The 72,089-nt window shown below is 36.0% G+C and overlaps 4 protein-coding genes across 6 annotated transcripts; 2 read left to right on the top strand and 2 right to left on the bottom strand.

The window, feature by feature from the left end:
• Nucleotides 1-2,904: 2,904 nt before the first annotated feature.
• Nucleotides 2,905-5,698, bottom strand: LOC110691601 (cation/H(+) antiporter 15-like). The gene is made up of 2 exons (XM_021868561.1): nt 5,207-5,698; nt 2,905-4,212 (listed from the first exon to the last, which is right to left on the bottom strand). The coding sequence occupies exons 1-2, from the start codon at nt 5,696-5,698 to the stop codon at nt 2,905-2,907; spliced, it is 1,800 nt and encodes a 599-aa protein (XP_021724253.1).
• Nucleotides 5,699-14,008: 8,310 nt separating this feature from the next.
• LOC110690490 (uncharacterized protein ycf23-like) lies at nt 14,009-16,458 on the top strand. The gene is given in 10 exon segments (XM_021867341.1): nt 14,009-14,305; nt 14,558-14,623; nt 14,715-14,789; nt 14,877-14,939; nt 15,065-15,124; nt 15,247-15,336; nt 15,424-15,481; nt 15,484-15,530; nt 15,633-15,755; nt 15,868-16,458. Coding segments are annotated over 10 exon segments (921 nt in total). The 5' UTR covers nt 14,009-14,101; the 3' UTR covers nt 16,003-16,458.
• A 2,245-nt stretch (nt 16,459-18,703) lies between these two features.
• Nucleotides 18,704-25,898, bottom strand: LOC110690500 (high mobility group B protein 14-like). The gene is made up of 6 exons (XM_021867352.1): nt 25,577-25,898; nt 25,282-25,455; nt 21,175-21,232; nt 21,031-21,075; nt 19,236-19,316; nt 18,704-19,121 (listed from the first exon to the last, which is right to left on the bottom strand). Exons 1-6 carry the CDS (start codon nt 25,717-25,719, stop codon nt 19,065-19,067), a joined length of 558 nt encoding a protein of 185 aa, XP_021723044.1. The 5' UTR covers nt 25,720-25,898; the 3' UTR covers nt 18,704-19,064.
• A 17,070-nt stretch (nt 25,899-42,968) lies between these two features.
• On the top strand, nt 42,969-48,960 carry LOC110690511 (3-oxoacyl-[acyl-carrier-protein] synthase I, chloroplastic-like). 3 transcript variants are annotated; one of them, XM_021867379.1, is made up of 8 exons: nt 42,969-43,627; nt 44,933-45,364; nt 46,683-46,856; nt 47,073-47,186; nt 47,324-47,425; nt 47,781-47,847; nt 48,443-48,548; nt 48,681-48,960. In XM_021867379.1, exons 1-7 carry the CDS (start codon nt 43,151-43,153, stop codon nt 48,508-48,510), a joined length of 1,434 nt encoding a protein of 477 aa, XP_021723071.1. In that variant the 5' UTR covers nt 42,969-43,150; the 3' UTR covers nt 48,511-48,548; nt 48,681-48,960. The 3 variants fall into 3 exon arrangements, with proteins under 3 accessions (XP_021723071.1, XP_021723063.1, XP_021723055.1); XM_021867371.1 differs by having other exon boundaries at nt 48,685-48,960; XM_021867363.1 differs by having other exon boundaries at nt 48,443-48,960.
• Nucleotides 48,961-72,089: the final 23,129 nt, after the last annotated feature.

Consider the following 72,089-nt stretch of genomic DNA (forward strand, 5'->3'; position numbering starts at 1 on the left):
TAAAACAAAGATAGTGGGGTTAATACTTTATTGAAAAGTAATGAATGTGAGAGGAGAAATATAATAAAAAAAAGTAGTAGTGGGTTTGGGTAAGGACCATGAGAAGAGATATAATATTTTAATGTAGCTTTTTGCCAAAAAAGGAAGTATAACACTTACTTCCTCCGTTCTAATAATATTGCAACAATGGACTTTTTGCACTATTCATCACTTTTGTTTGACCATATAATACGAGTTATACGTTAAACAAAATATAGTCAAGTGAGATCTTGTTGGATTCGTCTCATATAATACTTTCACAATATCAACTTTTTGTAATTTTTACTCTTACACAATTATATATATTTAGCATATAAAATGTGTTTTGGGATGCGTAATTTCCTCCTTGTTGCAATATTAACAGAACGGAGGAAGTATTAAAACACGGTCGGATTTGATAAGTGTAACAAATTTCTTCTTCTGAGGGGGTGCGAAAGGATAGAGAAATATAGTTTTTGAATTATCAGCACGTTTTCATACGGCTAACCACATTGTATGGTCGCTTGTTAAATACTCCCTCCGTTTTTAAATACTTGCTCCATTTCTATTTTTTGCACTATTCATTTGTCCTACTTTGAATAATGTTTGTGATTTATACATAAGAAAAAATATAGTCTTGGGGGTACTTGTTGGAATCATCTCAATGAATAGATTATTAATTTTCAATTATTAGAATTTATACTTATTGGTAATTAAAGATATTATTGATCAAAGATTAACATCGGCATGCGTGTCCAAGAGAAATTGAGCAAGTATTTAAAAACGAAGGGAGTATGAAGTAATAGAGTAACCTTTAGAGCATCTTTAATGGCAAGCTATAACGCTTTTTAGCTTGCTTTTCCACATCAAATTTTAAGGTGTAACGCTTTTTAGCAACAAAGTGTTCCAATGATAAGTTCCAACATATTTTAGTTTGTAAAAAAATAAAATTTACAAAAATAAATAAATTAATGTACACATGTTACAATATGAGTGTAATTTATTTGTCTCTTTGTTAATCAAGCATGTAGCTTGTTTGGGCTACAGTAGTTTGCATGTTGTTCAATTTGTTATTCTTCAATGGTAAGCATGTAGCGTGAAATTTTTCTTATATTGCAAAAGTTTTTACAATTACTGACAAAGTAACCCCTTTCACAATGTGTAACCACTAATAACACTAGCAGTAACCCTTATAACACCAATTAAATAATCCCATTGTGGTTGTGTGGCTGTATGCTGACATATAAAAGTTAGTGTTGAATTATAAAAGACAGGAGTAAGTATTGGTAAATATATCTTAGTATCACAAAATATGATCATATCAAATGTGATTAATATTTTTTTGATAACAAAAATCCAAATATAGGAAACAAGAAAAAAAAAAGTACGTGTTTTTAATTTTCTATTGTTAGTTTTTAAAATTATCCTGATTTAATAAGTTTGGCTAATTTTTTATTCATTATATAACTTACAAAATATATCATATTAGAAAATCGACAACGATGTCAAACATTAGTTTTCATCTTTGTTTATAATCCTAAATATATATTTCACTTTGATCCCTCCACATACTTATAATATATGACCAAATTTGATCCCTACATGGCTGCATTTATATCACCAATTTTTTAGTGATTGCTATTTGCCACAATGAAATTACTCAAACTATAGTATTAAAAGACTTTTATGCCCCTTATTATTTTGAAAATAACATAACAATCCAACCATTACTAACTACTAACTTTGTCCTACCTTGACCATACTCAAGCCTTAGCTCCACATTGACTATTAGCTCCACCACCAATACCACCACCCACCTTGACTGTCCACCACCACGACTATTCCTTAACAACAAACTTGACCGATTTCACAACGGTTGACCACTAACATTGTACTTTTCGTCCAATAAAATGAGTCGACGACTGTCTGCGTTTATATCAGAGCTGAGGCACTTGGTGGGTACGAGTGTATGACAAACCTTCGACGCCGTCGAGTCAAGTATATGTCGGACTTTTTTTTTTAATTTCCGTTGTACCCGGTCGCATGTTACATGCGACTATACCGCGGCGTAGTCCCATATAACATGCGACTAAACCGTGGCGTAGTCGCATATAGCACGCCGTGGTAAGGTCGCATGTGATACGCGACTACGCCGTGGTATAGTCGCATGCTATACGCGACTACACCGCGGTATAGTCGCATACTACTCGCATGTAACATGCAACCGGGTAACATTTAATTATTTTTTTAAGCAATCCGTTTAATTTATAGTAATTAATTTTTAATAATTATTAAAAAAAATACACTTAATTTAATTAGTAAAATTTATGGGTTAAAAAAAATTAGTAAATTTATAGGCTTAAATAAATAACAAATTTGCCAAAAAAAAACAAGGACAAATGGGTCATTCAATACCGCAACATAAGTAATTCTATTGTGGCATTTAGTAACCCCCATTTTTTAGAGCGTCTAAAATTTTAGACACGTGATGAGTTTTACTCTTTCAGCCATAAGCAATTAATTATTATTATTTTCTTAAAATACAAATAAAGTCAAGTAGTACTTCGTATTAACTTTCTAAAAAAAATAGGGAAATTCCCTGTTTCTCATGGTGAGAAACAAATTTGTTTCTCATAAAGACATTTTTGTGAATAAATCAACAACTTTTTCATTATTGTGGACTCCACAATTGAATAAAGTTGTTGATTTATTTACGAAAATGCCATGTGAGAAACAACATGAGAAACTGGGGCATCCAAATAAAATACTTCGTATCAAACTTAAGAGTACAAGGAAAATCCACATCTCACACAACTTGATTATAAATCTAACAAATACAGTTATACATTTTCAAATATGATCTAACAAACCAAATCATTGTTATTTCTAAGAACTAATAATAGTCACTTTTTCTTCTTCACTAGACTTAACTACAAAACTTCTTTTACTTAATTTATTCGAATATTGCTGCATGACAAGCACTGATGCAGTAGAGGTGAATTCAGATGTTATCAAAATGTCTCCGATTGGTCCCAACTCTCTAAACTCACTCCACTTAACTAAACCTATTGTCGGAAAAGATAACCTTGATTGACCTTTTCCGACCATATACAAATCAAAATCATGACCCATTTCCCTCAATGAAGAAATAATTTCCCCTGGACAATTAATAAATTTTTCAAGGTAGCATATCGATCTGTCATAACTAGTTTGCTCTTGAAAATCCATTAGAAATTCATTATCAACTTGGATTTCCCTTAACTTTTGTGCTGATATAGTAAGGTTTTCAACCTCAACATCACTATCACCAAAATCTAAATAGTCTATAGGTTGATCAATATCACTTAATTGTTCACCTTCTAGAAATCGAATCACTGTGAGGTTAACAGAGGAATGGCCTGCCATCCTCCAAGCATATGTCAATGCTTCGCGATCATCACAACCACCTATGTAAATCATTGCAATTTGAACTTGTTCACAACCTTGTCCATCATCACTATATAGTTCAGAAGAGGAAGACATAGAATCCACTCTTAGTCCACGATCCACGAGCGAAGCAACAGAACACGGTGCCACATCTAGCACATTTTGGTTCACACCTCCGAATTCTATGTTAGTGTCCTCTAACTTTCCATCCACCCCTTGTTGTTTATGAAATGGAAGGATTATAAGGGATGCATGCTTATCCTCGGCAAGACTGCATATATCCTCATGCATTGTATTAATAGGAGACACAACTGTAAATACTTTTAAAGAAGATGTAGAGTTACCATGTTGATCTGTATATTCAATGAACTCCTTGATTATCTGGTCCGACTCAGCCCTTCCTCGATCACAGAAAAGCTTGGAACCAAGGTTCCAAAAGAAAGACCCTTGAGATTCATGTTCAATAAGCATCGCGGGGGCATGGCCTAAAAGTTCAATAAGATGGGTTACATGAACTGATGCAGGGTGTTGGACCGTAATGTTTGAAATCTCTAAGAGGTTTATGATGCTGCGGACATTCCTTGTGCTATGTATACAAGTGATTAACTTAAGCTTTTCTGAAAAATTTGCTCCTTGTAAACTTCTTTGATCATACAACTGAGGAATTTTCCCTATACGCTTGCAAATGATTTTCATTATAGGTTCCACCAAAATTGTTGACAAAAATATTGTGATGAAGAGCAACGTATAAGAGTCACCTGATAAAATCTGTAAAACAAAAGAAATGCAAAATTTACCGTATTAGTAGGGCTGGTCATCGGTCCAAGACCGGACCAACCTGAATTGGACCGAAGAGCGAAAATTAGAATTTTAAGAACCGAAGACCGGACCGATTAAGTTAGGACCAAACCCGGACCGGACCGAAAGAATCGGTCCAAAACCCAGACCGGACCGCTTTGGACCGATTTACGAATTTTTTTAAAAAAGAATACTAATTTTTTTATAAAGTTTAGGAAAACACAAAAAAAGTATTGGAAAACTATGTTGTAACGTCATTTTTACGTCTTTTTTTGTATGTTTAGTGCGGAAAATCTTATAAATTTAAAGTTTTCTAAGCTTATTAAGGATAATTTTAACCATTATTTAAGGTTTTACACATATTTTTAATTAAAAAACCGGTCCGGTCCAAAACCGGTTTTTATAGGGTTTTGGACCCGACCGGAAAAATGAATTTCAAGACCCAAAGACTGGACCAAATAATTCGGTTCGGTCCGGGGATGTCCGGTCCTTTTTTCCGGTCCGGATCGGTTTATGAACAGCCTTTGAGTTAACTCTACAAAATTACATCTTATAAATTACTAGTTTAAATCTCGTGGCATACCCGCTAATTTTAAAAAATTAATATAAACTTTTCAAGTATAATTGGTTATTTTACAAAAAAATTGAAAAAAAATTAATGAATATACACACTATTTTGATGTGAATTTTAATTAATAAATAAATAAATATTTTTATTAGGGAAAAAACATGAATACTTTCTTGAACTAAATAAGTTGAAATAGGTTGCAAATTATGTTAATATTTTCTATTTTAGTCATAAATGTTTGTGTGAAAAGGTATATAATTTATTTTTAAAAAGTAATTATCTTTGTTACTATCCTTAGCTATATACTAAAAAAATTATAATAATTAAGACATGTGTTATTAGTGATATGTCTTTTAGTATATATAGTTATTGATTATTGATGATTGATTGATTTACCTTTCGTTGACGTCCAATATTAAGGAGGACTAATGGAAAAAATCCCTTAGAACTTAGGAGAATCCCTAACGGAAAGCCGTCAACAAGTGGTACATTGCAGAAGAATCCAATTAGAAGAGTGCATAAAACTTTAGTTGCAACAGCCAATATTACAACCAAAACGTATTTGGAATTTACCAAGATTACGGAGATATCCACCCCTATTCCTAACACCACAAAATAGAGAGGCATCAAAACACCGTCAACACAATCTTCCATCTTCTCTATCAATGTTTTAGCTAGATTTCCCGGAGGAATAATTCTTCCCAATACATATGCACCAAAGATGAAATGACAACCAAGGTAGTCTGTTAGAAGCCCACAAGCCAATACCAAAAACAATATCATATGCACCACAAAATTGCTATACTTCTCACCCTCTGGTACATTAGCCGTAATCTTCAATATGGCGGGTTTGATTGCTGTACAACAAAACACTAAGTAAAGTACCATAAGGAATAATATGTAACATGTGGAAACTATGTTAATACTGTTGCGATCATTGGGAGACGCTGAGAGAGCTGTAGTAATATTAATGAGAACCCAAGTGCAGAAGTTATTCAATAAGCCTACAAATAGTGCTTCTTGTCCCAAGCGTGTGCACAATAGCTTAAAATTAGTTAATATCGGAGCCAAACTTGTAAATCCTGTCGCGGTTATAGTAGTCCCCCAATATATGCTTACGATCCCAACAATGTAAGATGTTTTGCCTTCCTTGATTAGCAATATATACAAGGCACATCCAATCACAAAAGGAAAGAAGACTACTAAGAAAGAGAGGTATAACATCTTGGTTCTACAATGAGAAATCGGAGTTGGATATACTTGTAGAGCTTTGATAAATGTTGCATAAATAAGCCCCAAATTTGCTAGCGCCTTGAGGATGGTGAATGATTTTGATGGCAGTATTAATTCTTTGAGTTGATAATGGATTTGATTCAATAGAGATGGACTAAGTATTAAGGATGTCTGTGAGAAGAAGATTATAATCACATTATGCATTAGACATGCATAAAAAATGCTATTAGTTTTAAAGCAAATGAAATATGAAGTATAGTAAAAATTCATCTAATCAATGGCTCAATGCAACACCATTATTTGAAATTTCAAAATAAAAGACAATTTTTTTAAAAAACATTAATACAATATTTAAATCTTCATCATTTCCTTAAGGTAATTTTACCTTCTAAAAAAATTTCCCAGGATTTTTAAGGACTTAAATAATGTAAAAAGAAAACTCAAACAATATAGCATTTTCAAATTACTTGCTTTTTCAGAAGGAAAACAATAATCAATTCGTAGAAAAGTAGCATAATAAACACAAAAAATTGATGAAAATATCTCATACCATAATATAAGATACAATCCGAGGTTGACCAAAACGTTGACAAAGGAGAAGGAGGCCATGATTGATGCCAATGGCTACAGCCATCTGTAGTACGAGATGTGGAACCGGTTCTTTTAGAGGATAAATTTTCAATCCCCAAAGTTGGTTATGATTGATTATATCGGCGTAACATATTTCATCAGGTTTATGGGTTTGATGGGTGTTATTAGGATTCATTTTTCCAAATCTAAGGACACATAATAGGAGCAAGATTGAATATATATGAGATTCATATGGAAGCTAAAACAAAAATAATCATATGAGATTGAAAAAATCAACTTACAATTGTTCAAAAAAAACCATTAATGGACATAGGGATGTGATTTGTTGTCATGGAAAAACCTGATTATTTATTTATTTATTTATTTATTATTGAGAAAGTTGAAAATTATGAATGTGCCATAATTAGTATCATTAACGCGGTGTATGTTACTCTAATAATAAGAACTTGTTAATATTTGACCCGCTTTGACTTTTACACTATTCACCACCTAACCTTTTACCGTATTTTGTGAATAATATATAAGGAAAAATATATTTATGTTAGACCATTTTGAATTCGTCTCAATAAGTACTATTATAATATATAACTTTTATATTTTTTAATTATGGAGAATTAAAGTTATTAACTGTTAAAGTTTTGCATTGACAAACGTGATAAAAGAAACATGTTAAGTAAAAAGAACAGAGGAAGTATATATTAAGTACTAAGCGGGTGTTTGGTATGGATTTTTCATAGGGAAGGAAACGGAAACAGATTATCGTTTCCGTTTGAATCCGTTTTGTTAATCACTAAAGTAACTAGTAAGAGCATCTTCAATGGCAAGCTACAATGCTCTGTAGCTTGCTTTTCCACATCAATTTCTAAGTTACAATAATACTTTTTAAGTAACAAATTGTTCCAATGGTAAGCCACAACATATTGTAGTTTGCAAAAAATAAAAAATAAAACATAATAGATAATTATACACATGTTACAATATGAGTGGAGTTTGTCTCTTTTTCAATCAAGCATGTAGCTTGGTTGGGCTACAGTTGCTTGCATGTGCTCAATTTTTTGTTCTCCAATGATAAGCATGTAGCTAGAAACTTTATTTAAATTGCAAGCAAGTCTTTATAATTGAACCATTGGTGATGCTCTAAGGGTAACACTATGTATTACCTTTTCCCCTAAGTTGTTTCCAATCCGTTACCTATAATTTGATACAAAACTCCCCGTAAAACTTAATGCATGCATAACAATGTTCACCTTTATACACTATATTTAGGAAAATCATATACATAATAGGTTATGAATGAGCTATAGTTTGATGTTTACTGATAAATGCGTGTTACCTATTTCTTATAAATGAGATTATCAATTCACAATATATCAATTTACACCAATTTTGTATTGTTTAACATTAATTATGCCATTCTTTTTTGTTGTCTTATTTTTAAAAATCTTTATATATATTCCACAACAAATTAAAATACATTAATCCAATGTACATAAGAAAATATATTATTACTAGTATAGTTCCCGTGTGATGCATGGTTTCAAAATCAAAATTTTAATTTCATAAAAACGAAACAAAAATAATTCATTTAGTAAAAGTAGACATATTTACATTAACAAATTAATTATTAAAATTCTATTCACCAATCACCACAATAATGGTCAATATATTTTTACGGAATGTGATATGAAAATTATTTTATTGTTGTTATTTTATTCCTTTTCATTTTTTATATTGTTATTTTATTGATTAAAAACGAATAAAGTAAGCACTACACAAGCTAAGGAAAGTCGTTTCCTGTTACCCGTAGTCTATAGAGGGATTCAAAACTAAAATTTTATCGTCATATTAATCGGTTCAATAGTTATGCAATATAATATCTATTTTACCTATTATAATCACCAAATCTATAGACATAATTTTATCATTATGCACTATACAAGCTAAATACCCTTATATCTTATCTACATATACATATTTTGTCTAAGCATTGTGCTAAAAAAATCACATAACAGTCGCACAACCAAAAACTGAGTGAATATACAACACAAATATGTATGTATAAATCGATATTGATAAATAATATATGAATTAGCTAGTAATAACACATTTTTTTATATGCGGCCTGTAGTACCATGCGGCAAGGGTTACTTGACTTTCTCGGTCAGGGGTTACTTAAGTTTTCGGGGTTACTTGAGTTTCTTGGTCAGGGCCGGGGTTACTCGAGTTTTTCTGTCAGGGGTTACTCGAGTCACAATTTTTTGAATGCGGCCTGACCGAGAAACTCGAGTAAGCCCTGATTGAGAAACTCGTGTAACCCCTGACTGAGTAACCTTTAACTGAGAAAACCCCTCGAGTAACCCTTGTCCAAACCCCTCAAGTAACCCCTAATCGAGTAACTCAAGTAACCTCTGACCGAGTAACTCGAGTAACCCCTGACTGAATAACTTAAGTAAGTCCTGACCGAGTAACTCGAGTAACCCCTGACTGAAAAACTTAAGTAAGTCTTGACCGAGTAACTCGAGTAATCCTTGACTTAAAAACTCGAGTAAGCCCTGACTGAAAAACTTAAGTAACCCCTAACTGAAAAACTCAGGTAACCCCTAAAAAAAACTCAAGTAACCCCTGCCGCATGATGTGACTTGTTGCACCAAAAATTGCTATAGTAATAATTGACTTATTTACATTAACAAATTAATTATTAAAGTATTCACTGACAATAATGGCTAATACAAATATTAAGGAATGTGATATGAATAGTACTTTGTCATTTGTATTTCTTATAATTTATTTCTTTTTTATTTTTTATATTGTTATTTAATTAATTGAAAAACGAATAACTTTTAAAAAAAAAACCGAATAAATTATTATGTTCTATTAAAGAAAAGTTATTTTCTATCTCCTGTGGAGGGAATTAAAAATAAAATTTTCTTGTCATATTAACCGGTTTAGGGTGTGAGGGTGTATTTTATTCACCTAATTTGAACTTTTCTCTTTTAATTATTAGACCTTAACATCTTATTAAAACTTATTCTAGTTGTAATTTGTACTTGGGAAACCTTTATTAAAACTTATTAAAACTAAATTGAATTTATCTGAACTTAATTGAACTTATTACACTTGAAATAAATGAAAATAAAGTGAAAAAATAGACCCTGATAGTCGTACAACCTAATATCTATTTTACCCGTCACATTTACTAAATCTTTTTTTTTTTGAAGAATACTAATTAAATCTTTATTGACACAATAAGAATCTTATATCTTACCTACATATATACTTTCCTAAGCATTGTGCCAAAAACTTTTACATAGTAATCATACGATAACCAATTGATTGAATATACAACATAAATATATAGATGTAGATCAATATTGAAAACTAACATTTGAATAAAAGATACGGAGTATTTATTACTTGTAAGATTTATATGAATGAAAGACATAATTCATCATCAACTAATCAATCATGTTGGTAATGTATTTTTTTATGACCTGTATTCTTATAAATATGAATGAATAAAAAAAATTATAGCATATAGGTATTTATAAATTATATAAAATTAAAATATGATGAAAATTCAACGATTATAAAAATGAGAATAATCTTCATATATTAGATAATATTTAATTATTAATTATAGAATTGTATGGAATATTTAATAGTTATCATGTATGCATAAATATTTGGAATTCATTTTCAATATTTAGAATCAATCACATTCAATCAAATTTATTTTTAAATCTATAAAATTTATATATTAAAAACTAACCAAAAAAATTATGTAATATATTATGAAAATTTTACATATCATATTACAGATATAAGATAAGCGAGTCATAAAATGACACTTGTTAGCTCTCATTGATCCACTTGTCATAAATTTTGGCATAAATTTTTCTTATTTAATAACGCAACTACTTAGTAAAGAATAATCAAGAAGAATATCATACATTAATAATACTCCAAAATATGAATAGATGATTTGCATTAAGTCATATAAAAAATACAAATATATAAATAGAGTAATATTTTTATTTTCAGTAATTGTTTACCATAATTGAATTTAGTTACTTTATCTTTTGTGCTTTATATATATATATATATATATATATATATATATATATATATATATATATATATATATATATATATATATATATATATATATATATATATATATATATATATTTATTGTTTTACTATATTAAGAGAAGCGAATCAGAGACATACATTTGTCAGCTCCACATTGATCCGCTTCTCTTTTAGTATAGTATATAGATAGATAGATAGAATAGATAGATAGATAGATAGATGTGTGACATCGTTTAATCTGTCTCATAGTGCAGTTTCACAATATGACCTTAAATAAACGAGTTATAATAACATGTATTTAAACTATTTTTTCATTTATATGCGCATTGAAAACTATGAATAATGTTAATAGAAATAAACATAGGAAGTGAAGACAATGTGCCCTTCGGCATAATAGATTAATAGTTGGTTAAAATGTTTATGGAGCTAATTGTTCAATGAGATCAATTTATCCAAATGCCTAGTTGGCGACCACTTTTGATGCATGAGAATATTATTTAGTTAGTCTCATCACAACTTATGTAATCTTAATTCAACCTATTGAATCACATCTAAAGCACAAATTGATCAATTAAACGGATTAGGCAAATACTTTGTTCAACAATATCATGAGCAAAGCATTAGACGTTGGGCTTAGATGTTCCAAGTAAAAGGCCAATGTCAAAATACGAGTCAAGAGATCGTATGGCTTGATGACACACACAGCCACGAACGATGGCTTATAGCCTCACATCATAGGCTAGATGCCAAGGTAAGACCTTTGAGAGCAACTCCAATGATTGTAGCTAGGAACTTGCTTGCAATATTAAATAATCTCTAGCTACTAGTTTTATTATTGGACTTTGAAAATGCAATTAGCTTGGTCAAGCTAATAGCTTTGAAAAAAAAATTTCTAAAATAAAACAAATTAGAATAATAAAATGAAATTTATCAACGTAAATGAAGGAGGTGTGGTCCATTTAAACATGCAGTAAGTATTAGCTAGCTGCCTAGTCATTGGAATTAAAATGACAATTAGCTTAAAAGCTTATGTGACATGCCAAAGCTAATTTGACAATTAGCTTGCCATTGGAGTTGCTCTCATAGTCCCAATCGAGGCAACATCACACCATAGCAATGCCACAGACCTTGTGTCATAGTGTGCGCCAACATTCCACAATAGCAGCCGCACAATCACGATGCGAGTCGACATTTGGCAAGGCCCAGGCCGCCCAGCAGTGTTGTTGCGCACACATGAGTGGAATGCATGACTAAGACTAGCTAAGACTATTGACACTATTGCCTAAAATGGTCTCGTGTATGGTTTAAAAAATGGTCTCGTGTATTTGTTGATTTTATTAAACGACAAATTTCAGACGTTGAACTTGCATGTGTCCATTGGTGCTCGTACCAAAAATATTGTTTACTCCAATTTTTAATAAAGGAAAAAAAAAGGTGGAAGAAGTAAATAGATGAGAAGTTGCTTAAATCCTACCAAGGGTCCTTCCTTTGCCTACAAAATAGGATACCAACACCCCCTTACTATTCTTCAATTACTCGTAGTTATTAGTATTAATAAGAGTCTTATTATTTTGCCTACTTGAACAATAAATAAATAATACCCTTATTTTATTATCACCCACCTTACTAATTCTCCTATAAGTTTTGTTATGCATTGTTGGTAGGTTTAATATTTTATTTATCCAACTAAGAATTGATGGGAGGATCATAGAGCGTAAGATGAAGAGAGCATGTGAATTTGGGAAGAAGGTATAGTGAAGCAAGAAAAAAGTTATCCAAAGATAAAAATTGAACTTATACTTTAATTGAAAAATTGTTTTATTGGAAATTAATGGAGAATTACAAGAAGAAAGGGTGGAAATCGAATTTATAAAGGTCACGTGACTAGAACGGGTGGGTCAATGCTAAGCTAGAATATATGGTAAGATTGTTTTCGCAAAATTATTTTTGTTTAAAGTATGTAGTTGCTAGGATCTTTGAGAAGGTAATTTCCTGCAAAAGTGTTATATATATTATCTGGTGCTCGCAAATTTTAAATCAAAACCGTTTAACTGTCTGAAACAAATCAATTCAAATGAGAACCGAACTGATTAAAAACCATTTTTTTGAAATCGAAAACCGGCCCGACTCGTATGTGAATGAACCCGAAATCGAACCGATCCGAATAACGTTACACCGTATAAGAACCGAACCCGTTAATGAACCGAACCAGTTCTAAACCGAACAAAAATCAAACCGAACCGAAAAAGAACCAAACTGTTTCTAACCCGAAACCGCTGTCAACCCGAAACCGTTTGAACCGAGATAAAAACCGTTTACATCGAACCGTTAACAACCTGCGACCTATTTGCACCGAACTGTATATATACTGAATTGTTTATAAACCGAGCCGCTTGCAAACCGGACCGCTTATAAACGAATCGACTACAAACTGCTTACTATAAAGAGAATATTAAAATCAAGTTAAAAGGTGTTTTAAATGAATTTAATTATCATAGTACAAAAATTCTTCCTGCCAAATTTATATTTATTGAAAATTTATTATCATAGTATAAAATATCTTCCTGCCAAATTATTATCATGGTATAAAATATCTTCCTGCCACTAAGAATCCTCCTGCCATAAACAAAACCGCAAAAGAACCGAACCAGTTATAAATTGAATCGAAAAGGAACCAAACCAATAAACTGAACCGAAATTGAACCGAACTAGTTATAAACTGAACCGAAAAAGAATCGAACTGTTTTCAACCCGAAACTGTTTGAACCAGGATAAAACCATTTACACCGATCCAGTAACAAACTGCGACCCGTCTGCACCAAACCGTTTACTACCCGGACTGTTTACAACCCGAACCGAATTAAAACCGCTCAAGAATAAACCAAAACCGAATCGAACCGATAACTATTTAAACTGAACTGGAAGCGACCCGCGAGACACTTAAGCCGATTTCAAACCGACCCGATTTAATACCGAACTGATTTCAAACCGAACCGAACCCAAACTGTCAAACCGTTTTGACAGTGCTAATATTATCCGATTATGCTACTTGCAATTAGAGGTGTCAAAATCACCCTCGGTCGCACCCGATCTGAAACCGATTCAAAAAACATCCGATTTAGATTTTGACTCGCATAGATATAATAATTTAGTATGACTCAACTGTAAAAATTAATCCGACCAGACCCGATCCAATCATCCAAATTGACACCTCTAGGCGCAATGTTCCGCGCAAAATATCAACCCAAGCTAAGATATTACTATGACTAGTGGAAAAGTTTCCAAGGTATAGAAAACAGCCAAAACATATTTCTTATCTCTTAGACCTCTTCTATCTTCACCACTTCTCTTTCCACTAAACTGAAACCAAAGAAGATGGCAATGTCTCTTCAAATGGGTCTTTCTTCTCCTTCTCAACACCACCTCCTTTTGAAACCTACACATAGTAATCCTCTTTACACTGCTCGTAAGTCTAAACCTCAAATTTCTTTTACTCGTACTCGTACTACTACTACAGCACTTCTCTCATCTACCAAAGAAGCTGTTTTGAAGGATTTTCACCACAATAGAGCTCTTAAGGTATATTCTCTCTGTCTCGAATTAATTGTCATGTATGCAGAGTGCTATAATGAAATACTGCTAAAATTCTCATACTATGAAATTTAGTCCTCTTTTTTTACAATAGTAATGGTTTTTGATTGAATGTTGTTATATAGCTATTCTTAATTATGGGAGGTTTGAATAATGTGACAACTAATTTCGGACAAAAAAAGCATTTGTTCAAAAATATCGAATTAATACACTTTTTTTTTCCTTTTTTTTTTTTTGTAGATTATCTCTGGTTTGCAGAATTTGGACAGGAACAATGTAGCTTCTGTTGTGACTGCTGCAGATAAGGTAATAGAATTTTCACACTAATCATAATCGCCTACATTAGCCAAGTTAAGTGAGCATATTGCTAAGGTTTGATACTAATATACACACGCAGGGAGGAGCAACTCATGTTGATATTGCCTGCGATCCTGAGTTGGTGAAACTTGCAGTCAGCTTAACATCCCTTCCGGTAATCAATCGCCTACTAACGGAATAATTGTCAAACACCTCAGTTCTTGAAGCTCTTATTAACAAACTAGTAGCTACATCTTTGCAGGTTTGTGTTTCTTCTGTAGATCCCTCAGCTTTCCTAGCTGCTGTTGAAGCTGGCGCAACAATGGTCTGTTATCAAAATCTCCAAGCCATTTCTTTCCATTACACAAACAAAAGCAAAAAATTACAAATATAATTGTTTAACCTCCCAAGGGGAAGCACTGAACAAACATTGCTTTATGGTTATTGCAGGTGGAAATCGGAAATTACGACTCATTTTATGAGATGGGCAGGATTTTCTCTCCTGAAGAGGTACTGTCAATAATGTTCTGAATCGGAAACCATCAACAGAATTTTGACATTTCTGTCTAACTTCCTTCTTCCTTTTAGTTTTGAAACTTTTGTTGCGACTGTAATCACATTTTATCATGCAGATTTTGAAGTTGACAAAGGAAACTAAACAAATCCTTCCAAATGTGACCTTATCGGTCACTGTGCCGCACACCCTAAGCCTCCCTGAGCAGGTAAATAAATGAAACTATTTTGTGAGTTAATGAGAAATATACTTCAAATATGTCTGATGCTTCTGCTGTTGATGATCGATCATACAGGCCAGGCTAGCAGAGCTCCTGCAGCTCGAAGGTGCTGATGTTATCCAAACAGAAGGGGGAAATGTTCAACACCTTCAAAACCTGGGGTTCTGGGTTTGATTGAGAAGGTAAAATCTCATCATTATAAACTTTAGTGCAACAAAATGAACACCAAAAGGCATGTATCTTGAAAACTAAATTGCTGGTGGCTTAAACTGTCATAATTTCAGGCAACACCCACGTTAGCAGCTGCGTATTCAATATCTCGAGCAGTGACAATCCCAGTCATGTGTTCTTCTGGTTTAAGCGCTGTTACAGTTCCAATGGCCATAACAGCAGGGGCTGCTGGTGTTGTAAGTCAACCTTACTCCATTTTGTCAGAAATCTTCACTCTTTTGACAGTGTTCTTGAGATTAGGGAGAAATTTTCTGACATTATTAATTATTTGTTTCTCTTAAAAAACAGGGTGTTGGCTCTGCTGTTAACAAGCTTAATGATGTGGTGGCAATGATCGCTGAAGTTCGAAGTCTTGCTAATGCACTGGCCTCATCACAGAAGCAAGCGAATCTGGATCAAGAGAAAACTTTAAAGTGGCTGTGATTAGCATTGCCTAGTATATCATTATTAAGAGACACAAAGTTTCAGGTTTTGGATTAGCCTAGCAAAATTAGTCATTACCACAATTGAAGCTCTAACGTGCCAGGTTTTGAATATAATATTTACTACTAGGAGCAACTGCGTAAGGAATGAGACAGCAATTTCATACACATATTGAGGTTACAAGGTTATAAAATAGAGTATGGATATGGATCTTTAGTGATAATATTGTTTTCTGTGTCTAGGATGTACGGAAAAAGTTGTCACTTTTCTTTCAATCAATAGTGTTGGTTTAATGTCAAATCTCCGCAACTCTTGTTATTGAGCTGAATGATAGGGGAATATGGAAATGACTTAGTTTATCATGAAAGGTTCTCCTATGGTAGAATCATATGTGTACATATATGACCAGCACAAAGTACCAAATAATATGACAACTAATTTGGGTCTCCAGGCAAACAGAGCATCGCATTATAATTAAGATAGTATTTGCATGACCCAGGTTCTCTATCCTATGGAGTACAAGAGATTCGTTATAGGTGTCTGGTAAATAAAAAGTAGCTTTTGGCAAGCTTTTTCATTAGCTGACGGCTTTTTAACATCATTAAACAAACCAAAATAAGTACCTCTTATTTTTAATACTTGTAACACACACGATTTTTGAGAAAGTGATTAGGTAAGATAAACCAACGAATTAAGTTATAAAACTTAAACTATAAGGTAAGATAAACCAACGAATTAAGTTATAAAACTTAAACCATAGTAGCTTATCACTTCTTTCTTATTGGTGGTAAAATTTTGTCAATTAATTTATACATGGAAAAATTGATTCTAATAATCTCACCTTTGATCGATTCGCTGTTAATAATCCTACCTTTTTATTATTATTTAATAATCCCACCTTTATACGAGATTCTCTTCTAATGGTCTCTTGTGACCGGTTACCTGTACAATGGGTAATTTTTTTTAATTCTAATTTAAGTGACATGTGTTATTATGTTATTGGTCAAAAAAAAAAAAAAAAAAAACTCAGCCATCCCCAAAGCCACGGAAGGCAACCCGAAATTCCGACATTCGTCCCTTCCCACCCGGCCACCCCCTTTATCCTCTGGCAGCCCCCTTCCCCACCCCCACCACCACCGGGATTTTCCCCTCTCACGACAACGCCCCACCTCCCCCTCCATCTGAATTTCTCCATTTTAAGGATAAAAACAATCCTTTCTTCATCATGAAACCACTCATAAAGCCTCGGAACATTCCGGTGGCGTAAACCTATTTGAATCTCCATGTCTCTCCTTAATTGATGATGCAGTATATACTTCTCATTTTCTCCTTAAATATCACTTTCAACACCACTATGTACTTTGCTCCATCAAAATCGAAAATTGAAAACATATTCAAAACAATTGAATAAATAAACAATTACTACTGCAAAATTGGGGAAAACCCCCTTTGTTTCACAAGCAAGGTAGATTTTCGATTTCGAAATCAGTTATTGACCAATTTCGCTTGATGCTAGTGTTTTGCGGTTAATATTGCTTCGTAGTATTTTGAATTGGTTGAGGTTTATTGGGGCTTTGAAGAGTTTTGCGGAGGTTTAGGGATTTTGGGAGCCATTGATAATGCTTCAGTATGGAGAGAGATTAAGGAGCAGTGAGAAGTTGGAGAAAGGGGAATAAAAGAGGAAAAGTGATGTGGAGGGGGGGCGTTGTCATACAGTGGGTCGTGAAGAGGGGAATATTCCGGTGGTGGTGGGGGTGGGAAAGGGGGTGGCCGGAAGTTGGGATAGAGAGTGGCGTGGGGTTGAGATACAGAGATATGGCTGAGATTATTTTTTTTTTATTTAATTTTTTGGTTTTTCTTTTATTTTTTAATTTTTACAATTTTCAACTAATCACAAAGTAACACATAGCATATTCACCTAATAAAACTGGTTACCAACCTGTTAGGGACCAATAGAAGGAAATCGCCTATAAAAGTAGGATTATTAAATAATAATCAAAAGGTGGGATTATTAATGGCGAACCGGCCAAAGGTGAGATTATTAGAATCAATTTTTCCTTTATTCATTTACCTACTATAATATCTTCCTTAAAGTGCGTATCAAAGTGGTGTATTGCAAATAAATGCAAATGGAGGAAATGTTTGGCAATGGGCTATTTGTTTGGCTAAAAAGTGGACTTTTTCGTGATATGAAAAGTTAGTCTAGATAGCCTTTTGGGGTATGCTTCTTGTTTTACATCTAAAATTACTCTTTTATTCTTGCTTTTCATTAATCAACAACTAACATACCATTAATTTTTTTAAAAATAATTAATAATATTCCTTTTTGTTTCTCATTAGCCTTTTGTACAGTAAAGGCCCTATCACTAAATAATACTGCTGTCAGAAATCCTAATACATAATAGTAACAAAACAAAACAAGCCTAAAAAAGATGAGCTACATTCGACAGTAGAATCCAAAACTCTCCTTTCCCATCATTAAATACCAAAACATCATAATATAAATTGCAGGAATTGATAAGAATCAGAATCCCTCTATCACTTCCCCTAAAAAAATTGCAGGAATTGATAAGAATCTACCACAAAGTCATATATGGCACATAATTCTCGAATGAAGTAGCATCTTTGAAGACATTCGAGACATATATGTTAGACCCAGAATGGCCAGAACCCCAAATTTGGCACACTGATCTTCAAGACATAAAAGAAACAAATCCTTGATAAGAATTCAGACTCTATGCCTTCAGAACAAGATCAAATATTCGAATCTTGATCATCAAACCATAAAACATGGTCCAAGACATGAATTAGCAAGGAAATATGGGTCACCCAATGAATTTTTCACTCATCAATGACATGTCCTTACTACATAACCACATCACACCATTTGTTCTGATTAATACAAAATAATAATCTGCACAAAAATCATATACATATCTAACAGGCAGAGCTTCACTAACCGCTTACAAGTCAATGTACATTTTTTCTTCCTAGCTTACATTCTGACATATTTGGCACCAATTTACTGCTCCTGCGCATATCATCTTCACTTCTACAATTTGTTATTCAAGATTGAAATCTGATTCCGAATTCTCAGATTCTGCACCCTCACCACTCTCCTGTAAGAAAATACAATGCTATATTAAGGCACAACGAAATCCAAATTTACATAAACTTAAAACTTAAAAGCAAGCAGGACAGACACAGGAATGGCTGTATAAGAGGAAGTATACCTTTCTTCTGATGTATTCTGCCATTGCCTTGTCAAACTTAGCTCGTTTTTCAGTTGCTATATCATAGTACTTCACTTTTTCCTGATTAAACCAAATAAACAACACATTGTCATGCATTTATGGCAAAGAAGCAAGGATAGATCACAGTAAGGAGTACCTGAAAAGCACTAATTCAATCACCAATTTCATCCTATTATGAGCAACTCATTTAAGTGAGATATTATCTACGTCCCTAAATAAAGACCCCGTATCTCTAAAAAGTAAACTCATCTCATATAAAGACCAATTTCTCATTTTGGGTTACCTATTTAATTTTATTTTTTTCTTAACAATCAGAATCCCTCTATCACTTCCCCTAAGAACGATACAACTATTCCCACTACATTATTTCATATACAGCGTTGTAGTACTCGTCGAAAACCTGTGCTTTGGAGAGATAGGGTCTTTAAAAAGGAACAAAGGGGGTATAGTAATAAAATTTTGATCAATAACTGCCAATACATACCAAACATATATGACATTTGATTCATTTCACCCTCTCCTCAAACCCTTGTGGACTGAGTTGGGGGGTCGAGACAGTAGAAGTTTCTACATTGGTGAAGTGTAAGAGCCAGAAAAGAACAGAAGTCAATCCAAAATTTATGTTTTCTGACTCACTCTCTACATACAACTCGATATCCCGAACTTCTAGTAACAGTGAAAAAACAAATTCTCTTGGCATCGCCTTGAGATGGCCAAAGAAGGCATAAATTGAAACTTTGTTTTCCAATTCACTACTTAGCTCTGTTTAGGCATCAGTTCTGTAAGATCTTATCCTATTTCCGATTTGACATAGGCTGAAAGCATCGCACATGGAAGAAACTGACAAAATAAAGATGCCAGCCAGAAATACATAATGCAAGAATCTGTGACAACGTCAAACTTGAGGAAGTGACCCTCCGCAACATTTGTTTAACGATATAGATCCTGCATTGGGTGACTTATGAAAACATTAATGTGTTACTTTATTAACCCTAAGGTCCCTAACCAACTGTAGCAGGAAACTTATGGTTGAAAAGTGATAGTAAAAGTATATACTACGTAATATCGACAAAAAAGCAATGATCATAGCATTGCAAATGCAGGGAAAAAGATATGCATACACATTACACACCAACAGTAGGAAATTGCAGGACATGGAAATAGCCTTTTCATGTCATTTTCCAGAACTGATTGAAATTTCCTCCCTTTTCACTTTTTTAGCACCTTACAAACAGAAATTTCACAGAACAAAATATTCCAAGAGATCATATTAGAAATGAAGACATTGGAATATGACAATTTCACATATATATGAAAATATTTTAAAATCAAATGGAAAGATGGACATCAGTCAATGTGGTAAGTTGTCACCCTTGAATAAACCTCACCAGACCCTAACTTAAGCGATAACTCACCAACAATAATCTTCAAGCTCATTCAGTAAACTGCATTGAACCTGAGTCATCTTTCACTTTTAACTTATTCTCTCCATCTCATTTTAATTGCTACAGTTAAACGGTGGTGCTGTCAATGGCTTCTTTGTATGTCAGAAATGAGCTACATGCACTAGACACTCTAAATTATGCCTTAGGTGAACCATCACCCCAAACAATCACTGAGTAGCACTTTTTCTATAAAAAAAATACGTCATATACATTTCACATTACACCAATAAGCTGTAAAAACAAACTTTTTTATAGGAATACAACATACAAATCGTAGTAATTTAAAATGCAGTACAAAAATTTTTGCTGAAGATTCAAACTTGCATTACCTCATAAGTCATAATCTTCCATTTCTCTCCACAAGCTTTTCCAATCTGTTGTCAGAAGCATTTCAATGTGACTCAAATTCACAAGTAAAAGCATTTAAAACTGAAAACACAAAACAGAAAATATGAAATATATCAGTTACATACATCACGCATAGATTTAACCTCTGGATTCTCATCCTGATATCCTCTTCTGAAGTCTTCCCTTGAGAGATAGAGTACCAAAGTAAGTAAAGACTAAAGAGTTTCAAATAAATTTAGCACTTTTCCAAAACAAATAACTAATCAAATTAAAAAGGCATCAGATATGATAGTCAGGTAAATAATCTCTGCATAAGTGAATGATAGTGTCAGACATCCACATGACCAAGCCATCATATTCGCTCTATAAACCTATAATTCCCCTAACCCGATAACATTGTTCTTAATAATAATACCGCAAACACTATAATTTAATCATCAATTTTCACAGCTAACAACTTGTTATAGCTTAAAATAACACAACCAACATCTACTACCTCAGATCCACAACTAACGGGTATCCCTACAGGCTATAGCTACATGTTGCCGAATAGGGCCTAACTTTGACATTCTGAGCAATGATTCTTCTGACTTATCTGGTGTAAGCCATAACATAAGGGCAAACCATTTTCACGCATTTTCATATGCTCAAAAATATAAGAGATGTTGATTAAAGTAAAATTAGAGCTTGTTAGTATCTGTTGTTCGAAGGTGCTGACAAATGTAGCAGTAGTATAGGCAGACACTAGTAGGTTTTTTTCTATTTGCTAACTAATACATGAAACTTTCTGCTTTAACTAATGCGAGTTTTACGATCCACAGTATAGTCATTTGCAATAAGAATTCCAAGCTTCTTTTGAATTCGTTTTTTCTTTCACTCGCCTAATTCTGTGTTTCTACGCTTAATTTTGTCACTTATTGTTAATTTTATATCTTAGTTAATACAGGTTTTGTATTAGTTATTGCTCTTTTTTCGTTACCTAGTGGGTGCACACAATGTATTATTTGCTTTACTTATATGACATGTTGAAAGACCAAGGGCAGGTATCATATCAGTATAGGCTCTCCCTATATACCAATAAGAACATCACCCCAATTCCTGTAAGCTGCTTGTTATGGACCCGCCTTTCACGAAGTCAGCTCCGTCTCTGTTCAGGCCACCACTAGCGGCGGTCTCACCATCACTCTCAACTTTTCCGGTTAACGCTCCTGAACCACCGCCAGATCCACTACTATTGGCGCCACCCTTCTCAAAAAATCCTCCTATTCCATTGCCTACAAACACCTCAACTTCAGCCCTTTGCACGGTACTAAAATCTACCCAAACTGCATGAGCTTCGCCGCCAAATTCGCTGTTGACTCCACCCGTACCTCCACCGGAAAACCCATCACCGAAATCACCAATCCTTCCACCAGATATTTTTTTTCCCGCAAAGCTCTCAAATCCGCAACCCAATTCGCCGTCAAAGTTTCCTGAACAACCATGTCTCCCATCCCAGCCTGCCTCGCATACAACTCCAGTTGGGTTGAGTGTGAAACCCTCTGGTAAAGTGCTCACCCCACTGCCAGATCCACACGCCACCGGTTCTTGCACTTCTTGACTCTTCAGGTGTACTACCTCGCAGCTGGACCAGGGACCACAACAGTAATCAGATTGTGTCGTCGTTGAACGGAACTGGCGGACCAACTGAACCTTCAATATCTGCCACCCATTGAATGGTAGCCACCTGTGTTCACATTCGAACCACTGTAACGCTTCGCCGCAAAGCCCGATGATGGCAACCTTGAGCTTCTCCTTTTCATTCAACTGGAAAAAATGAAAGTAATCCTCCATTTGGGAGATCCAGTCATCTGAGTTTCTTCCATTAAATTCGTGAATTTGAAGCTCCTGCCGGATTCTCTTCTTCTCCTCGGGATCTGAAATTCCTTGCTCCCTTTTAAGGGAAATGTATTTAAATTCCTCATGAATCCATTTCTTCATGAGTCGTTCGCCATCTGTTCCCGCAAACTGCATTTTTTTTTTATTTTTTTATTTTTTTTTTTTTTTTTAAATGCGGTGGTACAGACTGGTGGTTCCAGTCAGCGGCAGCCCACAAGACCGCCTGCTCTGATACCAATTTGTTATGGACTGACTTAGGATTTTCTAATTTAAGGACTAATTAAGATATAAAAGCTTGATAATTTAGATTAATAATGGCAGAATTTGGATACAAAAGGATAGATTAATAGCTTAAGGCTATCACTCTCTTGATAACTTTAGGTTATCACTCTCCTAGTAACTTGAGGTTACTACTCTCAACATTTTCCTCACAATTCACATGATAGCTAATGCATACACTATCCCTTATTTATACTAAGGCTTAGTTAGGAATAAGGGATACTAACCTAAAAGTACTAAAATTCCCAAACTACCCTTGTTAATGTTAGTCTATTACACTGCTCCTACCTTGTGGATGAGGGTCAATTCTATAAGTACCCTTAATCCAATAAGCAATGACCATTTGCTTCTCTTTATGAAGAAAGAAATGTCAGAGATTTGATGAAATTTGATTGTCTATTATACATCAAAAGGCCAAAAAAGAATAACTTGTTGACTCCTTTAAAAATGAACACAAATACATGCTCTGCCTATCAATGGTATTACTATAACCAGTTGAACCGCAAGAAATTACTATTTAAGTTTTTATGTAATATATATTTTACAAACAACCAACTTCATATATAGCCCACAAAAAACCTTTGAAGAATTATCCTATTATTGATTTGTTTAAACCATTTGGCATAATTATGAGTTTCAAACATTAAGCATAGCCCATAAAACCAAATGCCTTCCCCTTCACTCGTACTTCCACACTATTGGGCTAGGTTTTGTGTGTCATATGTAACATTTGAAACTCACAAAAATCATCACATGGTGATGTTACTTGAAAATATTGTTCATACACACTTGGAATCAAAATCGTATAGCACATAATAAAATTCTCATTTTCAAGGTCCAGACTCCAGAGTATCCTACAAAAGCTGTAATTTAAAACTCAATTACACCCAAGCAAAATCTCATTTACAAGTTCTACAAAATCCTACAAAATCTATAGTCTAGTGCTTCACCACACTAGTTTATCTACACTATTAGAGAGTTTAGTTTACGCCTGAATACCATTAACTCATACTACCTCTGTTTTTTATTAGTTGACACGATTCTTTGACCGTGTTTTGTGATTTATATATAATGAAAAATATAATCATGTGGGGTGTTGTTAGATTCGTCACGGTATATATTTTCAAAATACCAACTTTTTATAATTATTGCTTATTGATAATTAGAGATATTAACGGCTGACTTTGTGCATTGGCAAATATGACTAAAGAAACGTGTCAACTAAAAAGAAACGGAGGAAGTATAAAAGACGGGTAAATATACTGTCCATTATCACATAATCCACATCTAAGTTGGTTACTGAGAAAGCTCAATGACACACCATTCCGTCGATGTAAGCATTTAACCATACCAAAATTGAAAGCATCAACCAAGAGCTTGAAGCTTACTTAATTCAATCAACTCCTTGTAAGAGGCAACATCATTACTTTAAACAAAGTACATTGAGATCTTGCCATTAACTAAGAGTACAGTATAAAAACCTAAGAATAAAGTAAGAAATTCGTAGGTCTTGTATACAATATATTACTCAACCATAGCGATGGCAGAACTATTAAATTTTCAATTTTCTATTCACACTCTATGTTACTCGCACTCTTCATTTGATCATTTCACCTCACGTACCTGTGTCAGATCCTCGGACATATGGGTATGACACTAGGACACTTCACTTTTAGTTCAATATCATAGAATTTTTTTTCACAAAATAGCTGAGTTGGATGCTTGGACACGTACCCGTGTCAGACATGGGAACCGAGTCCAAGTAACTTAGCTTACACTACAAAATTTATCATTAACACGTTACGTTACTTACCATCTAAAATACAATAATTAGCACATTAGAGTTTATAAACAAACAACACAGGCACAATAAAATTCCTTAGTTAATTACCAAATTCCATATATATGTCAAATTTTCCATGGTTTGGCCTAATTTCACTCACAAACCTTCATACCAAAAAACTCATACACAACTTAAAATAACCCCAAAATAATTTATACAGAGTTAAAAACACATATAATAAACACAAGTAGAAATGAAAAAAATTAACAGAGAAAAAAGGATAGGAATTTACAAGAAGAAAAATGCAGTAGGTGGCTTCTTGGGTTTATTGGGATCAACTTTTTTCTTCTTTAAAGACGATTTTGACCTCTTTGATGAACTGGATCTTGCTTCTTTCTCACCTTCCTCTTCATCCCTCGATTTTCTCAAGGAATTTTGTGATAATGGTATCCTGAATGTAATTTTTCTAAAATAACAAAAAAAAAATAGAAAACCAATTAACATGAAGTATAATAAATTAATAATTGCTTAATGGAGTATTGTTAAGCAGCTGAGAATGAGGGGACCAATAAGTGAAGGAGAAATACCTTTTAGGCGTTGTATTAGTTGTTTCACCATTGATTGAATTTGAAGTAGTAGATTTTGAAGCTCTTTTTGCCATTTTTTTCCCCTTCGCTTCAATTTTACGAGGGTACTGCTTATGCAAAGTATGAGAACTGTGCAAATTCATACCTTTTTTTTTTTTTTTTTTTTAACATGGGTATCATCGTATTGTTTAGTGGGATTTTTTACGAAACTGGGCCTAATTGAAAAACAATTTACGAAAATAGACGCGTGGCAAAACTATTTACGAAACTAAGTTTCAGAGGTAAAACGCTGACTCGGTCAGCGTTTTATTCCTTTTATTTTTTTTTTTTTAAATTTCGTATTTTAAAATGCCAAATTAAAAAAACATGAAATACAATGAAACGCTGACTGAGGCAGCGTTTTTAGGTAGGTCCTAAAACGCTGCCTGAGGCAGCGTTTCATTAACAAGGGAAAGACGCTGCCTCAGTCAGCGGTTTTCGCTGGTATATTGCCACAGAAAACCGCGACATCACATTATTCACTTTACTTCAAACTCTCTCAAACTTGCTCAAACTCTCTAAAACGGATATTCCGTCGTTGTACTAGGCCTCCCCGCCACCGAAAAGTGTGCTGCTGCCGCCGCCGTCGCCGCCTTGTCGGTACTCTCTCTCAAACTCTCCTCTTCATTTAATGACATTGTTGGTACTTCTCTTTGTTTTTAAAATTATAAAACCTAGGTTAGTTTGATAATTATATAGTACATTGTTTTAATTTGATAATGTTGTTGATTATTCTAAGTTAGTTTGATGTAAATTGATAATTATGTTGATAATTCTAAGTTAGTTTGTAGTAATTTGATAATACTTTAGTATAAAAGCCCTAAATTGATGTTAGTTTAGTAAGAAAGTTTATGATGAAATTGTGGAAATGTTTGGTAAAAATGTTGAAAATGTTGATGAAATTGTTGATATTGTTGATGAAATTGTTGTTTTAATTTGATAAAATAGCCTACATTGTCGTTTAATTACGAAAATTATGTTATGTAGAATACGTTGGTTGTTAGTGTGAATATGTTCGTTGTGTACTTTGTTTTGGTTGTTATGTGAATTGGAACAATGATGTTTAATTATGTTTGTAGTGTGAATTTCTTGGTTGTTATTGTGCGAATTGGTGGAGATTGCATTCAATTAAGATGTGTTTTTGGTTGTTGTATAGAATATGGCTGCACAAAACGCAGCTTTGTTATGCCGATGGGGGGTGAATTTGTGTCTGATGGACCGAATGTCCAGTATAGTGGTGGAAATATGGAACCATTGCCACTTGGACCAGACATGACTTTCAACGATCTGATGAACGAGGTTCATAGCATTATTGGCTTAAACCGAATGAATGGACAACTTAACATTCAAATGAGGTTTGAGACTAATAATGCAGTTCAAGTGTTACCTTGTTCTAACGATAGACATTTGAAAGCTTTGAGGAGCGCTGTTTTAATGAGGGGTTATCCACATGAGATATATGTAGAAATAGTGTCTACGTGTACGCAACAAAGTACTCGACCAGATCAACAAACTACTTATTTTTCCGGTTACACAGAGTCCTTCCTAATGCCCTCACAAGACATTCCATCAACTGAATATGGGATGGGGTCCTTCAGCAGACTGCTTCATGACGATCGGTTCCAGATGTCGTTGAGTTCACATATAGCTTCACCCGTATATGGTGGAACATCTACGACAATGTTTGGCCAATCTGGGCCTTCGACATCGAACACAGTTATATCTTCTCCCATGCAACTCCAAAGTTATTCACCTACGCAGCATGATGATCATACATCACCGTCTCAACCATTGGTGAATCATCTTGAAAATCTACAACATATGGTGAATAACGAGTTGTCTCTGTATGATGCGCTCCGGGAAACAAATGATGAGGCTGAGAGCGAAGAGGAGGAACCAATTCTGGATAACATGGATGTTGATTCTACAGACATGGAAGGTGGGGAGGCCATGGTTAGAACTCCTATTCCTTGGTTAAGTCAAGTAAATGAGAATTATGAGGTTGATCAATATTGGGCCGAATCAGGTAGTCATACAACATTTGTGATCGGGGGGGAGTTTGAGAAGGGTATGTTCTTTGAATCTAAGAAACTGCTTCAGGAAATGGTGAAGAAGTATTCTATACAAAGGAACCAATTCTACACCATAGTGACCTCGAATGAGAAGGTCCTTCATCTGCGGTGCAAGAAGAATTGTGGTTGGTCGCTACGAGGCACCAAAAAAAGTGAGCACTCAGACGGCTTTACCATAGTCACATACAAAGGCCTGCACCGGGACACCTGTGTCACTGAAGTGTTATCTACAGATCATGCACACTTGGATTCATCCATAATTTCCGATTTTGTGAAGTCTTTTGTGCAGAAAGATCCATGCTTGAAAGTTGAATTTATATAGGAACTCATATCCAAGCATTTTCAGTTCGACGTTACTTATCGAAGAGCATGGTATGCTAGGGAGAAAGCCATAGCTGAAGTATTTGGAGATTGGGAGAGTTCTTATGGCCGACTTCCGCACATCATGGAAGCACTAAAACAGTCAAACCCGGGAACCGTTGTTGTATGGAAACACAAAGCTCTGGTAGACGGTGTTTATTACAGCAACATGGAAGTGTTTGAACGAGTATGTGGTCTTTGTTTCACGATGCTGGTCGCAGATATGGGATATGTACGTACTACGAACTTCTCAGAAACATTTAACAATGTGTTGAAGGGTGCTCGATTTCTACCTATCATGTCCCTTGTTGAATTAACATTCCACAGAGTCAATAAGTATTTCACTGATAGAAGGGAATTATCTCAGGCTAGATTTGAACAGGGACTTGCATACTCCCCCAAAGTCACTTCCATTATGGAGAAAAATATTGCAAAGGCTAGATATCACAAAGTGGAAGCGTATAACCGTCGACTGCATATATATCAAGTTGAAACAAAGAGGGGAGATAGAATTGGTAGAAAAGGAGGCCATAGACATACTGTTAACTTTCAGTTAAGAACGTGCACATGCAATAAACCACGGATCTTCCACCTCCCATGTTCTCATGTTCTAGCAGTTTGTGTGAAGTATTCGATATCATAGCGGCCATGGGTGGACCGGGTACTGCAATCAGAGGCCTACACAAACACATACGCTCCCCAATTCTGGCCTATCCCTTGTGAGACGACATGGAGAGAGAATGGAGGGCCTAAACTCATTCCCGACAATAGCATGGTACGAGGACAAGGTCGCCCTAAGTCAAGGCGCATACGCAATGAAATGGATGAGACCAACCGTCCCGCGAGCAAATGCAGCCTCTGTCACCAGCAGGGTCACAACAAGAGATCGTGTCCCTCTAGATCGACCGGGCACTAATTTTTTATTTTTTCTGTTATCTAGAGTGATGTAGTAGAATAGTACGGTGATTGTATTTCTACATTTCAAATGATTGTAACAGTTGGATTTTTAGATTGAAGTATGAGATTTGAAATTCTGTATTTTGTTATCGCTTATATGTAATTTTTACTTTTTAATTGTTGGATTATAACTGTTTATGAACAGATACCATGGACACCCGGGATAGGACACCCGGACCCACCGACCCTTCTGTCCTTACACTACAGGACACACATCGTAGCGTTGACATTTGGAGTCAGTCGGTTGATCCGGCGGGCATACTGACATGCAGGCACTACACTGTCGCGTTCCTTGGCGATTGGGTTATCGATCCCCGCATTCTGCCTTTCGTGGAGTACGTTGGCTTCATGGGTATACATCGGATGGCGTTCAGAGAGGTCGACCCAGCGCTTGTTACTGCGCTTGTGGAGAGATGGAGGCAGGAGACACACTCCTTCCATCTACCTGTTGGGGAGGCGACCGTGACGTTGCGAGACGTGGCGATACTCACACGGCTTCCCATTTATGGGAGTCCAGTGTCTGGATCTGCGTTGGCCGATCCCCCCGGTTATGTAGCTCAGGTTCTCGGGGTTCAGCCAGGACCGGACGATATCAGGGGCGGCGGATTGAGGACCGGCTGGATACGCGACACTTTTCGTGTGTTTCCTGATGGTGCTGATGAGGCCACTATTGCGAGACATGCTCGAGCGTACCTTTTTCTGCTCATCTCGGGTGTGTTGTTCGGTGGCAAGAGTGGCAGCCATTTACAGATCATTTACCTACAGCTGGTAGACCACGACTAGGAGCATATTCGTGGCTACAGTTGGGGCAGTGCTTGTGTGGCGATGTTGTATCGCCATCTGTGTAGAGCATCCCGCCGGGGTTCTCGTGAGATCAGCGGACCGTTATTTTTGCTTCAGGTAACCTACCTATCTGTTAACAATTTAATTCGAAAAGTTCTTACTTAGTTTACAATTAACCTAGTTTTGTGTGTTTGATGTCCAGTATTGGTCTTGGGAGCACATCCATGTAGGCAGGCTAGGTAGGCCTGCTATACATCGTCAGGGGCAGCAGGATCAGGACCAGCAGTATGAGCGGTACATTCCTCCACCACGGCCTTCCGCTGACGAGGCGTACGCTTGCACATGGGCGGTCCCCAAGCTGACATATGCGCATGCGGCGAGGGTCCTGCCGTACTACCGAGACGCCCTTGATCGACTGACCGAGGATCAGGTGAAATCTTTAATTTGTTTATGAAATTGTTATTTATTATGTATACTCTTAACATATTTAATATGCACTAACCTGTTTATTATGTTACTTTTTATGTGTTATCGCAGATGACATGGGACCCGTATGAAGCTGATTTAGTTGCTGTCATGCCTCCACATCTGCTAGATCATCAGGCGCAGTGGCGTTCTAGGGTCCCCCTGATCTGTTTTGAGGTCGTCGAGGGTCACCTACCAGATCGAGTCATGCGATAGTTTGGACTACGACAGACTGTCCCCCAGCAGTGTGACACTAGTGCCCGGCTTCACCGCATTGACCGTCGGGGAAAGAGCGACAGGAACTGGCGGACGGAGCATGCCCAGTACATTGACTTGTGGCATCGACGGTTGGAGTTCGTCGTCACTGGTGACCCCATCCACGGCGTTATGGACCCATACGATCCATACATGGAGTGGTACATGCGGATTACACGGCGTTTCATCAACCCCAGCTACACACCGCCATCCGCACATTACCATCCATCCTTTGACGTGATCAGGGAATATGTAATTGTATTTGATTAACTTATTTTTATCAATTTTAAATTTGTATACCATTCAACTAACTCATCCTTAATTACTGCAGGCGTTGGATATGACGGCGATGGTTGACGCACTGTCGGACGTCCTTCTAGGCATACCTGAGCCGCCCAGAGCACAGGTCGAGCGGGTGCGAGATATGGGCATGACTACCTTGCAGAGATATGGTCACGCCTATCTCGTCCACCCCCGGGACGATCATGGCGGCCACTCTAGTCACTCACAGTTCGAGGCTGGCCAGAGTAGCTGTGGGGGTGATCCTTCGTCATTCACGGGCGCAGAGGAGTACGACATTCGCAGTTCCGCGCCCCTACGTCATCCTGATGACCCATCTTCCAGCTAGATGACTCCACCAGTACGCCCGAACCCATTTACCACGGTCCGTCACTACAGCCGTCGTCAAAGGCCGAGAGTGGACATACAGGATAGAGAGCCGTTACACCAAATTGATGAGTCAGAATAGGATAGAATTATCTGATTTATTTGCTGTAATGACCTTCTCTAGTTTGTTGTACATAACACTTACAGTACATTATTATTTTAATAATTATTTGAATGAATTTATGTCTTGTTTGAATTTTAAATTCCTTATTTGTCCACGTTTGACTCATTTCGTTCAAAATAAATTGTGGATGTGGAGGTGGTGGATGTGGAGGAGGATGGGTGGTGGAGGTGGTGGATGTGGAGGAGGAGGGTGGTGGAGGTGTTGGAGGATGTGGAGGAGGAGGGTGGTGGTGGTGGTGGATGTGGAGGAGGAGGGTGGTGGTGGTGGTGGTGGATGTGGAGGAGGAGGGTGATGGTGGTGGTGGATGTGGAGGAGGAGGGTGGTGGTGGTGAAGGTGGTGGATGTGGAGGAGAAGGGTGGTGGTGGTGGTGGATGTGGAGGAGGAGGGTGGTGGATGTGGTGGATTTGGAGGAGGAGGGTGGTGGATGTGGAGGAGGAGGGTGGTGGATGTGGAGGAGGAGGGTGGTGGTGGTGGTGCATGTGGAGAAGGAGGGTGGTGGTGGTGGTGGAGGATGTGGAGGAGGAGGGTGGTGGAGGATGTGGAGGAGGAGGGTGGTGGTGTTGGTGGATGTGGAGAGGGTGGTGGATGTGGAAGGGGGCTGCACTGGCTGCTGTTGGGGGCCTGCTGTTGCTGCCTTCAGCCAACAGATAAAACGCTGCCAGATTAAACGCTGACTGAGGCAGCGTTTTATGCTTAGGTGTAAAACGCTGACTCAGTCAGCGTTTTTCTCTGTTATGGATACAAGAAAAACGCTGACTGAGTCAGCGTTTTACTGTATTTCCAATTTTTTTTTTTTTTAAATTTGTATTTCACATAATACGAAATTTTATAAAAAAAAATAATAACCAAAGGTAAAACGCTGACCAAGGCAGCGTTTTATGTCAGAAGCTCAGTTTCGTAAATAGTTTGGCCACACGTCTAGATTGGTAAATTGTTTGCCAATTAAGCTTACTTTCGTAAAAAATCTTGTTTAGTGCATCCAAGTGCACATTAGAGGTGGGCAACGTTCCGTGGTGTGGGTCGTATATTGCCGGATTTCGTCCTTAAGGTCCCCGAAAAGCAAAATAAACTTGTAAGCTCCTTTTATACTACTTTAATTAAACATATAAAGTAATTTCAAACAAAATATTGAACATAATTGTCCCTTATAGACAAATTTTCTTTATTCTTATTTTTTATTATAGTTCTTTGTTATTAATCATGTTATTTTATGGTTGTGGCGGCCATGCCTGGCGTGTCGTGCTGGCAGGCCAAACTACCGTGTCGTCTGCGAGTTCGTGCCAGATTCTTGAACCATGTTCACGGCATGGCCCACGACCCACTCCTCGATTTTTATAAAATAACCAAGGAAAGAGGGATAGAAATCAACTAACAACAATTTCAAATCAACAAAACAAGATAAACCTATCTCAACAATCACCAACATATATGAAATAGGGGTTCTTAATCAAATCTAACACAAAGCAAATCTAGGATTAAGGTGCAACCACAAAGATTACAAGTAGCAATCACACATAAAGCGATTAATCACAAAGATTATGGGTAGAGAGAAAATCTCGCTGATTTCAAAATTAAGCAAAAGTTCATCCATAAAGAAATCTTAGCCCTATTTAAAGGCTTTACAAACAAACTCTAAAGTTCTTAAATCATAACCCTTGGATTACAAATGAAAGCCTAAGAGATTAAAAGCGAGCAAATAGAAACATAAAAGAAAAGAAGTTGTTCGTTGGAAATAGGACCTTGGGAGCGGCCGCTCTAAAGGGTAGGAGCAGGCACTCCTTACTACTAAACTTCAAGTGATGCCCATAGGAGCGGCCGATCCATTGTAAGGAGCTATTAGGGGAGCGGGCGCTCCTTGCAACTACCTAGATAGCTCAACTTCAAACATTTATAACTTCTTCGTTTCTTGCTCAAATTGGGCATGTGCCTTATCGTTGGAAAGCTCTTGGACCCTACTTTCACCTCTAACTTGAATCAGCTGAAAGTTCTTTGTAACGAAGGAGATTTTGCTGAATTAAATAGTTGTATCATACATTGGTAAGTTTTTTTTCTTGGCTAACACATGGAATCCTTGGAGTTATATTCTAAGAAACAACAAAACTTATTCAAATTTGATGATAGCCAACCCCGAAGACTTCATTTGCTTGTTACAAATAGAGCAGTATTTCTATCGGTCAAATTTTCATCTGTTACAAATAGTAGTTATTTATAACGGGCAAAATTTCACCCGTTACAAATAGTAGTTATTTGTATCAGCCTTAAATATTGCATGTTACAAATAACCTTTTTGTACCAAATTTAATTATGCCCGTTACAAATGAATATTTTTCCACTAGTGCCAAGAGGTGACCACCAAGGAGTTTAGCACGGATACGTGTCATAACACCTGGCATGTCTTTAACTTCCTCCACCATGTTCAATGCACCCGCGTCAAATCTCTCCTCTTCAAAAGGAATTGCCTTCAATTCCTAGAGGTGACATAAAACTCAAACCAAACCTTTCAATAATGCAAGCAATAAATCCTGTTTGACTTTTCAAAACACATTCAACCAATGTATCTACCTGGATCAAATACAAAGATGACGAACTCGAGCAACATGAGAAGTAGAATAAGTTGAATCATAATGTCAAGCAAGAAGAGAAAATTATCACCATTCACATTATTGATTATTTTGCCTAAGAAACCACAACAAGCTAAGATTGAGCAATAAGACAACCATGGAGGTTGACCAACACTTGATGACCCAAAGAATAGTGTAGAATCACATTGAAAAACATCATTGAAAGAAAATCCAACACCAAATGTGGAACCAATGCAAGATGTACCGAACAACACACCATAGAACAAAGAAATCCTTTCAAATTGTTATCTAGCAACACTTTTACCAACATGAAAATATGGTAAACAAGAATCAAACACATGACATTCATAAGAATCGGAAGTTATTGAACAACCACCATGCTCATTCAATGAAGTTTTCACAATATCCAACTTAAACTCTTCGTTCAATTCATGCTCAATGCATGGAGTAATCATCACAACTCTCAATAACGTGAGTGTCAAAAACTAACTTCACTAGAAGGAGATAAGAGAGGAGTAGGATTATATACTCACTTAAGAGATTCTCATGATTCAAAGACAAAGAATCATCAACATAAAATGTGGACTCCATGTTTACTTCATTTAAGATCATGGGTAATGCCTCTTTGCAATTTGTTGACTCGACATAACACTACTTCTTCATCATAGATTGGTGCACCATAGTCTCTTTGGTGATCAATAAGAGAATGTGGTGTAAATAATTCTCCATCAAATATAAGAGCTTCAAATTTGCACATAGCCTCTTCCATCATAGTTGCAAAGGTTTGTGTGGTTCACGCTTCACCTATTGAAGCAAAAGCTTTTTGGAAGGTAGACTTAGAATAACTACTAGCACTACTCATCTTGTCATACTGCTCAAACTTCAAAGCCTTTTGCACCACATGATCAAAACTTCCATTGTCATAAACATTAACCTTTTGCCTTAGCTTCCTCTCAAGGTAAGACAACCAATGTTCCTAGCAATCTTATGTTTTGGGACCTCTTCAATCCCACTCAAAATAGAGAAATAACATTCACAACAACAAGTCATAGACTTATAAGTGTGAATGGATAACTCGAAATGGCAAGACGACAATGGTTGTGTAGGAGCCGGTCCCCATTGTTATCAGATCTCAACAATCTTTGTTGATATCATGGAAATCTCGTAAATAATAGCCTAGCTTTTAGTAAAGTATTCATAAAATAATCTTTTTGCTGAGTTGTACTCCGTTTTGCCCTTTTGTTTTCCTAAATGTGTTCTGGAAGTTAAATTCATAAAAAGACTACCGTTGTTTACTTTTTTACTTTATAGAGATCTGAGTAGGAGGAGAGAGAAAATCATGACTTAAAAACTTAAGGAGAGAGAAAACGAAGGTGATCTGCTAGCTATAGGTTAATGAGGTTGATCACCCAAAAAAACAAAAATTGGAACTTCGATCTTGGCTACAGAACTACTTAACTCCACTTCCTCTTTAAACACCTCCGCCCATCCATATTTTATAGCTACATTACCATGTTATTATATCAAACAACATCTTAACAACTGGGGTGACAATTAACAATTTCTATGATTATCATCAGAAGCAACAGACCAATAACATAGTAAGTCATAGAATTATACAACAATATCAATATTCAATCAAATTAAAACAAGTCTAATTGCAACATCTATAATCCAAATTGAATCGCAATTAAAAAAAAAACTTACGATTCTAATTGCATTCAAAATTACATTCCACTACCATAGTACAATTCGACAAACAACCTATTATACCATAATTTCCAAATTAAATAAATTCAATTACCTAATTTTATGAAATCAAACTAACCAACGCCGCAACCATGTCTGTCGTCGTAAAAAATCATTAGCGTTTGTCCATTCCACTTCAAATAAGGAAATTAAGGTCCTCAGTACCAGATACCGTGATAAAGCGTCGTCGAAATTGAGGCCCTCGTTGATGGTTTAACCATTGAAGATTGAGCAACTAACCATGGAGGCATGGAGTATTGAAAACCCTAGGTGGCTGGGTGTAGGGAATATTTCAAGCATTACCCCAAACTTGAACCCCACTGCGATCATACACTAAAGTATAGTGGCGTCCAAAGGGAAGGAAGCTAGAGCAAAAGAGTCGCCAACAAGTTAAGAACTTGTAAACCGTTCACAGGGTGAAGGTTACACCCCTTAACGATCCAAGAGATCATTAACTCCATAGGTCTGGAACCAAAACTGGAAGTTCGGGGATGAAGGTACAAATCCAATCTAAAAGAGATTGAACCTGGCCTAATAATAGGCCTCTACTTTATTCTTCTCGTATTCATGTGCGCTTTCTGACTAACATACAATCATTAGGTTTACCCTAAACCTGTTTATCTATGTTGGTTGAATATTAATGCACAAATAAAACTATTATTGGTGATCACTTGAGTTATAATCAAATTAACCCTAAACAAGATTATTAATTATATTATTAAGCATGATTACAAGTACCAATTCCTTTAAACATGCATAAAAGGCGTGATCAAGCAATAACAATAGAAACCATCAAGCAACATAATATTCATAAATCATAAATTACAAATAATAATCATAATTAAAATAATCATGTTAAAGCATAATATTAATAGCAAGATTTTAGGCATCATATTAACAAGATTAATACCAAACCCTAGCATGTCACTACACAATAAAAATCAAAGTTTTAGTCCTAACATGATACTAACATGCTCTTATTAGGAAAGACAATAAGAGGCATCATAGAAATCATAATTGACATTATATTCTTTACCCTAAACATCATACTAAGAAAAGCATCCTAACATGATACTTGGGAAAACATCCGAACATGATACTAGGAATCAAAATAACAACTTAAACATGATTTCTATATCATTATACCAATAAAACAAATAAAGCACTTACTTGGATTCATCGTACCTCTTTCTAATAACAAAATACACGCGTTAGTAACTTCAAGAAAAATAATAAAACAAACAATTAAATTAATAATTGAAATAGAGATTTGGGACACCCTCAAAAATACCAAACCTTTCACGTCTAGGGAGAAGGCAACTTCGAACTTGGCTAGGTGTGTCTAGATCTAATGTATGAGGAATTTTGTTTGTAAAAGGCTGGTTAAAAAAGAGGGAGAGAGAATCAAGAAATTCTTGATGAGAGTTGGTGATTCAAAACAGAGTTTTAAGGACGCTATTTATAATGAAAAATAGCCCGAAATATGATAAAAAAGAATTGGAGTTTTAAGAGGAATAAAACACGACGCTGGCGCCACAAGTGTCTCTGTCGCCGCGCGATAGGCTTGTCGCTAGGCGACAGCCTGGTGTGTGGCGTTGCAGGCAATTTTCCCACACGTTCTCTATTTTTTGATAAAATTAAGCGTATAAGTCCGTACGAGGGGTAAAACTGTAATTTCATTTAAAACACTTCTTTTATTCCAAATAAAACTCATAAAACTCAATTATCAATGCTAATCACATTAGGATTCAAAAGAACCTTCTAGAAGATTCTAGAAAACTATAATCAATCCTAATTGCATTAGGAATGATAATTCATAATAGGCCCTCCTCTAGATCATTGGGCAGCATATAAAGATCAAACTGGGCCCAATTTAGTAATTTGGCCATAACTTCCTCATTATTCATCGGAATTAGGCTTATATATATCGTTGGAAATCTCTTTTCGAACCCAATCCAACTACACTATTACTGGACCCTTGTTATGGACCAAACTAAACTGAATTGGCTAATTTCATAAAATAGGTTTTCAAAAACAGAGATAAGAGAATTAAAAACTAACCGCAACACTAGACTTTCCACACTTTCAATTCACTCGATTACGATTCGATGTGAAAAATATTCATCACCGGGTCTGGTTTTGGGGAGACACAAATGGGTGTCTACACTGGGTTTCAAATGAGGGAATGAAACGTCCTTCGTTAATGTCAAGATTGTTCAAAACGGGATGCTTTTTACGGGAACGCCATAGTAAATGAGGAAAGACATATTTGCCCATCATTTAAATGAGAAAAAGACCAACATTCCCTCGATATTAACAAAACAAGTTGATATCAGATATCAACTTGTATTTTCTCGTTGTGTAGCCGATGATTTACCGGCCCTTTTAGAACCAACTCACGAATCAACTAAAAGCCCCTCCGAGAATCGCTACCTATTGCAAAGCGGACACTTTTCAAACTCCCTTGTATAATTTTCCACGAACATAGATTGTTGATTGAGAGCATTCAACCTAAGAGAAACATCATGCAAATAACCTCTAGGAACAAAAGCTCGACTCATGTGTTTCTTCAATTTCTCCTAAGATGTGATTTTGTTTTTCCATCAATCGTCCTACGATTCTTAAAATTCTTATATATCAAACATGCATGTTTCTTAAGCTTAATGATGCATTCAAACAATTTCTCCATAGTGCTAACCCAATCAAGAAATTCAGTAAGATCAAGATTACTTTCAAAATCCGAAAATTCCAACTAGATGTATGTCTCGGTCACGGTTGTTCTCATGGTGCCGTTGTTGGTGGTGTTTCCTTCTCCAGTGAGGAGAATGCGAACCATCTTCTCCACTTGGACTTCTCCTTCTTCTATTCTCTAAGAATTCAAGAAGTCTATCAAACTTCCTTTCTAGAGCACCCAATCTAGAATGCTCATTTTAACTTTCATCATCTTCATAAAGTACCTATCATCCATATTTGTAGATAGAAAGCTTGTATCTTTGAGAGAAAAATTCAAATTTTATGGGAATAAGGATGAGATTTTTTGAGAGGGGGAAGAGAAATTCAAAAGGTAGGATCTTTCTAGGCTAATAACCTAGGCTCTTAATACCAAATTGTTATGAAATAACCAACAAAAGAGAAGTAGAAATCAACTAACAACAATTTCAAATCAGCAAAACAAGATAATAAACCTATCTCAACAATCACCAACATATATGAAATAGGGATTCTTAATCAAAGCTAACACAAAGTAAAGCTAGGATTAAGGTGTAACCACAAAGATTACAAAGTAGCAATCACAAAGAAAGCAAATAATCACAAAGAATATGGGTATATAGAGAAAAAACTCATTGATTTCAAAATTAAGCAAAAGTTCATCCATAAAAAAATCTTAGCCCTATTTAAAGGCTTTACAACAAACCATAAAGTTCTTAAATCATAATCCTTGGATTACAAATGAAAGGCTTAGATTAAAAGCTAGCAAAAAGAAGCATAAAAGGAAAGAAGTTGTCCGTTGGAAACAAGGCCTCGGGAGTGGCTGCTCTAAAGGGAAAGAGCGGGCGCTCCTCACTACTGAAACTTCAAGTAACGCCCATAGGAGCGGACACTCTATTGTAAGGAGCACACGCTCCTTATTGGGGGAGCGGGCGCTCCTCGCGACTTCTTGGACAGATCAACTTCAAACGTTCATAATTTCTTTGTTTCTTGCTCAAATTGGGCATGTGACTTGTCGTTGGAAGCTCTTGGACTCTACTTTCACCTCCAACTTTAATGAAATGGAAATTCTTTGTAGCGAAGGAGATATGAATGAATGAAGTAGTTGTATCATACATTGATAAGTTTCTTTCAATTGGCTAACACATGGAATCCTTGGAGCTTTATTCTAAGAAAACAGAAGTTACTCAAGTTTGATGATAGTCAACCCCGAGAGGTACTAAGGAGTTTAGCACGGCTATGTGTAATAACACGTGGCATGTCTTCAATCTCCTCCACCAAGTTCCATGCACCGCATCATCGGCCACTTGTGACGTCTCTCACTTCCCTTTCCATGGGCCATGGCCATCGGTGACCCAATAGAGAAATCTTATAAGCAGCTTCAAAGGATAAATTGGAGTATGATTTCGGTGGAAGATATAATTCGTAACCCTCTTCAATGGAGAAATTAGAGTATTCTTCTAGTCACTCCATCGTCGAATTCAAAGAAAACTCAAAGAAAAAATATATAAAAATAAAGGGGATGGTTAACCCTAAAAGGGTAGGTTGTTTCTTGCTTGCTTGTGTACTTTCTTTGTCTTGGGGAATAACGAAGGGATTAGGATTTGTGTGTTGGGGGATGAGTAGGTGATTAGTTGTATTTGCTTCAACTACGGCCGCTAAATAAGTGTAAATTCTAAAATTTCATCTGCAGAAGCTAGAAGGATATGGTGACATGGTATCCTCTATAATTTCTATCTCTGACATTTGGAGATTATGGAGACGTGAACGAGATGATTCCACGTGCATGTATGCAAGCTATAGAGCCTGCATGTGAAAAATGTTGAATTCTATAATAATGGCATTCTATGATGTTCATTGACGGTAATATGAATAACGTGCATGTCAAATTAAACTGGGTGATGCATCAAGTGTGTATTATAGTAAGATATATTATATTGTGTTGTGTTTTACGTGCTGAAATGTAATCACTTTGTTGTAACCTAGTTTCTAATTTAATTTAATTGATACACTATTACAAAATTAATGTTATTGATTATAGTTGTTGTTAGCTTAATGATTGTATATAACTATATCCTATTCAACAACCAGCTAAGCACCACTTAAGTCTCATACATTAATAAATTAAATATTTGATTTTGATGTGCAATGAATGACTACGATTTTATTAAAGTTCTAAAAAAAGGACAATTAGGTTGAAGTAGTTATGTAATCCATAATACCTTTAAATTCATAATTTATAATTTTTGGGAAAAAAGAATGTAATTTTTTTTATTATTTTAAGGATTTACTTATCTGATAAAATTTCACGTGACAAGTAATAGGAGCAATAACAATTTATCAATTTTTAACTTTAAAAATTAAAGCCCATAAACAAAACAAGAAAAATTAATATATCAAAGCTTAAGTCTATAATTTTACCTCAGTTTTTCATTAGTTGACACGTTTTGACTTTAACACTATTCACACACCTCCCTTTGACCATGTTTTGTGATGTATATGTAAGGAGAAATATAGTCAAGTGAGATCTTGTTAGATTCGTCAAAATGTATATTTTCATAATATCAACGTTTTATAATTTTTGCTTATTGGTAATTAAAGATATTAATGATTTAATTTGTGCATTGGCAAACGTGACTAAAGAAACGTGTCAACTAAAAAGAAACGGAGGAAGTATCTAACATTGACATCATTGCTCCATCTAATCTTAAATAATTGTATTACTTTGATTTTTCTATACTTCATAATTCATATAAATAAGGCAAAATTAGTTTCAATACCTTGAAATATAGATTGAGTGCGTCAGTACCCTAACTTTGACTAGTAGCTAAAACACCATTAACTATTCAAGAGAGTGTGATGCGTGCTATTAAATCATTAATGACACTGACCACTATTTTTTTTTCTTTTCTCTCATTCACCCTATTAAACCTGTATTAACATTTGACTAACTTATAAGCTCCTGATTAACCCTACTTAACCCATGACATGCAAATCAAGATATTTCTCAATTTTTATTTTCTTACAAACCAGAGTATGGTAAAATATCTACTAGAGAAAGCAGTTTTCCCCTTGCAATGATTTCCATAGTTTATTTCATCCTCTCATCTACATAATTAGACTAATTTTCTCAATTTCAACCAGCTAGTGGGATGGAGAGAGAAATTATAAAACAGGGCCATCTCCGGCAATTTGGTGGCCTGTTCTAATTATAAAAATTGGGCCCTTAAATTTTTAAAGGACTATTTATAAAAGGTTTAAAATATTATTATTATAAAATGGTTTGTTTTTTTTTTTTTTTTGGTTTTTCACAACAAGAATCATATTTATAGATTGAGTCAATTCTTCAAATTTTTTTTGACGTTTTTCACAACCAGAATCATATTTCCTAATTTTAGGAGCCATAATTAAAAAAACAACAATTTATATTTCAGAATTAAAAAAAATTATGCATAAATTAAGATAACAAATATATATAGATAGATACAACTTGCTCTTTAATCAAGTAATCAACCTTTGCCCACTCCAGATCCACCGAACAAGAACAGTTCGCCAGAATATTGAGTGCTTCCATTAACATTTTTTTCCACCTTTTGAATTGAGTTAAAATTGAAAGAAAACTGAATTGTGTGTATTGCTTGATCTAGAAATTACTATATTTTGTGTGTATTGCTTGATCTAGAAATTAGTGTAAATTAATAAAATTTTGACCGTTAATATCTATTGAATCGTCATTGATTTTGATAAGAGTATAAATTGTTCTTCAATTTTGCCAAAAAAAAAAGAAAAAATTAAGTGAATTGGAGATAATTAGGCAAAATAGGCGTTTATGAATGATAATTATTGAGTGAATTTAATTTTGTTTTGGAAATCAAAAGACAAAAGAGATTGAATTTTGGATAGGAAGATTTTTTGGGTTTTGGTTTCAAAATGGAGGTTTTTACAAGGAAGAAGATGAATAGGTAAAGTAGATTTTTTTTAAGTCAATGATTTTTTTTTTTAAAATTGTGGGCCCCTGATTTTTGGGGGCCCTGTTACGTGTGTGAGGAAAAACCTCCTTAAAGCCGGGCCTGTTATAAAATAATGACGGGTCTTTCCAAATATAGTAGTGTTGCAACTAATATGAAACGGCCGAAAATAAAAAGTGTTGTAACAAATGTGAAACGGATGGAGTAATAAAAACCTGCACAAGTTTAAATCTAGTTCTAACAAAAACGACATATATAATGAAAAATGTATCTAATAGAAGGAAAATACTAACGAACGCCGCAGGGCGTTGAATAAGCTAGTTAAAAGTAGAAAGATTAAATTAAAATTAACATTAATTACACCGATCGACGCGTGATTTTATCATGCTTTCTCAAATTAATACTACTTTAGGTAATATTTTAAATGTTTATCCAACGCACTGAGAGCATAGAGTACAAAGTATTTTATATTGATTACGGAATTCAATCACAGATCTTAAATATATTTCCTAAACACCAATCATAGAAGAATATTTCTAGTCTCGCCAAAAAGGTTGTGTATTAATGTTAGTTGTGAACTTATAAATCGCAATACTTGGATTGTTAATTTTTTTTTATTATTTATTTTATGAGTTTGTTTATTTAAAATCCTATAAATTCATACCTATTTTTTCCACTTTTAACACAAATTCAATTTTAGCTGGTCACACAGCTCAACTGCAACAAACAAGTGATCATCTCTTTGCTTCTCTTCTCATTTCTCCTCGACCATATCGTCATCTTCTTCCTTCTCCGCCTTCTTCATCCTCCATTTTTCTCTCTCTAAAACTCCCTGATTACAACAATGCAGGCTCTTCTTACCCCTTCTCCTTCCCCTACTCTCCGCCCTTCGCCGCTCGATTCGATTCGTCGAAACCCCAATTCTCTATTCTCCATTTCTCGCCCATCAAAATGTAAGTCCTCTAATAGGGTTAGTTTCACTCCTAGGGCTTCTTCCCAGGTTGCTGTTGCTCCGAAACGCGAAACGGATCCTAAGAAACGGGTTGTGATTACTGGAATGGGTCTTGTTTCTGTGTTTGGGAATGACCCTGATGTTTTCTACCAGAAGCTTCTTGATGGGGTTAGTGGGATTGGTCCAATTGATCGTTTTGATGCTTCGAAATTCCCGACTCGCTTCGCCGGGCAGATCCGGGATTTCTCTGCTCAAGGGTATATTGATGGGAAGAATGACCGTCGTCTTGATGACTGTTTGAGGTACTGCATTGTTGCTGGAAAACGAGCTCTTGAATCTGCTGATCTTTCTGGTGATAGACTCTCCAAGGTTTAATTTTATTCCTTTTATTTGATGATTTTTTGATTGGGTTTTTTGAATTTTGTGATTTTAGTGGTTGATTTTTGAATTCCGATTAATGGGTACTGTTTAATTGTGTGATTGGATGTTATTTAGATGTGGGAATTGTTTTGTTTTCATAGTTTAGATTGAATAGTTTATGATTATGTCGTTTTCTGTTAGATGGTTTTATGCAGACCAAGTGTTTGATGAAATGACGGAGTGTCTACTGTTATTGAAAGTATGAGGAAAATGGACTGTCTTACGAAGTTGTCTTTGGATTATTTTATTAGTTTGATATGAAGTATATGTTTATTGGGTCTCTTTCACCTTTCAAGATAAAACTCTCATACTCTTAATATTGATGGGTCAATTTGTAGGGATTCTGGTCCTTTCTTTCATTGATTGGGAAGTTGTCATTAACTTGTAGTAGAATGTAGTTGGTGGTAAAAATAGGTTTCTTGATCAATGTAGTTGTAGCAGAAATTCCCTATTTATTTGCTACATCTACTTTTGTGGCCTTTAAAAGTATTATAACAGTCATATTATATGAGATTATTGATTGATCTTGTAGAATTGGTTATATATTTTTACAAAAACTATCTCATGACTAAGGTTCAATTTACACGTTTGATCAATCTTTAGTCTGTTATAATCCTTCAACTACCCTTTGTGAATTATTTTAGTAGAGCAAAAACATTAGGAATATGGTGCAAGTCCGCTCCTGCATTATGTTTATGAAACTTTTATGGAGGCCAAGCCAAGTATATGTAGATATTTCTTAAGCGATAGCGATGGTGGATATTGTAAGAAAAGTAAAGTATTTAGGGCACCCTCGATACTTAGTGTTTCAAACAAGCAAATCATTTAATACGGAGTAATAATGTTAAAAAAAAATCTGGGAAAATATAGTAATTTCACTTAATTCTAAAATTTCACGTCACATAAAATATGGTCTAAAACCAAATGTCTGTTGATTTATTTGTGCTCAGTCATGTTTGTGTTTTAGGCTCGGGATTGAAACTTCCAAATTTGGCTCTAATTTTTATGTTTCCAAAGGTTTGCCTTATAGATAGTACAATGGTTAAATATGAAGTATTTGTGTTTTAACAAGCTATTTGCTTAAGATTTGGTTGAAGTTTGCAACTTTGTGGGTCATAGCTGGATTTCTCCGGCTTATCTTTAATTTTTTGTATTATGTGCGTATCATTACCATGTATGCAGGGATACTTTTTTCCCTTTATCAAATACTTGCATTTGCTGTATTAATTAATCATTGCTGATATATGCTTGCAGATTGACAAAGTAAGAGCAGGTGTGCTTGTGGGAACTGGGATGGGTGGGCTCACAGTGTTTTCTGATGGTGTTCAAGCTTTAATTGAGAAAGGTCACAAGAGAATAACTCCATTTTTTATTCCTTATGCCATAACTAACATGGCTTCCGCATTGCTTGCCATTGATCTCGGTTTGATGGGTCCAAATTATTCAATCTCCACTGCCTGTGCCACCTCAAATTATTGCTTTTATGCTGCTGCCAATCATATCCGTCGTGGAGAAGCTGACCTGATGATTGCTGGTGGAACTGAAGCTGCAATTCTTCCTATTGGTTTGGGAGGTTTTGTTGCTTGTAGAGCTTTGTCACAGAGAAATGATGATCCTCAGACAGCTTCAAGGCCATGGGACCAAGCCAGGGATGGCTTTGTAATGGGTGAAGGATCTGGTGTTCTGGTAAGATTAGGTCTTCTCTTTTGGCTGCTATATCTAAAACTATATGTGCATTAGTCATTGATGATTCGTAGTCTAAAGCATGTGAATTTAAGTGAAAATTAGAATTTTTTAGATATCTATCGTTTGAATGTTCATGTCTGTAAGAAAACTTCGGTAGTGGAAAGTGGTTCAAGTCTGGGTATTTATGATGGTTTCTTTCTGGAGTAGGATCATAAACAAGCAGTACCTTCTGTTAGGAAATTGCGAAAGTCAAAAGCAGTACACTTGAAAAACTTTTAGGTAATATTGGGTATTTTGAAATCTAAACTGCAGGTCCTTTTTTTAATGAATTTTGAAATTATCTGCTGCTTCGTTGTCTTCAATAATATGCAGCCCTTAAAAATGTTGCTTAAATATAGCAAAGCATTTTTGCACTCTATGATTTGGACATTGTATACTGATATAAATTTTTAGTCAGGTGGCTCTTGTAAGATGTTATAAATTTTAGATTATCTTTTATCTTAAAACTTCTCATAAAATGCAACTTAAATTTTGTCTTCCAACTCTTATTTAGTTCCATACTCTTGCAGAATAATGCTGCTGTATATTTCATGTCAGATTCAAAATTTTGGTCAATGAAACCTATTTTCCTTATCAATTTTTTTTTTTCTTTCTGGAAAACATATTGCCGCCACTACATTTATTTGGAAACAGATGGAGCCAGGAATTGATTATCTAAGTTCACTTCTAGTTTTGGATTGATGAATTTTATATTCCTCAATCTTTGCCTGATCCAATAACAATCATGGTCTAGCTCATTGAACATGTCCATCACATTTTTGAGTTCCTTGCTAGTGTAGTTTGTTCATTAATGTCTGCTGTTCACCAATGTGGTATCTGGTATGCATGATCTTGTGGGATACTTTATGGAGTACATAATCACACCACTGTTCACTTAATAGTTGAAAAAAGGTCCCAAATCCTCTTTTGTGTGTGGTATAACCTTTAGCCATGGAAACCATATTGGTCCTTCAGTGGAAGCATTGGACACACGTAGAGTGGTTAGTGAGAATCTAGCAGTTCTGTATTCCTAAAAGACAATATCACTTAAGAGTTCCCAAGGGTTTTCATGTGTTTTTAACTACAAAACATGGGTTCAACATAAAAGTACTCTGTACAAAACAAACCTCCTTAAGTGAAAGTGTGAAAATTCGCTGCAGTAATCCTACTCGAAGAACTTAGCTTAATATCATTTGTTATTTTTAGGTGATGTAATATACTTGCATGTGTACGGCAACACATTTTTCTCTAATGAAATAAATATACTTTAAACATTCAGGTAATGGAGAGCTTAGAGCATGCAATGAAAAGAGGTGCACCAATTATTGCCGAGTATTTGGGAGGTGCAGTCAATTGTGATGCTTATCACATGACTGATCCAAGAGCTGATGGACTTGGTGTTTCTTCATGCATAGAGAGAAGCCTGGAAGATGCAGGTGTCTCACCTGAAGAGGTAGGCTTGCTTACATATGATCATAATGGTAGTTATTTTGGTTGTCAAGCCATATTCATAAGATGTTGATACACTTGATAGTCTGTAGTTAGTACTGTGAGACTTCTGCAGATGGAGAAAGTGCTTAGAATATGAGTGTTGACATCATAGTTATTAAATTTAAGAAGTTATACTGTGCAAAATTTGATACATGTTTTTATCATTGAACATCTTCAGGTCAATTACATAAATGCTCATGCTACCTCCACAATTGTTGGTGACTTAGCTGAGGTGAATGCCGTAAAGAAAGTGTTCAAAAACACATCTGAGATCAAGATGAATGCAACTAAGGTAAGACTGTCTTATGTTTTTATTCATTTGCTTGTAATTTCATTAATTTAAAATTAAACTGTGAAGTTTTTATGCGTCTGCTTTCTCATGTATAATATTAAGATCCTCATCCCTTTATATGTGTATATGCTCTGCAGTCTATGATAGGGCATTGTCTTGGTGCTGCTGGGGGTATGGAAGCTATTGCCACCGTAAAGGCTTGTACAACAGGGTGGCTACATCCAACCATAAATCAATTTGTAAGTTGTGAATCTCTCTTTATCATGAAAGGCCTTAAATTATTTTCAGTAGCAACTTCTTAATAAGCAATTGTTATTTATGCTCTTCTCAGGTTCTTGTCATTATTTATTATTGAGCCTTAGTCTGAGCAAGGACTTTTTATTTTTATTATATGGCATACTAAAGAGACTCAAAGAATCATTAAATACAATCAGTCAAATCAGAAAGGAATTTTGAAATATTTCGTTGACAAAGTAGTCTCTTTTTATGTATATATTCTGTTCCATTCATATTCATACTAAATTTCTTTATTGCCTTTCTTATCCCCATAATTGCTGTTCTGAAGCCTTAACTACACTATTCATATTAATGCAGAATCCAGAACCATCAGTTGAATTTAACACAGTTCCAAATGAAAAGCAACAGCACGAAGTGAATGTTGGTAAGATTTTCAGCCATAATACTTTTCATTATCTTACATTCCTTTCGTCTAGGAATAGTGGTCACGTTGTCCCTTCCCATGAAACCTCAACATGTTTGAATATAATTTTGCAATTATACTCGTACGTAATTCCTGTCAATTGAAATGCAAAGTGAGGAGATTTTTTACTGGTGCCTATTTATTAGGTTTCCGATATACTGCATTATTGCATTATGTTTATCTTTCCCAGCACCTCTCCAAGATAAATTGTCCGTCATTTGGAGGCATATGCTACCATAAGTCATTATTTATTTGTTTCTCTCATTCATCCAATATTCATTTAATTCCCTCCATGTACTTCAACAAATTCGACAACCTCCAAGAATCTGCCCTGCAACCTTTTTCTGTTTAGTAAGATATGTTGATGATCTTTTTAGGAGGGTATAGTTTGAAACTTAATTATAATAACATACTTTCTAGCATCCTGTAAAGCACATTTTTTTTTAATGCAAAGTTGCATACATTGTAAGTCTGACTACTATTGTTGGACAAAAATAAGAAATATTTTTTTAAGGAATTTTTTTAATGCTAATGAACCTGTATCATGATTTTGCAGCTATTTCAAATTCGTTTGGATTCGGGGGTCACAATTCAGTTGTGGTCTTCTCTGCATTTAAGCCTTGAATGTCTACGTAATGAAGCTTTCAATCATCAACTTCAATGTACGCTTTGTAATTTTCGAGTTTTAACGATTGTATTCTTCTCATTCTTCTTTACCCATTAAATAATATTGAGTAAAGTGTAGCATAGAGAACTAAATTTTCTTCATTTTTTCCCTCTATTTTTCCTTTAAGCTAGTGAAGTATTCAGCAGCTTCTTCGGTCCATACGTTGCGCGGATGATTTTGTGGCCTGTAGAAGTGTGTGGTCTTGTTATAACAGGTTGCCCCCTCTGTAGCGAACGAATTGGTTGCATGTTTACGAGTGTTAATCCTTGATAGGTTAGATAATTTTAGTTTTAGATGTCAAATTGTGCATTGAGGTGGATCTTTTGATTGAGGTTTAGTTTACTCCTTGATATGTACCTTGTCATTTCTTGGGATTCTAAGCAATTCGATTGCCTTGTTAGAATAAAGGAAATTTGTCACAAAATATTTTTGTGAGAAATGACTACATAATATAATTAAAGAATCACGAAAACAACCTTTTTCATGATTATAATCAAGTTTAAATGACGTGTGTAAAAAAAAAATGACATTAATCAATGGGTATTTTGCAAAAAACACATGATTGCTAAATGCAACCTCTACTTAGGCCTTGTTCTCTTCACCTTAAAATAATAATATTAAGTAAAAATAATTTCAGTTCAGTAAAAAAAATTTCAGTTCAGTAACAATAATTTCAGTTCAATAAAAATAAGTTCAGTTCAATAAAATTCAGTTTTCTTAAAGAGAAATTATAATAGAAAATCAGTAAAAATAATTTTAGTTTAGCAAAAATAATTTCAGTTCAGTAAAATTAATTTAAGTTCAGTAAAAATAATTTTAGTTCAGCAAAATTAATTTCAGTTCAGTAAAAATAATTTCAGTTCAGCAAAATTAAGGTGAAGAGAACGGGGCCTTACTAGTAGTTAGATTAGTTACTACTATACACCCCTCCTAAATACCCTTTTAAGCTAAAATCATTTAATTCTCTCTAGAATTGAGAGTGTTTTTTCTCTTTACTCTTTAATAGAGAAGCGTTACTGTTTCAGTTCCTTCTCCTACATCACTTTTTTTTCTGCCATTAATTCTCTCCCAATTATGACTTCTAATTGCAATTGTCTAACCCTAAATAGAATGGGAATAGGCATCCTGAAGGAAAACTATGATACTCCGGAAGATGTTGACAAATATCTTGTAGCAGTTGTAGCCAAAGTAATTGATGACAGAGTCTTTAGTGAAGTTCAACTCCAAACTTGGGTGGATAACTATTGGAAAACTGATAGAGCCATCCTAGTGAAGAAAACAAGTCATGAGAAGAATCTCTTCTTTTTCTTCTGCACCTCATGGGAGGACAGAGACAACCTAATGTCAATGGTGTCAACTTCGTATAAACGGGCTTTAGTAATCTTCAAAGGATGGCTAATGGAATCGAATGTCATGGAAATGGACTTCTCGGAATCATCCTTATGGGTAAAAGTAGGACTACCCACAACAGAGTGCCAACCTCAAATGGCTAGAAGAATTCTAGATGAATGGGTAGAATTATAAGGTTCGATCAACCCTCTCTGGATGATAGACCTCATAGTTTAATGAGGGCAAAAGTTGTTGTTCCTGTGGACAAACCTCTTGTTCCTGGCTTCTTTTATGAAGTCTCTCCATCCAAGGCTATCTGGATCACCCTTAGATACGAGGGACTGTTTATCTTCTGTCATGCATGTGGTAGAATTGGCCATAGACAACCTCATTGCAAATCTCCACAAAGTCTAGCTCACAAGGAGGTGAGTTATAGAATCAGGGGCTTATGTGGGTTGCATTATGATCTGCTTCTTGCGAGACCCCCAGTTCCATTGTACTCAAAGAAGCTAACGAGTCTACCTGATATTGAACGCTTCAGAACTTCAAGGGTAAATCTCATAGTGTATCCCCACCCAAGTCCTGCTTCAGAGTCATCATTACATACCCCTCCTAATCCAGAAGAAGGTGATAATTTAGGAAGCAATAATTCAGACCAGGACCAGCATGAGGATGACTCTGGCTCTTCAAGCTCTTTCTAATTCCTCAAGTTCTGGCCAGTCTGGACCAAGCAACAGAGCTCTAAAGAGGCTGGCGAGTGAAGTCCCACCCAATGAACAGAATGTAGAGCAGAGTTCAATGAAAAGAAGGAGAAGCATCGAAGAGGTAGAAACACAAATTCCATCCAAATTAGCGCCAGGGAATACACCCAGTAATGGCATACCTTATTCAGCTTCAATCAGATCGAGAAGGGGTATTTCTGATATCCAGCCTATATTCATTCCAAGCCTGCAATCCTAGCGAAATAGAGTACTCGTGTGGAAATCAATCATGCAACATATTCAGGAAAGACAGGGCACAAAGAGGAAGTTTGCCACACCTTGGTGTAGATAGTCGGATTCAGGAACAACTTTGGTGAGCAAACGGAAAGCGGGCCGGAGTGTCTTAGGAGGTTTGAAATTTGGAAACTTTGAACCTGGTTCGGTTCAAATGCAGGAGAAAAACCCGGTTCATCCTGAAGGGAATGCTCCCAATCAAAATTTTCCACTATTCAAGTCATGCCACGTGGATCCAGGTACCCCTTTTAATCCTTCTCTAGCAGCAGTGTCTTTAATGTCAACGCTCAACCCCTACCCTCTAGTTGACCGTTCTCTCTTCGCCTCTTCTGGGGATCTGACACGTAAGGGACCTCGAGACACAAAATGGTGGTTTCCTTCGTCTGAGTCCCTCTCTCTTCCTGCTTTATTCTCTCTCCATTTATATTTCAATTTTTTAGAAGCTATCATTTACTCCCCCTTACCTAAAAGTTTTAATGACTTTCAATGTTTAAACTCCCCTATTATTCCCATTTATTCTCTGAGTTATAATGGTTTCCCCCCATTTTTTAAGCATAAAAACCCCACCACTCTCATCTATCATTATCCATTTCCACTTCAGACCCAACCACCAACTGCTTTTACCTTTCCAACCATGTCAACTACAAAAATGGAAGTTGTAGAGGATTTTTGAGTACTTTTATGTCCCATAGACAAAGTTTATACCAAAAATCCCCTGCTTGACCCTTTTAGACCAAAAGCTATCCTGGTTGACCCAATCATTAGGGATATATAGTTTTCTTTTCCCATCCTAATGGCTAACCCATCTGAGTTAGAAACCTACCGTAAGACTCAAGCCACCCACTCCTATGTTTCATTAAGCTCCATTATGGGTGACTCTTACGCAAAAGGGGTGAAAATAGCTACCAAGACTGCATCAACAAACCCTGCTCACTGTTGACCTAAACTGAAAGGTCCAATGGTAGCTTCCTCGCCAAGCTCCTCGAAATTCTCCATCTCCCCTCAATCCCCGAAGAAATCAAGCCCTGACTCCTCGACGTCGATTGACTCTTTCAACACTACAGCGCCGTCTTCCATTTCCTCAGCCCCCATGGAGCCAGGTCTCAAGCCGGAGAATATGGACATAGACTCAGGGCATGAGTCCTCGGATTTTGAGCTTGAATACTACACTCATGAGAAAAGAAAAATGCTATACAAAAGAAGAAAGGGGAGGATATTCTCCGAAGAAGGTTCTAGAAAGAAAAAGTGGAGCTCAAGAGTAATGAAGAACATGGGACAAAAAGGGGATACCAAGAGGAATGCTCATAAGCGACCATCTAATGAAAGAGGAATCAGGTCTGGTTGTAAAAGGTGCTGGAGGAGAACTGAAAAGCACCCGGGGAAGTAGCAAGAGGTGCAAGATTGGACTAAGTAAGGAGGATGACCTTTGGGAGAAATTTGAGCAAGTAGAAGAGAACAACAACCTGAAAGTGAGAATCCAAGTGCTGAAGATATCCGCAAAGGAGAATGTCATGGGATTGGATGATGAGATTACAAGCAAGGAGATGGATGTGCATGAGTTTGAAGGCACAACTTGTCCACAACCTTCAGAAGGAAAATGAATTGTCTGAGTTGGAACTACAGGGGAGCAAGCGATAATAGCTCCCCAATTTTCCCTATTATTAAGATTATTTCGGCTAGGTTTAACGTAGATTGTATTTCTTAAGTGAAACTAAGTGTAGTGTTAATTCTCTAACTTTTGTGTTTAGTAGGATGGGTTTTAATGGTAGTACGGGGGTTGATGCTTTAGCCAACAAAGGGGGTATGTTTCTTTGTTGGTCAGATAGGGTGAATATTGATATCGTAGCAGTCTTGTCGAATGTCATTTTGTGTAATATATTAGTAGCAGGATAAGTAACTATTACCTTGCTTTTGTTTATGGTTCCCCTTACCTTACTCTTAGAGATAAGGTCTGGTCTAGTTTACAAGACCTAATGATCAGGTTCCAAGGCCAATTTATGCTGATAGGGGAATTTAATCAAATTGAAACCAGTACTCAGAAGATAGGGGTTCATACCCTTATCCCAAGCAGCAAAAGATTCTATGAGTGGAAGATCACCAATGAGTTTCTGAGTTACAAGTAGTAGGAAACATATTTGCCCGGTGTAATAACCGATTTCATTCCCCAATTTATGTGCAACTCGATCGTGCCTATGCCAATAGCTCATGGAGATTATCCTTTCCAAACGCAAGAGTCTAGAATTTACCTATAATGTTTTCTTACCATGCACCATTGATTTTAGAAACTGAACGTGCTCCTACGAATAAGAAAACACCTTATAAGATGGAAACATGGTGTATTAAAATGAAGGAAATACATGAGTTAATCAGTGGGACTTGGAAAGAACATATACAAGGCTCCCCCCTATTTAGAGTACAAAGAAAGCTGAAAAACTGTTTAAAAGAAGTAAGGGGGTGGTGTTTAACGAAAAGCAAGACTCGGTTTGGGATTGATTGGAAAGAGTTAAAGGATTCTCTTGATGAAATTCAACCACGTGATGCTTCAACCGATTTAGCAAACTTGGGAAAGGAGATAGAGCAAAGGAAAGCTTTTGAAGAGGAGGCAAGCATAAGGTGGTGGTATTGGAGACAACGTGCAAAGTTTAGATTGGATGGACTAGGGGATAAGTCAACGACCTTCTTCTATAAGAGTGTGAAGGAAAGACAATTAAAGGTGGATATTAGAGCTTTGGAGGAGGATGGTCAATGTATAATAGATGGTAAGGAGATCCAATCCAAATTCCAAAACTACTTCATGGACCTTTTCAAAGATGGAGTCCTATAGGCCCAGGCCCAAGAAGTGAATAGCAAAACTAAAGACTGGATTTCGGGCCTTTAGAAACTAACAGAGGCCCATCTCCTAAGCCTAAACCGCCCATTTACGGAAGATGAAATAAAAAGAGCGGCCTTCTCCCTCACCCGTTGAAATTTCCAGGCCCAGATGGCATCCCTCCCTTATTCTTTCAAGAGCATTGGAGTTCTATAAAAGGAGATGTGATTAAGGGTGACCAGCATTTCTTTGCTTTTGGAACAATGCTCTTAGAGACGAATATGACTTTCATCACTCTAATCCCAAAGAAGAAGCAACCAAAGAGGATGGAGGACTTCAAGACGATTAGTTTGTGTAACTCCTTGTATAAGATCATCTAGAAATGCATGGTGAACAGATTAAAATCCATTCTCCCGGACTTGATATGTGACTTCCAAAATGCCTTTGTACCAGGGAGGCTTATGGTGGACAACAGCTTTGTAGCACATGAGATACTATCTAGTGTTAAAAGCAGAAGGAAGGGTGGCAGGTTCGAGGGTATCATGAAGATCGACCTCAGCAAGGCCTATGATAGAGTGAGTTGGAAAATGATCAGAAGAATTCATGTTCATATAGACTTCTCAGAAAAATGGATAATGTGGACTTTCCAATGTATCTCCTCAGTTTCATATGCTATCATGCTTAATAAAGAGTCGGGCAACATTTTCAAACCAACAGCAGGCTTAAGACAAAGAGATCCTCTCTCACCATACTTATTTATTCTAGTGATGGAGGTTCTCTCCAGAAATTTGGTTTCATTACAAGAAGCAGGACTCCTGCAGGGAATCAAAGTAGCAAGGAGTGCACCTCAAATTAATCATCTATTCTTTGCAGATGATGCACAACTATGCTTCAAAGCTACCCCCTCATCTTGCAAACTGATTAAGGAAGTCTTGGAGGACTTCTGCTTGATCTCAAGAGAAGTGGTAAATGCACATAAATCCTCTATTATTTTCAGTCCTAATACCCCTGTTAGGTTTGTAAGGTTTCTTAGACAACCACTCAAAGTGAAGAGCTACAATGAGCTAGGCGTCTATCTTGGCTGTCCTATAGGTGTGGATGGCAAATCAAGCACCAAGTTCCACCCCCTAGTGGAGAAAATAAGGCAAAAAATATCTTCATAGAAGTTTTGCCATTTATCCCAGTCTGGTAAGGAAACTCTTAATCAATGGAGTCTTGGTGATGCTAGCTCATCACGTCCTGTCTCTATACTAGTGCCCAAAGATCAATGCTACAATACTAAAACTCTGGTGGTCCTCATCTTCAGAAAGATGGCCAGTATACCGGAGAAGTAAAGAAGTGATGTTTGCCCACAAAAACTCAGGAGGAATGGGGATAAAAGACATTTCTTCAACTAATAAGAGCCTGCCTATGAAGCAAAGTTGGAAACTATACTCTAAACCAAACCTCCTAGCCAGTAGAGTTTTTAAAGAAAGATATGGGAAGGACCCTATATCATTTGGTCTATCAGGAAAGAAGATCCACGAAGGGTCATGGGCAGCAAGAAGTCTAGTGAGGGTTGTACATGAGCATAAAGAAGGACTTGGAAAGAGAATAGGAAATGGTCAGTCCACAATGATTGATTAATATATTTGTGCTAATAAAAGAAATGTGTAGAGAAAGAATCCTCTTGAATTTCAACATATCCAGTCAGTCTCTGAGCTTATTAGCCCTTGTAGACAATGGAAAGCTAGTCTTATTTGGAAGATGTTTCAAGAAGAAACAACAAAGGATATCCTGGAAACTCATATCACAATAAGGAACCAAGAGGATGAGTTTATGTGGATCAGAGATAAGAAAGGATCTTACAGCTTTAAATCAGGATATTAATTTAATAGGAACAAAGGGTCCGTCCATATAGGGTCACCAAGAGAGGAGAAATTTTGGAAAGAACTAAGGAGAAGTGATTTTCTCCCAAAGTGGACAATCTTTGTTTGGGAAATAATACAGAACATAACCCCAACAAAGGACAACTTATAGAAGAGGGGTATAAATATAGAGAAACAATGCCTCCTGTGCAAGTCCAAAGATGAAAGCACAAACCAGTTGTTCAGATTCTGGGACATATTAGCATGAATATGGGCATCATCCCCTCTTGGCATCAACTCCTGCTCAGTCTCATGCAGAGATTGGGTGATTGACTGGTTCCTATACCTTACAAAACAAGATCATGATGACCATTTTCTCCGACCGTAAGTCATAGCTATACTATGGGCCATTTGGTTACATAGAAATGAGATCACTTTTAAGAGCGTGAGTGCTAACCCAATGCACATTATGTATTTAGCACAGTCACACGTCTCAAGATGGAAAGCAACAGTGGAAAATAGAATTCCACAAGAAGGGATGACAAACCAAGACCATGAGCATAAGCACCAATCGAAATTCCTAATCTGGAAATCAGGGAATTTCTCTACTGGGTACTCGTTATCTGTTTGTGTTAGATGCAGCCTAGAAGGATAAGTACAATAACACTAAAGGAGAGTGGAAGGCAACGGTTGCATGGGTAGTAGAGGGATCAGAAGACGACCATTTGTAGGAAGCAAATAGAATCTTTGCTCTGACTCCAACACAAGTAGAAGAGAAAGCGGTGTTGCAAGCCTTAAGATGTATTCATCCTCAAGTGAAGAACATCATTATTAAAACTGACTCAAAAAGAGTTGTGCAGGTCCTTATAAATCAAGAGCAAGCGGAGGAGGAGCTTCGACAAGTCATCATAGACATTAAGGAAGCGGCAGAAGCAAGGAGCTGTGTTCTATGTATCAAAGTTCAACGCCAACTAGTCCATAAGGCCCATGTCCTAGCAACAGTTTGTAGGAAACATGGGTAATTTTATCCCATTATGTTTTATTTATTTACCCTCTGTAAAAAAAAAAAGCTAAAATCATTTGCACGACATTTTGGCATGCTTTCACACCCAATCTCTAGAAATTGAGGTCCAAAGAAATTGAAAAGGACAATGTTGGGCGACATTTTTTATTTAATGTGATCATACGGGGCTGAATTTTTGGATTTTAGTTCAATTAAGGGACAAAAGTCAAAGTATATTTCATTTTTGTTGATTTAATTCCATTGCAAGAAGGGGCTCTTTTCTGCCAAATAGGGTGCCGATATTTGAATTTCTTAGTGTTGGATTTCACTTGTTCAATATTTGGAATTTATGGGGTTGATTGTTCAAGTATTAGGGGTTGATTTCGCTTTTTTCCCTTTGGTATTTCATAAAATTTGTGTTGATTATCAATTGTTGCATATTTGGAATAAAAGTTAGTCCGAAATGGTATATTATGTTTCGGGTAAATTCAAGTTTCTCTCTGAGATAAATCTGTTCAGTTAGCTTAAATGATGTTGTGGTATCAATTCTATATTGTTACGAATTTACGATGCTATAGAGGAAGCCATTCACTCTGCTGAAATGAAGTGACGATTGTCATTTTCTTTGTTCATATGAAATGGAAACTATTTCAAGAATGTTGCATAAAGTAGACAGAGAAGTTACCTTGACACATGACACTAACCCATTAGCAAGGGCAATTCGTGCGGTAGCAATCATCTCAATAAGATACACATCAAAATTTTATTAAGTCTAGTTTAATTATTAAGGAAAACCTCAAAAATAATACTGGAGAAAATCCATAGGACCAACCAAATGATGATGATGAACTCGGGGAGAGGGTGGTGCAAAGTGTGCATGGAATGAAAGACTTCTACTTTTGAGTGGGTTTTGACTTCACCACCTCAATTTTTATTTTTAATTTATTTTTTACAATTTAAATACATTATATAGTTATATATATGTAAATAAAAAAAAAAAACAAAAATACTACTATAAAACATAAAAGGGTAAATACAAGTTGATTTCAGAGATTTACAATTTTTATTTATCAAATCACATTTTTGTAAATAAATCAAGAACTTTTGGCATAAACATGGACCCCATAGTGATAATGATTGGATGAAGTTCTTGATTTTTTTACAAAAATGTCATAGGGTTAACAAAAATTGTTAATCTCCAAGATTAATTGGGGCTTCCTCAACATAAAATTATGCAAAAAGTAGTCAAAATTTGATGGTATATATGTAGGCGCTGTTCGAAGTACGCCTACGTTAAGCATGTTGTAAATATTCTTGACACTCATAGGAAGTGGGAATTGACATAATACGATTAGGGACAAGGAAAGTAGGGAGCCGCCAACAAGTTTTTAATTTAAGAAACTTGTAAACCGTTCACGGACCATAAAAGGCAACCACGAATAAGGACAACGATAGGCAACAACGATTGACCCGTGAAGGTTACACCCCATTCATAATCCGTGAGATTACTAACTCCATATGGTTCGGAACCACGAAAGGAGGATCGGGGATGATGGTACGAAGTGAGTCATGGAGTCAGATTCACCCGTATTTGCCTCTACTCGATTCTTATAACGAAAAGTGATTCCTGCGATCTTAAAGGCATATAAACAAAATATTCAATTTGCTCCAAACTAATATTAAGCTAAATTGATTTAATATTAATGCAACACATAATTCTAAAATATTAGTGATCACTTGATTAAACAATAAGATTAATAAGGAACCTAAACCGATTGTCCAAATTATCTTATTAGGCGTGATTTTCAATTACATATTCCCTTTAAACATGCAATATGGTGATAAAAAATTAATTATAGAATAAGCATTAATATTGGAAGCAATTTAACAATAATAGTGTTAGTCTAATCAAATATAAATAAACCTAATCATGATACTAGAAATATCAAAATAAAATAAAAGTAATGAAATTAATTAATTACTCACATTCCGCGTGTTCCTTCAGATTGCTACATCATGAATAATTGTTAGTAACTTCAATAAAAAATATAAATCAAGTGAAAATTAAATTAAATTAATGTAGATTTGATTTGGTCCAAACCCTCAGTTAATTATACCTTTCACGCCTTGGTTTAAGGACGGAACCTCGGGTCAAGTATGGACTTCTTGGAGTGCTTAGGGGAAGTATTATGGAAGAATAAGAAGGCTAGAAATTAGACTAAAGAGGGAGAAGAGAAAGATTTTTGGTGTAGGGAGAAAGAGAATAATTTTTTGGTGTAAAAGAGAGAAAGAGAGAATGAGCAGAGGGAACACACGGAACCCTAAAAAGATAAAAACCCTAAAAATAATGCCGCGACATGGCAAAATGTGTCGTGACACCGCGCGATAAGGCAAGGATTCCCGTGACGCGGGAAAATTTGGTATGACGTGGGACAGATTTAATCTATAGAGGATAAAAGCGCGTGAAGAATTAAGCAAAACACGGAAAAATCCCATGTCACGGTATGTGTACCGCAACACGGTATAGATTGCCACGACGCGGCAAAGTCCACTGTGGCATGGTACAATATACCGTGTAACGGTGAAATAAGCACGCGTGAAAATGCGGAAATGACGCGGGAAAAGCACCGTCACGGTACTATATGCCGTGCCACGTCAGATATTGCCGCGTCGCGGCAATTCCATTTTTTATGCTTTTTTACAATTATCATAACTTTTGATCCGTAACTTGGAATAAGGCATATAATATATAATTGGAAATCTTATCAAGTCTACTTTCTAACCCAATTTTAATCAGATCAAAATCATTTGTAGATTTTAAGATATAGCCGTTTTCGTAGAAGGGTGTCGGTTTTGGGTCGAGTTTAGTGTTTGGCTCATATCTTCTTCGTTGTAAATCAGAATTGGGCTTATGATATATTGTTGGAAATCTTATTAAAAGGCCTATATAATAAAATAATAATTGGATCAAAATTATAAGGCAAAAAAATCAGTTTCTCTCGATTTTGCGATGGACACGAAAATAGGAAACAAGTTATGGTTTAGGGAAATGAGCTAAAATGGATTGGTTTATGAAATGTATTAAATGGAAACATGGATTTAAGCACTCCAAAGATTAAATACTCAACCCGACCATGAATGGCGGTGAAAGGTTGTTCATCATCGGGTTTGATTTTGGGGAGACATTTTTAGGTGTCTACAATATACTTCCTCCGTTTCATAAAATCTGCAACAATTTCCCAAAATGGAAACCACACATTATGAGCAACAACAAAAAACTTTCCTAATATAGTAAATTTTTTTGTATGAATTTTACCCTTACTTAACTTCAATAAACCACCTATTAACTTATTAACCTAAATTAATTTATTCATAATTAAACCCTAACCCATAGCCCACATCCACCACCAATATCACCAACTTTTCTCTCTCCTCCCTCTCAACAACCAGCAATACACTTTCTCTCTCATCCCTCTCAAGAGTCTCAACCACCAACAACACACTCCAGCCCCACTCAGATCCAGTGCCACCTCTTACTCGTGACAGTCGCCGCCCTTTACTCATGACACTCTATGAAAGGAATGGTGTCCTTCGAACAAGTATATTATTCTGATAGCGGGTTCAGAATTATTAGAAAGCTAATATATTCAGTAAGGTCAAGTGATCGGAATGCTTGGGTGGAGGCCGCTTCCGATCAGTAATATTAATATAATTAATATTACAGCTTTATCTTGACTGAACCCTTCGGGTCACACCCAAGCAAAATATACGAACCGACTCGACGAATTAATTCGGATAAAATTAATTCGTCGCCCGAGTGTTAAATATTTAGACGTCGGAAATTCGAGCTTAGAGCGTCGAAAGTCGAGTCAAAAATAATAAAAAGACGAGACGACAAATTAGTAATAAATCAACAATGACCAAAATACCCCTAGCATCGGAATTCCGAGTGCTAGGGGATTAGTCGAGCTAGCAGCCCGCACCATGTGCGAGACATGCTAGCAAGGCGTGGCTAGCAGCCCGCACCATGTGCGAGGTATGCTAGCACAGCACGGCCAGCAGCCCGCAAGCAGTGCGTGGCGTGCTGGCGTGCGCTGGCTAGCTAGCAGCGCCCTCGGCATCAGCAGCCCGCACTGATGTGCGTGGGCGTGCTGGGCCGAGCTGGCAGCAGTTAGCAGCCCGCACGGTGCGAGGCTAGCTGGGCCGTGGGCCTAGGTCAGGTAGAAAGGGGAAGCTAGTAAGTATGCTTGCTTTTTGGTGTAGACAAGTGTCACAAGGAGAGGAAGGAGTGGGGAGCAAGTATGGTCCCCTCCTCTCCAAGTGGTCCATACTCCTCTTTACATATGACTAGGACACTTGTTGATTTATTACTTGCTTATATATTTAATTTAATTTAGCTTTAAATTAATTTGTGGAATTTCATGAATCCCACATTGATGGGATAGAAATTCCCACTCATACTTTCCTCTATAAATACCAACCCTGGGATTTGGAGTAAAGTGCTTGAGTGGGAGTTAGAAAGAGCATTCCATATTTTGGAAAAACTCTTAAACTCCATTAACACTTGGGTTTTGGTCAGACCTTGCTAACTCCAAGGTAGCGGACCTAAAAAGTCGTGTTCGTCCTTTGTGGGTGGATACCGTTGGAGGCACGACATTTGCGGTGCTCAAGGCTTTCAAGTAAGAGCCTGTTTTGAGAGGGCGAAGCTCGCTTCAAGGGTATGATTCGTTCTTTCTTTTCTTGTGTTTATTTATTTATGCTTTATGGTTTTATTAATTACGAGTGGTTCCTTGGGTCGGGGTTATTTCCGCGGTAAGTCGGACTCACCAAACCCCAACACTCTACGCCTCTTACTCATGACAGTAGCCGACAGTTTCTCCTCCCCGATCAAAGTCGCCGGCTTCTTGCTTCCTTTCTCAAAGTCGTCGGTCCTCCTTGAAATTCATATCTAAGAGAAAATTGTGATGGGGTTTCGGACTTGCTTCCTTTATCAAAGTCGCTGGTCCTCCTTCAAATTTAGATCTAAGTGAAAATGGTGATGGGGTTTCGGATCAGGGTAGTTAGGTGGGGTTGGGTTTTTGGTGGCTGCGAGTTAGGTGAGGTGGGGTTTTTGGTGGTTATGGTGCGTGGGGGTTTCGGATCTTGGTGGTGGTGCGTGAGAACGTGGTGGGTTTTTGGTGGTTTCGGATCTTGTGGTGGTGCGTGAAAAGGGGTTTTGGTGGTTGTGAATAGGGTAGGGAGGGTTTTGGGCATGGTTCAGATCTTGTGGTGGTGAGGGGGTGGTCGAATGTGTCGAAGGTAGTCTTGCGGTGGTCGTGTTGCTGGAGTATGTAGGTGTTGGCGGTGCTAGGGTGGTCCTGCGATGGTTGAAGGTGATGTTATTGTGGAGAATGTGGGTGTTGGCGGTGCTAGGGTGGGCAATTAGGTGGGTAGCTTGGTGGGGGCAAAGGTTTTGGTTGTTGGTGGGTGGCTTAATCAAATTATCCCACTTTTTTTATTAACCCTTAATAATCTACCATCACTTTTGTTAATCTACATTTATCAATTTCTGTCTTGGGAAAAGTGAATCCTAGTTTGTTGCAGATTTTATGAAATGGAGGTAGTAAAACAAATCAAAGTCAAATAGAGCAAAACAACAATTATTTCACCATGTTGTACAAATTATTGTGAGGATTTCATACATGAAACAAGAAACTATTGGAACTATTTCATTTATCTAACATAGAATCGATGATACAATTTCATATAACTGATATGGAATACACACAATTACTTTGATATACAATAAATTTGAAAGTTGTTTCACATATAACATGCATGAAATATATATACTACCTTTGGTTCTTGTTACTTGCAACAAACCCAATTTTTGCATACTCCAAGAAAAAATATCATAAGCATGATTATTGAAAGATAAGAGTATATACTTAAGTTTTAATCCAACCCAAAAAAAAATTAATTAAATAACCCACCACCACCACCTACCACCGAACCCAGCATTGACGACCCCCGAAACCACCGACCCCAGCACCGACAAACCTAGAAACCACCGAAACCAGCACCGACAAACCCAACAACCACCAAACCCAGCATTGTCGAACCCACCAACCTACAAACCTAGCGACCATCGCAACAACCCAACAACGATCTGAAACAACACCAAACCCACCAACGATCTAGAACCACCATCCACTGACGACCTGGAACCACACCAAACCCACCTACGATATGGAACAACTAAAAATTTGGAACCACCGACGAACCCACGCTCGGAACACCGACGAACTTAACACTCGGAACACCGCCAAACCCACCATGAAAATGGGGTTGGAGGAGAAGAGCGAAAAAAGTGGAGATGAGAGTGAAATTAATTAAGCTTGGGTTTAATCTAATGAAATCAGATTTGTAGTTTAATAAGGTTATTTAAAAATAAAAATAAGGGTATTTTGGTCAAATTACAACAAAAAAACTTACTAAAAGAGGAAAGAAAAAAAAATTGTTGCAAGTAAAGTAAACCATCCGTTTTAGGAAATTATTACAAGTAACAAGAATCGGAGGTAGTATAAAGCTACCCCTTTTCAATCCAAGAGCCATCTCATCGGCAGAGGGAGTTGCGAATTGAAGGCTCTTGATCCCGCCCGTGTAAAAAGAAGTAGGGGGTCCCATTCAAATCCTTTGACCGGTCCTTTTGAAGTTCCAGGAAAATTATAGAGGTCAACTTTATTCCAAAACTTATCATTGTGTGTAGTTTTTCAGGGCTATGACGAGGTGCGAAAGGGCTGTGATCATAAATTCATAATCATTTCTAATAGTGCTAGCTTGTAGCAAGCCAAAAGTTTTACTTTTTTCTACTTTCTTATTTCGTTCAATATACAAATAGACACAATTATTTCATCAAATTTGAATAGTGATTTTATTGATTCTACACAAAATAGGTTTGTGTGATTCTTGAGAGAAAAAGATCGATGAGAGATAACAGATGAATAGTGGAATGGGAGTTACGTTAAGTAAGCCAAACTGCTTTTAGTACTCCCTTCTCAAACACCATTTGAGCTTCCTCCCTCAATGGAACCTGCATTTAATATTAACTAGTTTAGATCTCGTGTAACGCACACTATTACTAAACTTTGTAAAGAATTATAAAAAATCTTATAGTTCAACCACTCTTTATACTCTGTATTGTTTAACATATAATGGATTTTGTCCAAAACCTCCAAAATGTAAATTTATTTTTGGCAACAATATAATAGTTAAAATTGTTATGAAAAAGCACTACTAGAAAATAGCCAAATTCCGATGAAATGGTTTCGATGGACACATTATTTCGTCGGAAAAACTGAAATTTTCGACGGATTTTTATTCTGTCGAATATTTCCAGCGAATTCAACAATTCCGTCGAAAATTTCCGATAGAATAAAATTCCGTCGGATATAATTATTTTTTTAAAAACGAAAACATAAACATCTGAAAAACCCTAACACGTTTCCGCCTCTTCTCCTTTCCCTGTCTTTCCTCTTCTCTCTCCACTCATTCTCCTCTTTCCTCTTCTTTCTCTCTTATTCTCCTCTCCTTCTCTCTCGTTCTTCTTTTCTTTCTCTCTTCTACTTTCCCCTCTTCCGACCACCTCATATCTCCCACTACCACCGGCAACACTAACCACCGACATCAACAACAAAACCACCAACACTGACATCAACAATAACGCCATCACCATCATCGGTATCAACATCAACAACAATTTTTCGTTTTTTTACCCTTTCTATCTCAACTCATGCTGAAAACAAACAGGTCAAATTCAACCAAATTCGAGGTTATGTGTGGCCTAATTAAGGTATGTATCTCTTTTTTTTTTATCGTATTTTTTTTTACAATTTATGGTGGTGGTGGGTGGTTGCTGATGGAGTTCGGGTTTTGGGGGTTGGGTTAGGATTTTAATTTTCTTTATTTACTTTCTTTTTATATTTTTTTGGTGGTGATTGTGGTATTCGGCGGCTACGGTGGTAGTTTTAGGTGGCGGTGGGGTGGTTTGCTTAGGTTGGGGGGTTCGGCCGAATTTGTTAGGGTTAGGGTTGTAGATTTGGGTTTGGTTTGGGTGGGCTTGGGATAGGTGGGAGGTTAAGGTGGTGAGTCTGGTCGTTTAGGGTTAGGGGTGGGTTTGGTTTGGTTTGGTTAGTTGGGTTCTGGTGAAGGTTTTGGTTGTTTGTATATAAGCAATTATGTGCAAATTCCTCTCACTAGAAAGCCTTTATAAGAGGTTTGTAGTAGGTGAAGCGACAACATGGATAAGTATGTAAGTCGCCTATACATCTCTCTGTAAATATTGGTCATGTGCTTTTGGTATGTATTAATCCTTCACAAATTCCAATTGAAATTCAATTCCCTAATCTTATGAAGGTTATTTGTGAATGGATGAAAAGAGAAGTTGTTTGGATGTTTATAATGTATATCATGACAAACTAACTTCTCTTCTAGCTTTGTGCAAGTTATTAATGATTGTTTTGTAGGTTTGTCCATTGAGACAAATTGGTGCGTAAAAGTTTGTTCCATTAGGAGCTCAGTGCTTAAATTGGTTGGAACTTGGTGAACTTGGAATGATAAAACGAATTAGGGATACAGGAATAACAAAGCTTCTATATCAAGGTGCTATAGAAGTTAGCGTATACGTTCCTGTAAAGATTCTTGTTCAAGTTCCAGTTAAGTTCTTATTATTCAAAGTTCCTTGGAACAAAGCATTAATTCCTGTAGCAGACTCTTATGAAGGATGATGAGTTAAGATGATTATCTTTGACTTCGTGTTGGAGATTCATCATTTCGTTGATGGAACGACATATAAAAGGGAGTATTATTACAGGAACTTTATGTTTTAACACTTTTATGCTTTAGGTTTTATCTACCTCTTTTAACTAATCTACTGACATTTTAAAGGCACAAAGGAATCTCTTGGGTTGTGAACTTTCAGGTTATATCTTTTGAATGATAATATGAGGGGCTTTGACAAGGTGCTGAAGAATCTGAGATTAAATCAACACGTTCCTCTACCCAAGATACAATGGTCTAAAGGACCAGAAGGACATGTTCCAACTTTATGTCAAAAGGAACATGGAAGAGTCGAAGGTTTATAATAGGAGGGAACTCGCATTATCTTGACAGCGAGGTTCCAAAAGAGATGATGATAGCCAAATCAAGGTATCTCTTGCTATAAACCTACAATGGAAGAACTTTGACTTATAATACTAACACGAAAGGTAAAATTTCTACAGAACAGGAAGTTAGTAAGTCAAGTTCCTATCCCATTGTGAATATTTTTCTTGTCAAGTTTTTAATGCACATTCTGGTTTTCAATTGCTTGTAACTCTAGTTGTTTCATGGCTTCAATATGACATCATCAATAAAGAGTGGAAATGTCACATATGAAGGGAATAAAAAAGGGAACACATCATTTGTGGATCTCAAGGGGATTCCTAACAACAACCTGACATTTCTAGGTTTTATTGAAGATGAGATACTTCTATGCTTCAAACTGTGAACATGTAAATCTTTTGATGCTTGATAAACCTAGTAGGAACTCGATAATAGGTATATGTATATGTAAGTTCCAAACAGGTTAAGATCGAGAAGCATGAGAATGAAACACATGTTACATTCTCTTTCAACATCAGGTAGATGGTAAGAAACACTAATCCATTGGATCTTAGTGATATGGATATGTTTACCATGTGATATGTAGAGACTAATTGAAAGAGATGTCTTGTTTATAAGTAATGAAAGCAAATGAATACTTGGTTTCTTTTCTTAATAGAAGAGATGATGAACTGTTTATTGAAAGTCTTTTCTATCACAGGGTATGTGGCTAAGTATTCATCATTTATGAGATTATAGATCTAACAATGGAACCTAGTTCCAGTCATGTTTAGTGTTTGTTGCAGGAACACAGGATTGACAACAAGTTTCCAATTTTGAATCATGAAAGACAAGAAGAGAGCAAAATTATATACTAATGGTCTTTACAGGTTCTTTGGAATAGTTTTCAATGTCTCTGGCTACATCATCAACACTGAAGAAATAGATCTTTGATGAACAAGACACCCTATGTTCTACTTAGGGATGTTTGATGATAGAAGTACCAAGGCGATTTATCCATAAACGCCTAGACTAGTAAAACATAAAGAGTCTACACTATCATGGTTAATGTGCAATAAGTGAACATATTTTGAGACTGACAGGTTTGTTCCCATCAAACAGGTTATAAAAGATGAACTCATGTGTTCTTGAAGAACTAACGGAGTTCCTAGTAAAGAAATATGTCACTAAGGATAACAGCAAGGGCTAGCTACATATGTTGAGGAACTTTGAGATGTTAAGTTCAAACTCATACAACAAAGGTCAATGAACTCAATACAAGAAAGCAAGTTCCAACGAAGTTCCAGAGCTGAGATAATATTTGTTCCGACCAACAATATCTCAACAAACTATGGAACTAAAGTGTCTTTCATGCATATATATAACCAAAGGGAAAACCTCAACAACCAAGGATCAGAGAAGAGCCCGAGATATCAATCGAAAAGGATGGAATTCATAACTCATAGTTGTATAAAAGATAAGTCTGTTTTTAAGGTTGATGTAAACATGTAATTGGTTGTTATCAGGTTAGATGTGCAGCAGGAACTTAATAAGCTTAAAAGGAAGAAGATGCATGTCACATCCTAAACCTATTCTAGAACACCTAAAGAGGGTCGGAGATTAAAAAAGGTGTTCTGGAAAAAGCTTGTTGAGTAAGGCACGTGAATGGAACAAGGCCAGGTTGGTTCTTAAAAGAAACAACCAATACAAAGGTATGTATTGTCTTTAAGGATCTTGTTGCGTGTGTAGCTAGACTTGTAGCAAATTGAATAATATTTGTTCTTGCTATGGGATTAGAGTTGTACCACATGGATGTCCTGTATGTCTTGATATGAATTTTTGTAGACGTCTATGTGGAACATACTCTAGGATAGAATGCTATCCAAGTTCCTTCTTGAAAATTGAGTTTTAAAAGTATCAATTTTTGTTTTCAAGATGAACTGAGTTATTAGTAGTACTTGTTTACATTGATATATCTCTGGTACTACTAACGAGCCATTGTGAATTGGTTTTTGCTAATTTATGATAAGAAAATATTTGTAAGCATTAACCACTGACAATGGAACTTGAGTTAGAAGTGGAAGTTCATATTAGATTCGAGATCATCAAGGAACATAACAGCCACTTCAAGAACTCCAAGGTAAGCCATCATACTCAACCAATGCTTTAAAGTTATATTTTTACTGGTAAGAGACTAAATAAGATATAAGTTCCTTTTCACATGTCGGCATTAGATGAATTGAATTGATATATTTTTGGTATGAATGCAATATGTGAATTTGTGAATTAATTCTCTTATGGTCTTGTCTTGATTTGTCATATTCTTGTTTATTTCTTAGTGGAACAAGACTTGATGAAACATAACATGAGTATAAAGTATTTTTTTTCCATAAGTTATGTCAAGTTGGGGTTCCTATGTTATACTTAAAGTAAAGAATATGCGCTTATTGTTTATGTGTCACACTTAGTTCTTGTGTTGTAAAAGACATACTCACTTGCTTAAGAGTATTAGAGGTCTCATAATAGAACTATGGGTGCTGTCAAACACGAAGTTCCTAAGTTGCCAAAGGAACAATTGAAGAAACTTTGATGGAACAAGACAAGTAAGTTCCCAGACCGTTTATAACTCACTTGTTTAAATTTCAGAGGGAACTAACCTATCTTTTAGCCAACTTTCAAGCATCTACGCCATATATCTTCGATCGCAACATTATTCTACAACTCTAAGTTGTGTGTCCGTGTTGCATGTACTTTAATTGTCCCATATTTAGAAAATCGAAGATTCTTATTAACCCAATTCAATTTCCTCTTTCCGTTCACACACTTTTACTTCTTATTCTTAATTCCCATGTGCTCTAAGTTTGTTCACCATCTTTTTATGGTTCAATGAAATGTGAAAAAGGGTGATTACATGTTGAGGGGGAAGTTGAAGAAAAAGAAAGAAGTAAGTACTTGAAAAGGAAGAAGAATGGTAAGGGACTCAGGGGGAATAAGGTAGGAACCAAGAATTCAAAATGGTTCAGATCTGGTTGTGGAACTCAAGTGTATGAGTAAATATTCTCTTCATTAATTTAAAATGTGTTATACTAGGAAATCATGCAAAATTTGTGTAATGACACCCTTTGAAAAAAAAAGAGAAAGAAAAGGAAAAAGGGTGATCAAATATTTAATTTCCTAGATATCTATATATGAAGAATGTTGAGTATGTTGATGTCATGTACTCGTATACTTGGTGAGCTAGTGAAGGAACAATAATAAACGATGAAGGAACTTGACTATGACGAAACTGAAATCTATTTAAGTTCCAGTATGGAGAATGTTCCTCAAAGAAGTTGGTGGTTAAGGTAAGGGAACTTGGTTATCAATTGGCAAGATGAATAATGTGTTGTGTTTAGCAGGAGGTTCAAGAGTATGAAATGAAGAACAAATGCAGTGAACCTCTTCTTAAAAGGTCTAAACGAAGAGCACAATTTCCACTTCATGTTCCCTCTACTTATTTTGTTCCATATGCTTCTTTATATATCCTTTAAGCTTGCGCTTTCATTTTTCTTTCATGCAATCCATTTCTAACTTTTTATCTATGATCTTTACTTGAATTTTAACTTCTTATTTGTCAAGTTCAATTAAGGGTTTTGAAGTTGGGCCTTTGGATTGTGAGTTGGAAATTAGTGTGGAAATGGTATCCGTGTTTGAAAAGTGAGTACCTTGAGGCTTTTAGGAACAACAAGTGTTTAACCAGTATATACTTACTTATTATATGGTGGTAGGTGTGACATATGACTTTAAGTGCGTATAATTTACAAAAAACAAACGTGTGGAACAATACCCTTTTTGATAATGACAAAAGGGGGAAGAATATGTATGATGCTTATGGTATGCAGTAATTAAGTCTAAAGTTATTACATCATGATTGTTGAAAGTATTTATATATTGATAAATGATGTGTATTGCTAAGTTCCTAACTATTAAGTTCTTGTGTATGTTCTTAACTTGTTTAAATGTTATTTCCTTGAAAAACTAAGGGGGAATAAATGTACAACGTTTATCCTTTAATATGTGATGAGCATCATTAGTTTGTCATCATCAAAAAGGGGGAAATTGTTGAGAAATTAGGTTTTGATGATTATAAACTAATGATGATTATCTATCTAACGTGTATGGTAAGTTGTGCATAGAAAGAGCAAGTTATGCTTGGAACAGGATACAAGGAACCTGAGTAATGACAGGTATATATGTAAGGAACTTGAGCAATATAGGATAAGCAATAGAGGAACAAGAACAACGATAAGTGTTATGGTTGATAAGCATGATGATGGCTAAGGAACCATGAAGGTAACTATGTAAACATGTGTTTGCATATGTTAGCTTCATAAGGTAAGTATCCTATACATATATAGGTTATGTATGTGTAGGAGTCTTTTAATTTAGTTTAGTTTTCTTTATTGTTTTTATAAATAAAAAACTAACCTTCTGTCTTACTTTGTTATTCTCAGAAGTTTGCTCAGTTCGTCATCATAAAAAAGGGACAACTTGTTGACCCTTATGAGGTTTTGATGATGATGTTAAGAATTGAGCAAACTTCCATTTAATAAGGATTTTCTAGTGTTGTGATGTTTGCAGGTTCAGTAAGCTTTGAGGGCTGAAGTAGGAACTGAAACAGAGGAACTTTAGAGGATCCATGAGGATACAAGTAAAGTTAGAAGAAGAGTTCCAGAAATGGAACTTCCAGAAGTTTCTTAACAGGAACTTCGAAACGGGTTGTAACGACCTGGTTCCGGTGTAATGCTGGGGCAAACCCTAAGATCCAGAATATATCAAGACTACAGGATTCTAGAACAAGAGTTTCAGAGAAGCAACATGAAGACAGAGAAATAGAAGTATATTGCTCTAGGATTCATGTAAGTATGTTGGACATAAAATTCGATCTGGAACAAGTCTATATAGAACCAAGGTGAACTCCAAACAGTCAATGAAATTAGAGTAACTGACTTGTCAGGAACTCAGAGACTGTCAGAGTTCAGGAACCTAATAGGAACTTAAGTATGCACATCGTTAAAAATCGGTTTTAATGATATATATATTTACCTTATACGTGCATATCTTTTAGGGATTTGGTTTTACTGAATAAAGATATTTATCTTCCAATAAATCCCTTTTGGAAAAAGATAAGATTGTTTAAAAAGTATTTTAAACAAAAAGATAAGTTTTGAATAAAATCTGATTTTATGCTAAGTTTATCTTATTATTATTGACAGTTTTTATTCTTAACAAAAAGATATATTTTCGGAAAACTGATTTTTAGAAAATATCTTTTAAAATTATCTTTTCAGAAAATCTATCTTTTTCAAGATGAATGAATAATTCGAGTGTACTATAAATATGCTCATATGCATTCATTCAAAGATGAGGCTGACGAAGTGTAGTGGTCGTGCTTAATGGTTTTATCCTTCACCACGAAGCTAAGTCAGTCCTCCTGGTCAAAGTTCCTATCAGGTTTTTGGTTACAGTACGTCTAGTGAGTTCCAGACAGATCTTGAGTGTTCAACATATTAGTTTTACCTCTTTATTCATAGATATGTATTTAGGGATATTCGATGAGATCTTGTAATGGGAAAAAGGGTTTTGAGTGTTTTGTATTTTGGGGTGAGTTTGTGAATTCTCTTAAATTCACGCTTGTGTATGATTTTGAAATCTCGTAAAATTCGAGTGGTAGTTAGTCACCTTGAGTGTGTCTTGGGTTGCACAGTGAGTGAAAGGAACCTGAGAAGTTTCTTGGGTCACCTAGGAAGTGTCCTGGGTAAAGGGAGAAAAAGGGTCCTGAGAAGTGTCTTAGGTCTGGTAGGAAGTGTCCTATCATAGAGTCAAGTGTCCGTGGTGGAACTTGCAAAGTAAAGGTCTGTGTAATAGGTTGTACTAGGAGAGTTGCCTATTATAGTGGAATTTGTTTATAAGTCCCAATAGGGCCGAGGTTTTACTTCCAGTTAGGCACTGGATGGTTTCCTCGTAAAACTTGTTGTGTGCTTTAAGTTCCTTTACGTTTTGTTTTTAATTTCCGCATAAGTTCCGCGATTGGAACCTACAACCATTCACCCCACCTCTTTTAGTAGTTCATCTAAACTAACAGGGGTCACAGTGGAGAATTATTTGATGTTTTGCTTCTAACTATGGCTCGTGTTCTAGTACGAAGGTTGAGCTTCTTGGAGTGTTGCGTGGACCGGTTATATCTTGGAATGTCAATCACTGAAAGGTCTAACTCATTGTTGATTCGGAGGTGGTGGCTAGAATTTTGTTAGACGAGTGTCGTCTAACTCTCCATACATTCATATAATTCGCTGTAAGGCTCTTATCTTGCATGAAGGATGGGAGGTTACAATTCATCATTTCTTTTGCGAGGCTAATTGTGTTGTTGATTGGTTAGTCACTTTTGGGGTGG

Source organism: Chenopodium quinoa, unplaced genomic scaffold (genome assembly GCF_001683475.1).
Source record: "Chenopodium quinoa cultivar QQ74 unplaced genomic scaffold, ASM168347v1, whole genome shotgun sequence".
Classification (NCBI taxonomy): Eukaryota; Viridiplantae; Streptophyta; class Magnoliopsida; order Caryophyllales; family Amaranthaceae; genus Chenopodium; species Chenopodium quinoa.

What these genes read in the sequence shown, in the direction of transcription:
- LOC110691601 (XM_021868561.1), bottom strand. Translation starts at nt 5,698, where the DNA reads ATGGTACTTTACTTAGTGTTTTGTTGTACAGCAATCAAACCCGCCATA. An exon ending in ATATTGGACGTCAACGAAAG is followed by an intron (nt 4,213 to 5,206) that starts GTAAATCAATCA and finishes TTTGTTTTACAG; the next exon opens with ATTTTATCAGGTGACTCTTA.
- LOC110690500 (XM_021867352.1), bottom strand. Translation starts at nt 25,719, where the DNA reads ATGAATTTGCACAGTTCTCATACTTTGCATAAGCAGTACCCTCGTAAA. An exon ending in CCTACTGCATTTTTCTTCTT is followed by an intron (nt 21,233 to 25,281) that starts GTAAATTCCTAT and finishes CTATCTCTCAAG; the next exon opens with GGAAGACTTCAGAAGAGGAT. An exon ending in AGGTTAAATCTATGCGTGAT is followed by an intron (nt 21,076 to 21,174) that starts GTATGTAACTGA and finishes TTCTGACAACAG; the next exon opens with ATTGGAAAAGCTTGTGGAGA.
- LOC110690511 (XM_021867363.1), top strand. Translation starts at nt 43,151, where the DNA reads ATGCAGGCTCTTCTTACCCCTTCTCCTTCCCCTACTCTCCGCCCTTCG. An exon ending in CTGGTGATAGACTCTCCAAG is followed by an intron (nt 43,628 to 44,932) that starts GTTTAATTTTAT and finishes ATATGCTTGCAG; the next exon opens with ATTGACAAAGTAAGAGCAGG. An exon ending in ATCCAACCATAAATCAATTT is followed by an intron (nt 47,426 to 47,780) that starts GTAAGTTGTGAA and finishes ATATTAATGCAG; the next exon opens with AATCCAGAACCATCAGTTGA.